Genomic DNA, 69,249 nt, shown 5'->3' with positions numbered 1-69,249 from the left:
TGTGTGGCACAGGTCTTCTTGCTGACTCCAAATCAGGATATTACTTGACTTTCTTGTATCGAATGAAACATTTCACATTCACAATACAGAAATAACAATCGCCGTAGTGGTTTTCCGGGTCTCTACACCATAGACACACCGAAGCTTAATCTTTTCCTGTGCCTATTTTTCCACTTTCGTAAGCATTCTACACAGGTTTTGCAAACCAAATGGGAAACCCAAGACTTGTCTTGTTCTCCAAGCGCCACTCTAAAATAAGCAAGACAAGTTTGTTTTATAAGATCTCTGATGTTTTTTCTGTGATGATTGTTCTTTGTGAAGAACTCATGTTTTTTTTTGGAAAAATGGCAAAATAAAAGTTACAGTATTGTCGCGTAGTCTTTGTTGACAAAACTTCTTTCCTTAAATATTGAAACATTTAAAAATAAAATCCAAATTTTTATTAAAACTATCTGTATATATAAATTGTCACTACATATACATACACACGTTATGGCTAAGTTCCCTGTTGTGTGGTAGGTAGGTTTGGGGTGCCAAGTGTAAATGATAATGGGGCCTTTGATTGAACTTTGTATAGAAAGGGGAATGGTAATTGGTAATACATATTTTAAGAAAAAAAAGAATAAATAAGTTTGTTGGTCTATGTATTGGTAGATAAGACTGACAGGTAGATTTTAGGATGTACATGTTTATAGAGGGGCCACAGATACATCAGATCATATTTTAGTCGTAGCTACAGTGAGAGTAAAAGGTAGATGGGATACAAGGAGAATGGAATCAGGAAGTAAGAGAGAGGCGAAGGTTTATAAATTAAAGGAGAAAACAGTAAAAATTAATAGGGGACTAAGGAGAAGTTGTCGAGGACAGGGTAAAGATAAGATGAGGTAAAGATAAGGGAGTGGGAGGAGGAGAATGAGTGTTACTAGATACCGGCTGATTACGGTACGTCACTTGAGATTCCTCTCTGATATATTATTTAATTGACTTTACTCCATCAGCTGATACATAAAATAATTAAGGAAGGAGTAGAAAGGATATAAAGAAGAAGTAGGAGAGAAGGAAAGCTCAAAATCTGTTCAATAAAGTGTGATGTGTCTTCACTATTACTGACAGTACGACATTTGCATCTTAAGTTTCAAATGTTCGTTAAGATCGAGTTGAAAACTCTCCTTCACACAAGAACGCTAAATCTTTCAGCATATCAAAGGACATCGTATCTAGCCAGAGAATTCGAAACAATGAATACATCTCTACCCAGCATGTCTGAGTCTATGACCAACCTCACAATTGTTGACTTAAGAAATCGTAATGACACGATTGCAAATAAACCATACCCCCGGCTGGGATTGAACCCGCGGTCATAGAGTCTCAAAACTCCAGCCCGTCGCGCTAACCACTAGACCAGCTAGCCACAATAAGATTCATCCAACTAGGTATATTTCTACACCATAGGAAGGTTAGCACAGGCACCTCTGTGACCACAAATGCAAGTTTTTACAGACGAATCTCCAGCTAGCGTGGCCGTGACGAACTCTAGCTCAAGTCCCTTCACTGCCGTCAACATGACTTAAGAAATCGTAATGACACGATTGCAAATAAACCATACCCCCGGCTGGGATTGAACCCGCGGTCATAGAGTCTCAAAACTCCAGCCCGTCGCGCTAACCACTAGACCAGCTAGCCACAATAAGATTCATCCAACTAGGTATATTTCTACACCATAGGAAGGTTAGCACAGGCACCTCTGTGACCACAAATGCAAGTTTTTACAGACGAATCTCCAGCTAGCGTGGCCGTGACGAACTCTAGCTCAAGTCCCTTCACTGCCGTCAACATGACTTAAGAAATCGTAATGACACGATTGCAAATAAACCATACCCCCGGCTGGGATTGAACCCGCGGTCATAGAGTCTCAAAACTCCAGCCCGTCGCGCTAACCACTAGACCAGCTAGCCACAATAAGATTCATCCAACTAGGTATATTTCTACACCATAGGAAGGTTAGCACAGGCACCTCTGTGACCACAAATGCAAGTTTTTACAGACGAATCTCCAGCTAGCGTGGCCGTGACGAACTCTAGCTCAAGTCCCTTCACTGCCGTCAACATGACTTAAGAAATCGTAATGACACGATTGCAAATAAACCATACCCCCGGCTATTGTGGCTAGCTGGTCTAGTGGTTAGCGCGACGGGCTGGAGTTTTGAGACTCTATGACCGCGGGTTCAATCCCAGCCGGGGGTATGGTTTATTTGCAATCGTGTCATTACGATTTCTTAAGTCATGTTGACGGCAGTGAAGGGACTTGAGCTAGAGTTCGTCACGGCCACGCTAGCTGGAGATTCGTCTGTAAAAACTTGCATTTGTGGTCACAGAGGTGCCTGTGCTAACCTTCCTATGGTGTAGAAATATACCTAGTTGGATGAATCTTATTGTGGCTAGCTGGTCTAGTGGTTAGCGCGACGGGCTGGAGTTTTGAGACTCTATGACCGCGGGTTCAATCCCAGCCGGGGGTATGGTTTGGTCTCACAATTGTTGGTTTCACTATGTGTCGCTGGAGGTAAGGCTATGTATCACTGGAGGTAAGGTTATGTGTCACTGGAGGTAAGGCTATGTATCACTGGAGGTAAGGCTATGTATCACTGGAGGTAAGGTTATGTGTCACTGGAAGTAAGGTGACCCACACGTTGCATAAATAATTAGCTGAGTGCCTATATCCTGTTTTTTTCCGACCATTCACGACTCACATGCTGAGAATAGCCAAAATTCCGTCCAACAACTGACCAGTTTAAACTTACCCACCGGGGAAAATTTTTAGTACTGATGTCAACTCACCGTTATAAAAGTTCCAACTTAAGAAATTATGAACTTTAAACTTACTGAAAGTAATTTAATCAAACTAAATCCAACGGTGCACAAAAAAAAAAAATTGCTGAATTAGTACCACTGAGTCGGACAGAACTTTTTTCAGAAAAGGATTTTTTTTTTTTGCAATATTATGGCTATGGCTGATCCCCTCAGCCCAATCTTCGTCATTTTTTCTGGAATATTTTGAATTAGAACTATACACGTGCAGATGACCCTTCCTGGTCAAATAATATTGATAAACCTGTATGGCAAGTATTTAGGTTGCCAAAAGACAAAAACTTCAGTGACTTTGATAAATTTACTAATACATCAAATCCAAACATGAATTTGAAGCTTACGAAGTTTCTCTTCTTTGATGTTAAAACTTCTCTAACTATAAGACCTCTCATATTAAAATTTCCAATATGCCAATAGAATTTCGCAAAAAATTATTATTTCTATTATTATTATTATTATTATTATTATTATTATTATTATTATTATTATTATTATTATTATTATTATTATTATTATTATTGTTGTTGTTTTATTATTATTATTTTATTATACATCTACCATCACTAAACTACACATCAGAAACAATGACATGAAATAAGTATATTTTCTCTTAGTTTTAAAAAAAGTAAACATTTCTCCTGTTTTACAGTAATAATAAAAAAAAAAACGTCCTTGGTATCCTTGTTAAGAGAACTTATCGTGTGTATCTTCTAAAGTTAAGTAAACCACGAGTGTATCTAATCTGAGAGAGTTCCATCACTCTCAGTGGTTCATATTAAAGGTTCACTTTACTCCTGGATCCTTTATTTATGCAATCCAGGCTCCAAATATTTAATAAAATCCCTTTACTACACTACACTGAAAAAAAAGAGATAATATTAAGATTGAAGAGGTTAAGGCAGCAAGCAGACATAACAACCATCAACACTTTATCTCCAGAATCAGCCATGCTTACTTTTTTTTATCCGCAGATGTCTAGATAAAGCACAGGGGGTAAAACATAGCTTAGTGTTAGCATGCCAGGGTAAAACTGAAAGACCCGGGTTTGATCCTGGGACGTGTGGAGGCGCTCTTGACAGTAATAATTATCAGTTTAAATTTATTTTATGTTCCTTAAAATCAATGATATATATTTTTATTTCGTTATGTTCAGATTGATTTTTAGAGATTATTTGCATAAACAAAATTTTAAATTTTACTTTGCTTATTCGTCAGAAATAACCTTTGCTTAATATTTATAAATTATTGCATTAATACCACGAAACAAGTGGTATTGATGCAGTTAACAAATTGCGGCATGGGCGGGGATCGAACCCGTCCTACCTTGGCCCGCCTCGTGGGAAACAGGTTTCTTTGTAGGATTGTACGGCCCAGTGGTTAGAGCTCTGTGAATTTTGACTTGCTTCCCACGAGGTGGGCCAAGGTAGCGCGGGTTCGATTCCCGATTGCCGTAGCTTGTTATATATATATATATATATATATATATATATATATATATATATATATATATATATATATATATATATATATATATATAAATATATATACATATATATATATGTCGTGCCGAATAGGTAAAACTTACGATTTTGGCTTAAACAGAAACGCACTTCTTGCCAGATAAGGCAAGCGAAAATTTGTGTATGCAATAATTTTGCGAAAATCATTCTGAACCTAACGAAAAAATATATTTCATTGTATTTATTAAATTGTAAACTTATCTAAAATTTATTTAGTTGGATTAGGCTAAATTAAATTGCGTTTGTTATAAAAAGATTAGGTAAGTTTTCTAACTTTTTTTATACAAAATTAATAATTTCTACATTAACAGAAATGAAAAAAAATATGTTTCAAAATACAAGAGAAAACTTTAGAAAGGACTTAATTTTAAGTGAGTTCTTGTTAATTGACAAGTTTCACCTATTCGGCACAATATATATATATATATATATATATATATATATATATATATATATATATATATATATATATATATATATATATATATTTATATATATATACACACACAAACTCACGCATATAGTCCACCTCTTATGCAAAATATGGAATCCCTCAGCCTCGGAGAATTAGGTGAAGTGTGTTTTACTAAGAGTGTCAAGGACCGCTCCTAGAAGACACGTGGGTTACCTGGAGGTTACCTGGACACTAGTTCTCTACCACAAGTGAATATATTGTAGTGTCACTAAATTATTAAATGGTATATATTGTGAGTAAGAAGTGAAGGCTTCCAACTCTCAATATACCATATGTGAATATACCATCTATTATTATTAAGTTCCATTAATAACTTAACTTTCTCACACGTGTGTGAACTCACATGGTAGCAGGAGTGTGATCTCACATGGTGACAGCGGTGTGATCTCACATGGTAGCAGGAGTGTGATCTCACATGGTAGCAGCAGTGTGATCTCACATGGTAGCAGCAGTGTGATCTCACATGGTAGCAGCAGTGTGATCTCACATGGTAGCAGGAGTGTGATCTCACATGGTGACAGCGGTGTGATCTCACATGGTAGCAGGAGTGTGATCTCACATGGTAGCAGCAGTGTGATCTCACATGGTGGCAGCGGTGTGATCTCACATGGTGGCAGCGGTGTGATCTCACATGGTAGCAGGAGTGTGATCTCACATGGTGACAGCGGTGTGATCTCACATGGTAGCAGGAGTGTGATCTCACATGGTAGCAGCAGTGTGATCTCACATGGTGGCAGCGGTGTGATCTCACATGGTGGCAGTGGTGTGATCTCACATGGTAGCAGGAGTGTGATCTCACATGGTGACAGCGGTGTGATCTCACATGGTAGCAGGAGTGTGATCTCACATGGTGACAGCGGTGTGATCTCACATGGTAGCAGGAGTGTGATCTCACATGGTAGCAGCAGTGTGATCTCACATGGTGGCAGCGGTGTGATCTCACATGGTGGCAGCGGTGTGATCTCACATGGTAGCAGGAGTGTGATCTCACATGGTGACAGCGGTGTGATCTCACATGGTAGCAGGAGTGTGATCTCACATGGTGACAGCGGTGTGATCTCACATGGTAGCAGGAGTGTGATCTCACATGGTAGCAGCAGTGTGATCTCACATGGTGGCAGCGGTGTGATCTCACATGGTGGCAGCGGTGTGATCTCACATGGTAGCAGGAGTGTGATCTCACATGGTGACAGCGGTGTGATCTCACATGGTAGCAGGAGTGTGATCTCACATGGTGACAGCGGTGTGATCTCACATGGTAGCAGGAGTGTGATCTCACATGGTAGCAGCAGTGTGATCTCACATGGTGGCAGCGGTGTGATCTCACATGGTGGCAGCGGTGTGATCTCACATGGTAGCAGGAGTGTGATCTCACATGGTAGCAGCAGTGTGATCTCACATGGTGACAGCGGTGTGATCTCACATGGTAGCAGGAGTGTGATCTCACATGGTAGCAGCAGTGTGATCTCACATGGTGGCAGCGGTGTGATCTCACATGGTGACAGCGGTGTGATCTCACATGGTAGCAGCAGTGTGATCTCACATGGTAGCAGCAGTGTGATCTCACATGGTGACAGCGGTGTGATCTCACATGGTAGCAGGAGTGTGATCTCACATGGTGACAGCAGTGTGATCTCACATGGTAGCAGGAGTGTGATCTCACATGGTGGCAGAAGTGTGATCTCACATGGTAGCAGCAGTGTGATCTCACATGGTAGCAGCGGTGTGATCTCACATGGTAGCAGTGGTGTGATCTCACACGGTGGCAGCGGTGTGATCTCACATGGTGGCAGCGGTGTGATCTCACATGGTAGCAGGAGTGTGATCTCACATGGTGGCAGCGGTGTGATCTCACATGGTAGCAGCAGTGTGATATCACATGGTGGCAGTGATGTGATCTCACATGGTAGCAGCAGTGTGATCTCACATGGTGGCAGCGGTGTGATCTCACATGGTAGCAGCAGTGTGATCTCACATGGTGGCAGTGATGTGATCTCACATGGTAGCAGGAGTGTGATCTCACATGGTGGCAGCGGTGTGATCTCACATGGTAGCAGCAGTGTGATCTCACATGGTGGCAGCGGTGTGATCTCACATGGTAGCAGCAGTGTGATCTCACATGGTGGCAGCGGTGTGATCTCACATGGTAGCAGCAGTGTGATCTCACACGGTGGCAGCTGTGTGATCTCACATGGTGACAGCGGTGTGATCTCACATGGTAGCAGGAGTGTGATCTCACATGGTGACAGCGGTGTGATCTCACATGGTAGCAGCAGTGTGATCTCACATGGTGGCAGCGGTGTGATCTCACATGGTGGCAGCAGTGTGATCTCACATGGTGACAGCGGTGTGATCTCACATGGTAGCAGGAGTGTGATCTCACATGGTAGCAGCGGTGTGATCTCACATGGTAGCAGCAGTGTAAACTCACATGGTGGCAGTGATGTGAACTCACATGGTGGCAGCGGTGTGATCTCACATGGTGGCAGCAGTGTGATCTCACATGGTGGCAGCGGTGTGATCTCACATGGTGGCACCGGTGTGATCTCACATGGTGGCAGTGGTGTAAACTCACATGGTGGCAGCGGTGTGATCTCACATGGTGTCAGAGGTGTGATCTCACATGGTGTCAGCTGTGTGATCTCACATGGTGGCAGCGGTGTGATCTCACATGGTGGCAGCGGTGTGATCTCACATGGTGGCAGTGGTGTGATCTCACATGGTGTCAGCGGTGTAAACTCACATGGTGGCAGAAGTGTGATCTCACATGGTGGCAGCGATGTGATCTCACATGGTGGCAGCGATGTGATCTCACATGGTGGGATCTGTGTGAACTCACATGGTAGCAGCGATGTGATCTCACATGGTGTCAGCGATGTGATCTCACATGGTAGCAGTGATGTGAACTCACATGGTGGCAGCAGTGTTATCTCACATGGTGGCAGCGATGTGATCTCACATGGTGGCAGCAGTGTGATCTCACATGGTGGCAGCGGTGTGATCTCACATGGTGGCAGTGGTGTAAACTCACATGGTGGCAGAAGTGTGATCTCACATGGTGGCAGCGATGTGATCTCACATGGTGGGATCTGTGTGAACTCACGTGGTAGCAGCAATGTGATCTCACATGGTGTCAGCGATGTGATCTCACATGGTAGCAGTGATGTGAACTCACATGGTGGCAGTGGTGTGATCTCACATGGTGGCAGCGGTGTGAACTCACATGGTGTCAGCGGTGTGAACTCACATGGTGGCAGCGGCGTGAAGTCACATGGTGGCAGCGGCGTGAAGTCACATGGTGTCAGCAGTGTGATCACACATAGTGGCAGTGGTGTGATGTGATTGTCTTACGACTCCAGCAGGTGTGGGAGACAAAATTTACCATCTCCAAACCCTTGTTGGTTATTGCTTTTGAAATCACTTCTCTCGAGATGTCCTGTTGTTCTGGTGATTATCTTATCCAATAGCTTACATAGTATGCATGTCAGTGATACTTGTCTGTAGTTAACCAGTTTCTATCTCCTTTCCAATCTTATTTCCTGGGCGAAACGTGTACGACAGGTGCGGTGAATGCTGGTCAAATGTCACCAAATCCTCACTAGACCCCGTAGCATAATAAGTAGCAATCCTACGATTTTATACTTCAACCACTGACGTGGTTGAAGATAGCATTCAGTTTCAGTGCATCATGCAGGCTGACCAAATTCTCATTGTAAGGTACAACCAATACATTTTTCCTGGAAGGAATTTCCTGTAGAAAGTCTTCCAAGCCGACAATAGGAATTTCTCAACAAAATCCCTTAGATATATCAGTTTTGTGACTACGTTAAATATATTATTAATTTCATCTTTTAAATACTCCGTACTACAGATGCGCAAAGCTCTCAAGAACACTGTAAGTAAAGCTTTCCTTTTAATCCTAGACTCATGATTTCAATAATAGTGAATAAATGACAACAAATTGGTTGACTCTCTGTAAACTGTAAATTTAAATCTTATGTCAACACAATGAACGAGAAAGTTCAATTCAAAATAAAAAAACTTTTCTAATATCTCCTGTATGTATAAATCAAAATTTACAAAGCTTGAAATACGTCTTAATCTTATTTAAAGGCCGTGTCCTTCATACTGCGAGGCCCTACGCTGCTGATTGCTGCACTTTGGCCTATATTCAACACTGAGTCAGGAAGAGTTGCAGGGACGAAACTTTTTTTTAAGCACGATATATTTTATCTTATCAGAGATATATAGAGACAGAAACGGAGGCTGTGATAACAGTGGTGCCTGACTGTGTCAGTCAGTGTATAGTTTGCCCGGGTAGAGTCATCATGGGTACCACCCGACTGCTTCTACTTCTCCTGGTATGTACAACATCTCAGAACTGGAAAGATGTTCATTGCTTTGCCAGTTTAACAGTCCACTATGTATTGGTTTAATTTCCTAGGCCACACTTTTGCATTTGATTTCATGAGATGGAAAATCCTCGTGGTAGAGAATCGATCCTTTGACAACTAATCGAATCGATTCCTCTGATCCCTCACAACACAGCCCTCAATCACTAATAAGAGGTTAAAAGTAAAGCAAAAATCAAGCTACAACAATTAGTACAATCATAAGACAGCTGTAAAACCTCACGAGACACAGTGGAACAGATGGTTATCAGGGGTTGTTTCACGGAAGGGAAGAGGAGCACCAAAAACTTTATCACTATTCCTTGTTTTACTAGCAACATAAAACACCCCCTTTAAATCTAACTCACTAATAGTTTCTCTGAACACAAGATTTCACACATTATCATCTCCTACTCCACTCTGCTGGGACTACAAACACGCGTAGACTCTCCAACATATACTGAAATATTACACAATCTAATATCTGATAATTAGAAAAATTTAACGAAGATATTTTTCTGTTTATCAGATATCAATGCCGACTTCTTTTTCAACTTCTCTCTATCAGTTGTTTCACAAAGCCTTGAGTTTAGTACCGATGATGTCACTGAATTTTCATCCTTGGTACGTCATAAAGAGATATATTAAGTGATGTATTAAAGTGTTTCTTCAACTTTCTTTTTCTGATTAAGATGTTTCTCTTACTGCTGCTGCTGCTGCATCAAAGACAAATTTATTTATAAGGATAGTAAATTAAAATGATAATGGCAATAAATAAAAAAATAATACATGATAAATAGAAATTAATTTCAATAACATAATACTAGTAATTTAAATATAATAAAAATAATTATAATAAAAAATTAATAATAATAATAATAATAATAATAATAATAATAATAATAATAATAATAATAATAATAATAATAATAATAATAATAATAATAATAATAATTTTAATAATTACATTGAAATTAAAACTAGTACTATTATTTAATAAAACTATAATTATTAACTTTTTTCTTATCAGCAACACAATTATTACAACTCTTATAAATAATTCATATATTTATAATTTGAATTTTCTTCACAATTATCAGGTATGGTGGAGCGGAAACAGAGGCCATTGTAAGTACCTTATTATTTGTGAATGTAAACTGGCATTAAATAGTCTGGTAAACTTGGAATGTTTAACGAATATTAGATGCATCAAATATTTTAATAGAATGGGAATAATCTGTTAGACTAATTTAGCACTAAATATAACACATTTAATAAGCTGTAAATTGGGCTCGTGTACCTGAGTCCCTTAATAATTGCATAGTAAGAAGATTATGTTTTAATTTTTAGTTGTTAGTGTGAATTTATCCTTATACTATCATTAATTTCATGAAAGTAAACGATAAGATGTGGACAAAGACACTTATGCACAATTCAGTACATTTCGCCCCTCGAGGTAAAACGTTTCCTTTAATAAATGTCCAGGACTGAACGTAAGTGGTCTGACCCCTCAAAAAAAAAAAAATCCTATATTTTTGCATGGCTTGCATTGTTTAATGTGTCGTGTCTTCTAGGCCAGACGGTGGATATCACACGAGTATCATCGTACTACTTCGAGTTGTCCTGGCACCGTAGCAACGACTGGTTTGGCGTTACTGATTACGAAGTTGTTATTGCACCTCAAGACCCTTCCCAGATAAACTGTAATGTGGTAAGAGTGTGATTACCGTTTTGTGGCAGCTTAGTAGTACCCAGAGCAGCACAGCTGTCTTGGTGGAGTCCTATTTTTATTGTCTGTAGTTACAACAAAGGAGTTATGCTGTTTTTGTCCCGTCTTCATATTCTACATCACCACTAATTTCTTACATTTCAAATATGGCGTCTTGTTTTCTGTGTTCATGATACAAACAAATTATATTCGTCCTTTTGTTACATTGTCTTTTATGTGGTTATTCTCTTATAACTTCTAGGAGGTAACGAGGATATTTTTGGCATTATTACTTCTTCGATATATATATATATATATATATATATATATATATATATATATATATATATATATATATATATATATATATATATATATATATGTATATATAATTATTGTAACCACGAATAAGTGGAATTAATCAATAACAACATTGCGACTGGCCAAGGACTCGAACCTGTGATGTTTTGGCCCGCCTCATAGTGACCGAAAACCACATGACCCACTAACCCATAGGACCACAAAATCCTGCAAGAATCACGCATCCAGCAGAGCTAGGTGTTTTAAGAACATAACATTAGAAAGAAGGAACACTGCAGCAGGCCTACTGGCCCTTGAGAGACAGGTCCAATTCTCCCACCCGCTTAAGCTGACCTAGTCAAGTCAGTGACATTCACTTAATTAAGGGAGGAGCACGGCATCAGATCAGGTAGCACAAGCTAATCAGGTCTAACTCACACCCACCCACACCCACTCATGTATTTATCCAACCTATTTTTAAAATTGCACAACGTCTTAGCTTCTATGACGGTAATCTGAGTTTGTTCCACTCATCCACAACTCTATTACCAAACCAGTGCTTTCCTATATCCTTCCTGAATCTGAATTTTTCCAATTTAAAACCATTGCTGCGAGTCCTGTCTATGCTAGATATTTTTAGCACGCTATTTACATCCCCTTTATTAATTCCCGTTTTCCATTTATTCACCTCAATCATTCGCCCCCTAATTCTACGCCTTTCTAGAGAGTGCAGATTCAGGGCCCTCCCCCTTGCCTCATAGGGAAGATTTCTGATACATGGGATCAACTTTGTTATCCTCCTTTGTACGTTTTCCAGAGCATTTATATCCATTCTGTAACACAGTGAATAAAACTGTGCAGCATAATCTAAATGAGACCTAACCAAAGATATATTGAGTTGAAGAACAACCTGAGGACTTCTATTATTTATATTTCTTGATATGAAGCCAAGGATTCTGTTAGCTTTATTGCGAACACTTATGCACTGTTGTCTTGGTTCAGATTACTGCTAACCAGAACTCCTAAATCATTTTCGCAATCCGTAACATTAAGATCTACATTATGTAGTTTATATGCGGCATATCTATTTTCCTGTCCAACATTTAGAACTTTGCATTTGTTTATATTAAACTGCATCTGCCAATTCTCCGACCACTGCACCAGTCTAAACAAATAAATTTTGGAGTGCTCTAGTGTCCTCATTAGAATGAAATGGACGGCCTATTTTGGTGTCATCAGCAAATTTGCTTATGTCGCTGTTTATTCCCTCATCCATGTCGTTTACGTAGATTGTACACAAAAACGAGCCCAACACTGTGGAACTCCGCTTGTGACGTGCCCCCATTCTGATTTCTCCCCATTTATACAAACTCTCTGCTGCCTATTTGTCAGCCATGCCTCTACCCAGGAAAAAATTTCTCCTCATATTCTGCGTGCCTTAAGTTTCCTTAATAGCCTCTGATGTGGAACTCTATCGAAAGCCTTACTGAAGTCCATATACACAATATCATATTCAATACCATGTTCTACCTCCTCAAACACCTTAATGAAGAAAGTCAGTAAATTCGTAAGACAGGAACGCCCCTTTGTAAAACCGTGCTGAGATTCGATAATCAATTTATGCCTTTCAAGATGGCTACGAACTGCTTCGGCAATTACTGATTAAATAAATTTACCAGCTATGGAGGTAAGGCTTATTGGTTTATAGTTCGAAGCTAAGGACATGTCACCTGCCTTATAAATAGGTATTACATTTGCCATTTTCCACTTGTCTGGCATTATGTCAGTTTGCGGTGATATATTGAAAAGATTAGCCAAAGGTATGCTAAGTTCATCTTTACATTCCTTTAACACCCTTGCAAACAGTTCATCAGGGCCTGGGGATTTGTTAGCTTTTAATTTCTCTATTTATCTGAGGACCATGTCACTAGTTACCCCAATCGTGCATAGTTTATTGTCGTCCTGTTCTACATAATTTATTATTTCTGAAATTTCGCTAGTATCTTCCTGAGTAAAAGCTGAGAGGCAGTAGGTATTGAAAAGTTCACACATTTCTTTATCACTGTCAGTGATTTGACCTGAGTTACTCTTAAGTGGGCCTATCTTGCCCCTAATATTGCTTCTGTATACCTGAAAGAAACCTTTTGGGTTAGTCTTCAAATCCCTTGCGACCTTGATCCGAGAACATAAAGTAGTGTGGGTGCCTCTGAGCTAATTTAATTCTACTCCCCATTTGGTGTACTGGCCTCAACAAACAGTATTTTATATTACTGTAACCACGAACAAGTGGTATTGATCAATAACAACACTGCGACTAGCCGAGGACTCGAACCCATGTCGTTTTGGCCCGCCTTATGGTGAGAGAAAAACCACATGACGCTCTAACCCACCGGACCACTAAATCCTCCAAGAATCATGCACCCAGCAGAGCTAGGTGTTTTACCGTGATTCAGGGACATACAGTGGTGTGGGTGCCTCTGAACTAATTTCATTCTACCATATGTCCTCGGATCACGGTAAAACACCTAGCTCTGCTGGGTGCGTGATTCTTGAAGGATTTAATGGTCCGGTGGGTTAGAGTGTCATGTGGTTTTCTCTCCCCATAAGGCGGGCCAAAACGACATGGGTTCGAGTCCTTGGCTAGTCGCAGTGTTGTTTATATATATATATATATATATATATATATATATATGCATCATGCAGAAACAAGTGAGTATATACAAAGAAAGATCACAGTCAGCAGGATTCGAAACTACTACTGAGAACGGTCAAGATTCTCAGGCAGCGCTTTAGTCCACTCGGCCACACAAATGCCACATAGAGTGGGCAGCCTGGTTCACAAGCCATGTTTCTTTCCCAGCCCGGGCACGTCAGTGAGCCTCAAGCATGGATTCAAGCTATTTCAATCTCCTCCTGTAGGCTGCCCAGTCTATGTGGTATTTGTGTGGCTGAGTGGACTAGAGCACTGCCTGAGAATCTATTCTATTCTATTCTATTTGAATCGCCGGTATGGTATCCCGGCCTGGGTCTCTTCCATTTTGGTGACCCGGCATTGGCTCCCCGGGTAGGGAAGTGACATTTATCGTTACTTGCACCTGCGTGGCAGGTCTTCAGCAGGAAGGGGGGGTACCTCACCGGCCCTATGGCCAGATGACGTACCAAACGTTAGTGTGCACTAACAGTGGCTGGTGTGCAGTGCAATGGAGGCCCAAAGCAGGCCCTCGCAGCAACTTCAGCGGGGGGGGGGCGGATGACGTGCAAGGACTGGAAGTAAGGTTTCCAAGTCCCGGACAGCTAAGTACACAAGATGTGCTGCCTCATCCTCTCGGGCCTGCCCTACTGGGGTCATTGGGAAGTGTCTACGGCGAAGGGGCATCGTAGCCGGGCATTCTAACAGGTAGTGCACCAAGGGCTGTGGAACCATTCGGTCACAATGGGCACAGAGCTCCTCTTGTGCCCGTTCAACAATCCACGCAGTGGTGGGATACCCTAAGCGTAGGCGGTGGATATGCACCCTCATTTCCCTGGACTGCGTCCGAATACTTGAAGGGGGCACCCTGTGGGTTGCCCTGACATACCAACAGAGGCTCCGTGAATCCCCAGGGTCAGGGAATGGGCGCCTGGCCGCACCAGCAGCCCACAGCGCAATCTGGCTGAGGCTGATGGAGATCGCAACACGTGGCTGTGCCTCGAGGGTTGCAGTCCTAGCAGCCTCATCTGCAGCATCATTGCCAGGGATACCCACATGGCTCAGGATCCAGTTGATGGTAGCCCTGCGACCCTGGGCCATGAGAGTCTGCAGGTCACCCCGGATGGATGTGATTAAGTGTATGTTGTCCTTTGGCTCTCTGTGCATAAGCGCTTGGATCGCTGCCTTGGAATCAACGTGGATGATGGGGGGATGCTGATGGTCTGCAAGAGCATGCTGCAGAGCTTGTTGGATGGCAAAGAGTTCGGCCTGGAGGATGGTGCAATGGTCTGGAAGGCGCCAACCTGCTGTCAGATTGCTGTGGAACATCCCAGCAGCTGTGCGGCCTGCCACTGGGTCTCTGGAGCCATCTGTGTAATATGGCACACACCCTGGGCCTTCCGCACCCACAATGCTAGCCGAGGCAAGGTGATGCAGAATGTCCTGGGTGCAATGCCTCTTGCTGTCTGGTAGGGTTGTCCAGTGCACCGCAAACATCTCTGGTGCCCAAGGGGGTGGCACCATGTAGTTCGCTGCCAGTCCGTCGCAGCCTCCCGCCTGGAGCAATGTCATGGGCAAGAGCTTCTGTGTGGCATCTGCTACCGACCACATCCATCGGCGGCCGGGATGCAGCGGAATGACCTGTCCCTGGCGGACCTGTAAATCTCTCATCAGTTTGTCAGCCCCTGGGAGTCGGAGATACTTTGCAATCCTCCTGGCAGCTACCAGTTGGATCCTGTCTTCAAGAGGCTGTAGCTGCACCTCAAGGCTCAGAGCCACTGCATTGGCCCACCTAGGAGCCCCCAGCATGGCCCGTACAGCTGTGTTCTGGATGACACAGAGGGGTTTGATGTTTGTGGGTCTAGCGTGAACCAGAGCAAGTGCCCCATAGTCAACGAGGGGACGTATTGCCTGGATGTAGAACAACCTCATGACCTCGAGGCTGGCCCCAACCCTAGGGTTGGCCATGGCACTCAATGCCCTGACCCTCTGCAGAGCCCTCTCTTTAATGTGGCGCACATGTTTCTGGAAGGTGAGGTGCCTGTCAATGTAGATGCCAAGGTACCTATAACTGTGAACCCACTCCAGGTCGATGCCCAGGACCCGCAGCCTCTGACTGGGCACCTTGGTGCGAAGGATCATGGCTTTGGATTTTGCCGCAAATATCTTGAGCCCCAAGCGACGGCAGGTGGAAGCCAGCAGATCGAGGTCCTCCTGGGTACGCTGCAAATGCCGGTGCTTCCTAGGTACGACAAGTGCCAGGTCATCGGCATAGCTGAGGAGGATGGTGCCTCTGGAAAAAGGCAGGCACACCAGCTGGTGCATCAGTACATTGAACAGGGTGGGACTAAGCACCCCGCCCTGTGGAGTGCCATTGTCCAGGGTCTTGAGAGAAGAGGCATGCCCCTGGAAGCGTACCCGGGCCCGCTTGTCCTGGAGATAGGAACGAAGCCATGAAAGCAGCCTGCCTTTAATCCCCCTGTGGGCCAAGAGTGAGAGGATGGCAGGTGCACTGGCTAGCTCAAAAGCTTTCTCGAGGTCAAGAAAGACAACAATGTGGGCTTGGGCGTCCGTCCCAATGCCGGTCAGTAGAGTGGTAAGGCTTTCGAAAGTGCCCACTCCTCTGGTGAAGCCATAGAGGTGTTTGAGGAGGGCCAAGCTTCCACCTCAGGTGCTCCAACACCATCCTTTTAGACACCTTCGAGATGCAACTGGTGAGGGAGATGGGTCTCATACTGCCAGGATCCCCAGGCTTAGGAATCGGTATGATGTCAGCCTCCTTCCATACGACAGGGAGTTTGCCAGCTCGCCAAGTCTGGTTGATGACCCCCAGGACAGCTAAATGTCCAGAATGGCCAGACCGAGTCAGCATGCCATAGGTGATACCATCATGCCCCGGTGCAGTGTCTCGATGAGATGTGAAGGCTGCCTGGAGCTCCTGGTCAGTGAAGTCTTCATCTGTGACGTCCTTAGCCTGGCATGCTGCTTGGATCACCATCACCCTTCTAGGAAGGAGGGTGGCTTGGAGGTCCTGGAGATCCTGAGGCAGTTGAGCCATGGCCGCTCTGGAGGTGAATAGGTCCACCAGATGCTCTGCCTCTGTTGTGGGGTCTGGGTGCAACCGAGCCACACTGCGACGCTGCCCAGTGGCCAATCGTAACTTGGTCCAAATCTCAGATAAGGTGGAGGAGTAGCTGAAGGAGGCACACCACTCGAACCATTTAGCCTGCCGGACCCTGTGTGAGACATGGCGTGCATGCCGCACCACTTCCCTAAGCAGATGCATGGACTCAACCGTGGGATTACGCCTGTGCATCTTGCGTACGACATTGATGCGGTGGTTCTGTTCCCTGATATCCTCGTTGTAAAACCACCAGTCACGTTTATATGACCTTCCACCTGTAATCTTAGGTATTGCTGCTTCAGCTGCACATGTGAAGGCCACCTGCAAGCTTTGAGCCGCCTCATCTGGGTCTTCTGGAAGAGGAGACTCCGCCCACCAGCGCTCAATGACCTCCTGGAAGCACTGCCAGTCGGCCTTTTTTAGATTCCATCTGGGGGTAGGTGTGGAGAGCGGGCACTGCTGGACCATCAGCGTGGTGACCACTGCAAAGTGATCACTGGTGAGATGGGGGTGGACCTCCCATCTCGCGCTCGAGAGCAACCGCCTAGAGATGAGTGTGACATCCAAGCGGCCACCATAGTGATGGGTTGGCTCACCATTATTGAGGAGGGCGATCTCAGGGACCTCCTCCAGCACAGCCGCAAGGTGCCTCCCAGCTGCGTTGGTAGGAGAGACAGAAGAAAGTATTGGGTGGTGGGCATTGACATCCCCAGCCACAACAAGACCCTCCCGTGGGGCGAGTGCTGCCACCTCTGAAATGTCAAGGGTGTACCGAGAGCTTCTGTAAATATTGTAAACCATGAGAGGTCCATCCGCCAGGTGTAGGGTGACAGCCTGAACCTATACGCCCTCCCCACAGTCGATGGGGTCAGTGGAGATTGAATAAGGGATAGTGGTCCTGACATAGATCGCGGTGCCCCTGCCAGTCCCTTCCAGGCGCTGAAGGTAGGCAGAGAATCCCGGAATACGTGGCTGCATTTGACGTGACGAATTGGTGAGTGTCTCCTGAAACAGGAAGACATCAACCTCATCCTGAACTGCAGCTTCAATCACTAAGTGAATTTTCCGCTGCAGCCCACAAATGTTCCACTGGAGGGTCTTCAAGGGCTGCAGAGGTGGCTCACTGATTCCATCTCTGCCTGGGACTAGTCGTCCTTTGTTGGCGACTCCGGGGCCTCCTCCTCCACAGACTGGAAGGACTCCTGGATGATGGCTTGAAGTTCCATTGAGTCTTTCCTGTCCAGTAGGACCACGCCCAGCATCCATGACAGGAGCTGCCTGCAGGCGCCCCTGTCCTCTGCCGACGGCAGCAGGCGACAGAGGAGCGCTGAGATGACCCCGATGGTTTTCTTCAGTCGATCCGGAAAGGATTCGACCATTACCTCTGCAGGCATTGAGCTGGACGACCCGTCGAGTCGGGGCTGGGTCACAGGGTATGTCTGGGTGGCTGTCGACACTGCAGCAGCATAAGCTGGGTGCACCCTGGGCCCGGCATGAGTGGCCATGGGCTTCCAAGTCTTCTGGCGGGGAACCTCTGCCTGACTCTGGCCACTCACAGTAGGGGCCTGCCCTTGGGAAGAGGCCTGCTGGCGGTATGGCAAGGAATGTTGGTTCCCAGCTGGGACCTGCTGGGCAGTGTGCCTGGCCTGTGGCTGTTTTTCCCAATGATTCTGTCTTCTTGGGCACCTTGCCATCTGACCCCGCAGTTGACCGCGCTGCTGCAAACCAGTGCCTGCCCCCTGATGCCACCGCTGGGAGCACAGTGCTGGGAACTCGCTGGTATTGCCCTCCTGCAGTATCCGGGGAACCGTGATTAGAGTCCATGCTGACTGTTGCTGGGCAGTTCCAAGGCTGGGTGGCGTCGGGGCTGTTGGGTCGTTCCGATGACGAACCTGCTGCCAGTGCTGCACCATCACAGGACAGCTCCGGTTCCAGGCAAGGTGCCTCTTTGATTAGTTGGCACACTTGGGCTCTGGCCGAAGGGCTTTGCCAGTTGGCTTTTTGAGGATTGCAATGCAGTCCTTCGAGTCGTGTGCCTTGCTGCACACACCACACTTCTTCTCTCGCTGGCAGGTAGCTGCAATATGATTGAACCCCTGACAGTTGAAGCATTGTACGGGGCCTGACAGGTATGGTCGGGTCTTGAATCTTCCCCAGACCCTAAGGTTCAGGTGCGTGGGAAGTGGACCTTTGTGGTGGATCAGTACCTGGCGGGTGGGCACCTTGTTCACCGTTGCAGTGAGTCGCTCCGCCTTGACAATATTGGGCACTTCCAAAATGGGGTCCAGTGGGAGGGGCACAGGGACGTGTAAAAGCACCCCCTTGTACACCTTCTCCGAAGCAAGCAGTTCCACCATGCTGGGATGGGTCACAACCAGCCCCTTCAACTCCTCGTAAGAGTCTTCGCCCCGAGGAATGACCAGAACCTCGTTCCTGAGAGTGAACTCGCAGCGGAACTTGAGGTGGGGTAGACCTTCCAGATACCTTACAAACCCGTAGTTGGGAACCTTGAATATGTTGAAGGCCCTGGTTGCTTGTGCCCGAGCTGAGCGGGAACTCCTCCTTCCACGTGGAGTCAGCCAGTCCCCGTCCACTGTGGAGGCCAACGCAACTGGTGTAGGGACCTGGGATGGCTCCATCCTTGCCAGTTGAGGAGCTACATCCTCCTGGCTTCCTTCCACGACCCCTATGGCCATCTGGGGGTGCAAGTCTTCTTGGGTAGGGGCTGCCGACGGACCTAGTTTCAGATTGGTAGATACAGTAGTCTCCACTGCATCCTTGGCCTTCTTGGTGGGGGCTCCCACCTGCCCCACGTCGTCCTCCAACTCGTCCCTGCATTCCAAGGAACGTTTAGGCCGCTCTCCTGGATCTGTCATGGCGACTGTAGGTGTGGGGACAGAGCCAGCAGCAGAGCTGCTGCCTGTGACCTCACAGCCGCCCACACTGGGTGCAGAGCTGTGAGGCTCAGAGCCCCAGTTGGGGCCCGAAGCCACCCTCTCGTGGCTCACTGCTCTGAAGCACTGAACACAGTCCAAGGATCACCAGAAACGACGCTAATCTGTGCGTAAACTAACACAGATTTGCGAACACAACACACACTGTTTTCCAATCTTCGTCCAGTTGATAATCCTTATGAATTGAAATTCTTGGCCTGAGAATCTTGACCGTTCTCAGTAGTAGTTTCGAATCCTGCTGATTGCGATCTTTTTATGAATATATATATATATATATATATATATATATATATATATATATATATATATATATATATATATATATATATATATATATATATATATATATATATATATATATATATATATATATAGATAGATAGATAGATAGATAGATATATACACGAAAGTATGCATACCACATATTTACACAATACATGAACTCATCTATATGCTCACTTATACATGCATTCACAAATGCATACACATGCAAACACATGTATATGCATGCATACGTGTACATGCATATATAGTCCCAGTTTTTTGTTTCACTTCATTAGAATTCTATGACTACGCTGCACTATTTATTTTGTATGTATTGAGGTAGAGGAGACTGGGCTTATGGAATACGGGGATACCTTCTGATTGTTATTATTATTGATGTCAAATTAATGCTCATTCCTGACATTACTACTATATTAATTTAACGATCTTTTCCTTTTCCCCGACTGATTTTTCTGATACATGTTAGCATCAATCATATCTCTGTGGAGGGCCACAGTGAAACTTTCGTGCCAGGAGATAGACCAATTCCAACTTTTTCTTTAACCTACATTGATATCCCTCCCTTAAACACACTTAAAAATTAGTTTAAATTAATCCGTTGAAATCCAACCTTTGTTATGCTCCTCTATCAGTTCATTTTAGTACTGCTCCTCATACTACATTGCTTCTGATCTTCTTACTTCTTTCTCCAGACTATAATGTGTAATGAGCCGGAAGCCTGCAACTTCAACAGCTCGAAGTGTGGCCTCTTGAACGCCTGCAGCAGTGTGAACTTCGCCGTCACTGGCGGAGACTACACAGTTAGTGACGTCTTATTTACAGGTGCTCACTGCTAGTCCCCATCTCTTTGTTGATATGTAGATACAGTTGCTCTCTCTCGCTTTATCTCTCGTTGGCAACATAACAAAGCGACAGTTGTATTACTGTTACCATCTACAGCAGTGCTTCCCAAACTTTTTCAGTTCGCTGCCCCCTTGGCTCCCTAGCAACATCCCTAGCGTCTCCCCTTCCCCCCCCACACACACATACGAACACACCTCTTTCTTGGTATCAGGTTCACTGCAAATTCAAGACAACAACTAATCTAACATTATTGACAAGCGTATTTATTTCACAAATAATAATTAACATGGTAAACCAATTTATTTAACAATATGAATGAGTAAATTAACATCTCATCTGTAACTATATTATTATTATAATCAAAGGGGAAGCGCTAAACCCGGAGGATTATACAGCGCCTGGGGGGGGATGTGGAAGGCATTCAGGCTTAATTCGGGGAATTGGAGCACAGATCCAATTCCCTAAATCAAGAGCCCCTCACCAACATCAAGGAACCTTCCTTGAGGGGCTCTGTAACTATAACGTGATGGATGTGCTTGGTAAGATAAGATTTTGTTCGGATTTTTAACCCAGGAGGGTTAGCCACTTAGGATAACCCAAGAAAGGCAGGGCGTCATCGAGAACTGTCTTATTTCCATTGTGGTCCTCAGTCTTGTCCCCCAGAATGCGACTCACACCAGTCGACTAACGCCCAGGCACCTACTTGCTAGGTGAACAGGATAACAGGTGTAAAGAAACTCATCCAATGTTTCTACCCTTGCCAGGAATTTAACCCAGACACTCAGCTTGTGAAGTGAGAGCTTTGGCCCCGTGGCAGGGATATCAGCTCCTCAACATTGAGAGAAATAGCTTTAATATTTTGTTTAGATAATTTGTATAAAACTGTGCGCAGAACCTCACATACTGCTGGAAGAATAAGCTTTCTTTTTTTATCTTTCTTATGACCAGAGTCTATGGTAAGATGGGTAAGGAAGAAGGATGGGTAAGGATGGAAATATTGGAAAAGGGTGGGAGGGGGAGTGAGGTAGGATATAAAAGGTAAGTGGCCCAACCACTTTGGTGCGAATAAGCTCTTCCTCGATTGTATGAAGTTTACCAGATCTAGCAATCAGCAGTGACATATTGTATGATGCACGAAATCTATCACTGGATTGTTGTCAAGTGCCACCAAACATACTTCCAGGGGGTTTCCGTCTCTGTAAGTTTTCTGGAAGTGACTGAAAATATTCTTTGGTCTGCTTTATCAGAGTGTTCAGGAAGCCTGGAAGGTTTCAGGGCTTCATTTGAAAAGTCTCTTTCACACAGTAGTCACACTGGTTGCTCTTGGTTATTTGGTGCTGATACAAATCCATATTTCAAATATTCCACGCTATGCTGCCTACACTTCATTTTTGTCTCCTGGGATACGGCCACATTTCATTCCAGAGCAAAAAATATATCTTCTTTATAAAAATCAAGCCAATCATAACAAAATGAAGCAGGAAAAAACATAAGAAAATATATAGCAATCCATTTGCTATGAAAAATAAATGACACAATAATACAAGTATGAATCTTAAAGTAAAAATTCAATACGTAAGAATTACAAATCACAGCCTTAGCACAACAACACTTCCACCCTCTCTGGCCTCCCTCAATCAAATCTTTATTATATTATACTTTAAAATGTAAATTACGTGACCGAAGTTAGATCATTTGCAGTGTGTACAAACCTAGAGCCTTGGCCCTTGCAAACGTGAAAATCCCGTCATCACTACTACCCACGGTGTCTGCTGTTTGATCTAGCTGGCGTGTGGAGTGTGGCGCGTCCGAACAAACATTCGGACTTTTAATCCCGACATCGGCCAATAAAATAAAATAAAATTATGCTGTCGTGTATAACTCTATGTTAATTTTATTCTCTGTAAAGCAATTGTGTTACTTAAGTGTTCTTGACTTTGATTTTTGTCATAAATTTTCCAAAACAAACGCTTCCTTGCATTTGACGCTACCCTGCCGCCCCTTACTAAGTAAGTTTATTCAGGTATACACAAATACAGTTACATAAATTATCATACATAGCAGCATATGTGTAAAGTACCTAGGATAACCCAGAAAAAAGTCAGACGAGCGACTTATTTCCAGTGGTGTCCCTTGCTCCCCCTTATTCCTCAACTCTCCCCCCTGGATATTTCCACCCCCCCCAGGGAGGAGTTACCACCAACTTTGGGACTCACTGATCTAGATCATGTTTGTTCTCTCGCTCCTCTTAACATCTTGTTTAAGAATTCAGTTACTTCATTGCCTATGTTTACATTTTACACAAAAATTCAGCTCTTCTCTTACACTAAGAGTTAAAAGCTTTATCTAAAAGATGCATCTTTTTCAGCTGGCCAAGTTTAAACTACTCTATTTCTTGTGTAAGTATTAATGTTTTTCAACAATCATTATCACAGTTTCACAAGGTGTAAAATTTTGTTTTTATTTTCTTATGTTTATCAACACACAGTTTCACACATAAGAGTTCTGTATAAAAATTTTTTTTTACAAATATTTTATTTCTTAACGTCTGGATACATAACCGGAAGGTTTCATAGTTAAGAACTAAACCCGTAGGGGTCTAACGGTGTCTTGGGAATGGAAGGTAATCAGCATTGATCCAAAAAAGACGGTATGGAAGTTACAATTCTTGCAGTTCTTTGGATCAAGAGCTTAAAACCCCCATGACGAGACACACTACGAGTAATTCGATCTTCGCCTTACAGCTCCGGTAGAGGTCGAAAATATGAAGGTAAATATTGAGAGAGCCAACCTGACTGTCTCGTGGGACAATCCAGCCGCTCTGGAGGCCACCTGCCTACAGGACACCATCCTGCAACTAGAATTTGGCAATAATATATACAACCATACTATGGACGCCAACGAGACCCAGGGCTTCTATTGGCTGTCGCTGTGTGAGGTAGGCGAGGGGGAAGTTCGTGTCTGGAATCGAGGCGGGAGCGGAGAGAGCGAGATCGTCACTAAACCCGTCAACTACACGGAAGATGGTTAAGTATCCTTAAGAGTAGACCTTTTTTACTAAGGTTTATTCGCCACCATGTTCCCATTTTCCCCTTATATCACATTCATTTACTTCTCCCGTTTATCTTGCTTATCTTCCCTTCTATATTCTTCTTTTCCTCTTCTCTGTCTAATGATATTCTATGTCATATCACGTTCATTTATCCAAATTTAATAGTTTATCTTTCGTCAAATTATGTCATCATTATTAAGGTTATCAATATATGTACATTATCTGTTATCATTAAAAATGTACATAAGAAAATATAGGCTTAAACCCATTTCTTACTCCCAAGGAAATTATGTAGGCCTAAACAATCATCCGTTTACCCTTAAGAAAATTATATAGGCATGCATTCTACCTCCTAATTCAGCGTTGTACTTCACTTCTCTTCCACAAGAAAAATATAAAAACCTATAGAACACCTTCCAGACAAGAAATGGCATAGGCCTAAATCACGTCTAGTTCTCTCACCAAGAAAATATAAACAATAACAATACTCAAAAATAATTAATGAGCTAAGCTTGATATGCAAAGCTTGATATACAAAGTTTGATATACAAAGTTTGATATACAAAGTTTGATATACAAAGCTTGATATACAAAGTTTGATATACAAAGCTCGATATGCAAAGCTTGATATACAAAGCTTGATATACAAAGTTTGATATACAAAGTTTGATATACAAAGTTTAATATACAAAGCTTGATATACAAAGTTTGATATACAAAGCTTGATATGCAAAGCTTGATATACAAAGCTTGATATACAAAGTTTGATATACAAAGTTTGACATACAAAGTTTGATATACAAAGCCTGATATGCAAAGCTTGATATACAAAGCTTGATATACAAAGCTTGATAGACAAAGCTTGATATACAAAGCTTGATATACAAAGCTTGATATGCAAAGCTTGATATACAAAGTTTGATATACAAAGCCTGATATGCAAAGCTTGATATACAAAGCTTGATATACAAAGCTTGATAGACAAAGCTTAATATACAAAGCTTGATATACAAAGCTTGATATACAAAGTTTGATATGCAAAGCTTGATATGCAAAGCTTGATATACAAAGCTTGATATACAAAGCTTGATATACAAAGCTTGATATACAAAGTTTGATATACAAAGCCTGATATGCAAAGATTGATATACAAAGCTTGATATACAAAGCTTGATATACAAAACTTGATATACAAAACTTGATATACAAAGCTTGATATACAAAGCTTGATATACAAAGCTTGATATACAAAGCTTGATATACAAAACTTGATATACAAAGCTTGATATACAAAGCTTGATATACAAAGCTTGATATACAAAGCTTGATATGCAAAGCTTGATATACAAAGCTTGATATACAAAGCTTGATATACAAAGCTTGATATACAAAGCTTGATATACAAAGTTTGATATACAAAGCTTGATATGCAAAGCTTGATATACAATGTTTGATATACAAAGCTTGATATGCAAAGCTTGATATACAAAGCTTGATATACAAAGCTTGATATACAAAGCTTGATACGCGAAGCTTGATATACAAAGCTTGATATACAAAGCTTGATATACAAAGTTTGATATACAAAGCTTGATATACAAAGCTTGATATACAAAGTTTGATATACAAAGCTTGATATACAAAGCTTGATATGCAAAGCTTGATATACAAAGCTTGATATACAAAGCTTGATATACAAAGCTTGATATACAAAGTTTGATATACAAAGTTTGATATACAAAGCTTGATATACAAAGCTTGATATACAAAGCTTGATATACAAAGTTTGATATACAAAGCTTGATATACAAAGCTTGATATACAAAGCTTGATATACAAAGCTTGATATAAAAAGCTTGATATGCAAAGCTTGATATACAAAGCTTGATATACAAAGTTTGATATACAAAGCTTGATATACAACGCTTGATATACAAAGCTTAATATACAAAGCTTGATATACAAAGTTTGATACAAAGCTTGATATACAAAGCTTGATATACAAAGTTTGATATACAAAGCTTGATATACAAAGCTTGATATACAAAGCTTGATATACAAAGCTTGATATACAAAGCTTGATATACAAAGCTTGATATACAAAGCTTGGTATACAACGCTTGATATACAAAGCTTGATATACAAAGCTTGATATACAAAGCTTGATATACAACGCTTGATATACAAAGTTTGATATACAAAGCTTGATATACAAAGCTTGATATACAAAGCTTGACATACAAAGCTTGATATACAAAACTTGATATACAAAACTTGATATACAAAGCTTGATATACAAAGCTTGATATACAAAGCTTGATATACAAAGCTTGATATACAAAGCTTGATATACAAAGCTTGATATACAAAGCTTGATATACAAAGTTTGATATACAAAGTTTGATATACAAAGCTTGATATACAAAGCTTGATATGCAAAGCTTGATATACAAAGCTTGATATACAAAGTTTGATATACAAAGCTTGATATACAAAGGTTGATATACAAAGCTTGATATACAAAGCTTGATATACAAAGTTTGATATACAAAGTTTGATATACAAAGCTTGATATACAAAGGTTGATATACAAAGCTTGATATACAAAGCTTGATATACAAAACTTGATTTATAAGACTGATTTAATTTAAAAGGAAAGTGTGATTTACGACGCTTCTTTATTTACAGGTAATGCTTAATTAAAAAGTTGAAATTTAAAGTAAAAATAAAATTCTTGGTTTACAAACAACGATTTATTTACTTACAAGGTTCGATTAGCAAGTCAGACTTAATTCATAAACAAGGCTTCAGTTAGGAGCTTATATAGTGGCTTACTTAAGTAATCCAAAGTATAAACTCTCAAACAAGCGAGAAGTGGTTAATATTCAGGGTAAATAGAACACTTGCTTTTCACTTCGTGTCTTACCGCGCGTGTACGTACAGACGTACACACACACACCCTCAAAAAAACAAGTATAGAAGACAAAGGACCCACGAAAATAAGGAAATCAGTCGAGCAGCCAGAAACGAATATTCACAGATAAGGAGGGAGGCCCAGCCGCAATATGAAAATGACAGCATCGAAAGCCAAGTGACCAAAAGCTTTTATACAGCCACATCAAGAGGAAAACAACAGGTAAGGACCAGGTAATCAGGATGAGGAAGAAATGAGTGGAGATCATAAGAAACGACCGACAAGTGTGTGAAGAAATCAACATGAGATTTTAGGAAGTATTTTCAATGGAGACAGAAAGGACTCCAGAATGCCATAATGGTGGGGTACATCAACAAGTGCTGGACACAGTACACACAACCGAAGAGGAGGTGAAGAGGCTGCTGAGTGAATTAGATACCTCAAAGGCGGTGGGACCCGACATCTCTCCGTGGGTCCTGAGAGAGAGAGCAGAGGCGCTGTGTGTGCCACTAACAACAATCTTCAACACATCTTTCGAAACAGGGCGGCTACCTGAGGTGTGGAAGGCAGCAAATGTAGTCCCAATTTTTAAGAAAGGAGACAGACACGAAGCATTTAACTACAGATCAGTGTCACTGACACGTATAGTATGCAAAGTTATGGAGAAGATTATCAGGAGAAGAGTGGTGGGGCACCTAGAAAGGATTGAGCTTATACAGGACAACCAGCACAAATCTGTTGGAGTTTTACAAGGTGACAGAAGGCAAGAGAGAGTGGATAGATTGCATTTTCTTGGTCTGTAAGAAGGTTTTTGACACAGTTCCACAAAAGAAATTAGTGCAAACACCAGAGGATCAGACAGGTGTAATAGGAAAGGCACTGCAATTGATCAGAAAACACCTGGCTGAAAGGCAACAACGAGTGATAGTACGTGACGAGGTGTCAGAGTGGGCGCCTGTGACGAGCGAATTTCCACAGGGGTCAGTCCTAGGACCGGTGCTGTTTCTGGTATATGTGAATGACATGACGGAAGGGATAGATTCAGAAATGTCCCTGTATGCAGACGATGTGACGCTAATAAGAATTCAATCGCATGAGGTTCAGGCAGGACTACAAAGGGATCTGGACTTGCTCAGGCCTGGTCCAGCAACTGCCTCCTGGAGTTTAACCCCACCAAGTGCAAAGTCATGAAAATTGAGGAAGGGCAAAGAAAACCGCAAAGTACAGGTTAGGGAGCCAAAGACTGCAAACCTCGCTCAAGGAAAAGGATCTTGAGGTGAATATAATACCGAGCAGATCACCTGAGGTGCACATCAACCAAATAACTGCTGCAGCATATGGACGACTAACAGGCTTAAGAATAGCGTTCTGACACTTCAGTAATGAATCGTTCAGGACTCTGTACACAGTGTATGCCAAGCCCATACTGGAGTATGCAGCACCAGTTTGGAACCCACACCTGATCAAGCACGTAAGGAAATTAGAGAATGTGCAAAGGTTTGCAACGAAACTAGTCTCGGAGCTAAGGAGCATGTCCAACGAGAAGAGGTTAAGGGAAATTGGCCTGACGACACTCGAGGACAGAAGAGAGAACGGGGACATGATAACGAGATATTAAATACTGAGTGAAAATGATAAGGTGGACAGAGACAGGATGTTCTAGAGATGGGACACAGCAACAAGGGGTCACAATTGGAAGTTGAAGACTCAGATGAGTCACAAGGATGTTAGGAAATATTTCCTATGTCATACAGTTGTCAGGAAGTGAAATTGTCTGAAGAGTGATATAGTGGAAGCTTTAAGAAGAGGTATGATAAAGCTTATGGAGCAGGGAGAGAATGGACCTAGTAGCGACCAGTATTGAGGCGAGGCCAGGAGCTATGACTCGACCTCTGCAACCACAATTAGGTGAGTACACACACACACACACACACACACACACACAAGAATTAGACTACAAGCCAGTGTCACTGACAAGCATAATATGTAGGGATGTGGAGAAGATTATCAGAAGAGCAGTGACGCTCCTGGAGAGGAGCGAATTCATAAACAACATCCAACACGGTTTTAAAGATGGCAAAACCTGTCTCAAAATTCTGCCATATTTTTATGACAAGGTAACGAAAGATATACAGGAGAGAAAGGCGTTGGATACCAGGTATATTTCTGGACTGTAAGAAGACATTCGATCCAATAACTTAAAAGAAACTGGGACAAAAGCAAGAGAAGCAAACAGGATTAACATGGAATTCACTATAATGGATCAAGGAATACTTAACAGGACAAAAACAACGAGCTATTGCCTGGATAGTGGGGTTCCACATTGATTAGCATTAGAACCAGTACTGTTTCCTGTGCAGTTAAAGGACATTGCAGAAGAAATACAGTCATAAGAACATAAGAACATAAGAATGTAGGAACACTGCAGAAGGCCTACTGGCCCATACGAGGCAGGTCCTTATCAAAACGACATCTACCTAAAGCTACTCAAGAAACAACTCCCGCACCCCCCAACACCAATCAAACCCAGCCCCTCCCACTCATATATTTGTCCAGTCTCTTCTTAAAGCTACCCAAGGTCCTAGCCTCTATCACCCCACTGGGAAGACTGTTCCACGCATCTACAACTCTGTTAGAAAACCAGTACTTACCTATGTCCTTTCTAAATCTAAATTTATCCAACTTAAATCCATTATTCCTGGTTCTTACCTGGTTCGACACCCTCAGTACTTTATTAATGTCTCCCTTTAACTTTATTAATGTCTCCCTGTCAGAGGTGCTCTTTTTCGCAAAAGTAAATATTAAAGAAAGAGCAGACCAATAAACGTTGTAAATGTATCTTGAAAAAGAAGAGAAAAGAAGTCTGGAAGCAGGTTACAAAGGCTGTAAACTAGTACGCCACAATCTGAGGAAGTTAATGAACCCAACTATGAAACGTGAAGAGCGCAGAATTGGGAACTCAAGAGGCAACTAGAAAAGGAAGGGGAGCTGAAGTGAAAGAATCAAGGAAGGAGTGGACCGACAGGAAACTGATGATAGCAGGGCTTAGGTACAAGATGGAATAAGAGTGGGGGGGGGGGGAAGTTCAGTGACTTTTGTAAAAAGATAGAGGAGAGTGTACGGAAGGTATCTACAGAGAACATAGATAAGACACATATGCAACAGTTAGGTATCTTTATTTCGAAACGTTTCGCCTACACAGTAGGCTTCTTCAGTCGAGTACAGAAAGGTTGATAGAAGCACCTTTCTGTACTCGACTGAAGAAGCCTACTGTGTAGGCGAAACGTTTCGAAATAAAGATACCTAACTGTTGCATATGTGTCTTACCTAACAATCTGTCGGTATTTCATACCATTTTAATGTTCAGAGAACATAGATTTGGAGAGAAGAGCTACAGTTCCTGAGGCTAGGGAACAAAGCCTGGAAGAGGATGTGAGGGAGCTGAGAATAACTAGAGGAAATGAAAGGAAGGGGTAATGAAATGGGAGCAAGAGCAGTAATAGCAGGTGAGGAGACAGAAGGAAGAGAAGCGGGAGCAGAAATACTCTCTGGCAATAGGGAAGCACAGATGATAATGGGAACAGCGAAGGAATTGCTCAAAACACAGAAATCTGGAAGGAATGAAAGTGGGAGGAAGAAAGAGATGGGTCATGATGAAAAATGGATGGTAGAGAAACAAGGGTTTCAATATATCATCAAACTTACAGGTGGAGTGGCCAAAGTGAACCAGAAGACAAATTTTCAGACTTGGAAATTACTCGGGAGGCAAAAATGTGCCCATTCAAAATGACTTTCAACAGTAATAGCACGAGACTGGATTATGCAACAGAAACCAAAATTAATGCACACGGAAAAATTTCAAATAGTGTACCTCGACCTGGACAGAACGAGAAAGGAGCAGGAACAATAGAGAGAATACTTTAAAGATGCTAGAGGCGGGAAGGGGAGCCAGGGTAAGCACTGACAGGTGTAGAACCTCTGCCTCCAAGGAAATACCATTCACACCCACCTCCACTAGAGCCTTAGTATTTTTCTCACTCAAACACAATAGCCCAAAACAAACTATTCCTACTCCCTCCCTACATCCACAGCCCTTACTTGTCTAGAGTCCAAGATCCTTCCTCAGAACGCCAGTAACTCAAATCCCAAGACTCGACTCTCCCTTAAACCCCAACCTCCCTATCCTCACCCATTTAATCCAAGATACTGACCCCTTTCAGTACAAGAAACCCACCTCCCCTCCCTTAGCTCAAACTATACGTTGCCTCCAGTAACGCTGACTCACGACTCACGTGCAAGGACCGAGAGTTCAGGAACTCGAGAACCGGAACACAGTGACATAAAGGAGTTTAAAATATAGTACACAAATGCAGATGGAATAACAAATAAGAGTGATGAATGGAATAAACGAAATATGGAGACATATCCAGACGTTACATTACTCATACAGGCGAAGCTTACAATGAAGACAGATGCGGTCTTGGGTATCAGATTTATGAGAAAAGACAGAGAGAATAGAGGAGGTGGAGTAGCAATGCTCAACAGAAACAGAGCTTTGAGATGAGAAGAATAAACAATGAGGAAGCAGATGACAAAATAGTAGACACATTTAAGACAGGGGCTCCAATGGTGATGATAGCAGTGATGTACAATCCTCCATCAAACACCAACATACCAAGACAAGAATATAACAGCAACACAACAATGGTTAATACACTAAATGAGGCGTGATCACGGAAGACTTTAACCACAAAGAAATAGACTGGAAGAACCTGGAGGCACACGGGGAACCAGAAACGAGGAGGACTAAGATGCTGGAGGTTATAATGGAAACTTCATGCACCAACAATATAGGGACACAACCAGAGAGCAAGAGAGAGAGAGAGAGAGAGAGAGAGAGAGAGAGAGAGAGAGAGAGAGAGAGAGAGAGAGAGAGAGAGAGAGAGAGAGAGAGAGAGAGAGAGAGAGAGAGAGAGAGAGAGAGAGAGAGAGAGAGAGAGAGAGAGAGAGAGAGAGAGAGAGAGAGAGAGAGAGAGAGAGAGAGAGGGAGATAATGAACCAGCAAAACTGGACCTTGTATTCAACCTGAGTGATACTGACGTAGGGGATATTAAATATGAAGTTCCTTTCAGAGCTACTGACCACATGGTTCTGAGTTTCGAATTCTCTGAGGAAGTAAATTTGTAGAAGCAACATTGTGAAGGACGAGAAAAGAAAAACTTCAGAAGAAGAGACTACACAGACATTAGCCAACTAATGAATAAAGTACAATGGAAAAGAGAACTAGAGGGGAAGACAGTGAATGTGTTGGCTTATGCGCCCAGCAAGTTCCGGAATGTAGAGGAGAAACTCATACCCAGGAACAAGGGAGGCAATGGGATAAAAAAGAGTGAGCCCAGGGTTTACCCAAAGGTGCACAGAGATTAAAGCCTAATGTGTTAGAGCACAGAAAAAATGCAGATGGTAAAAAACCTATAAAAAAAGGAATTGAGCAGATTCAGAAATGAATATGTACGAGTAAGAAGAGAGGCTTAATGACAGTTTGAGAATGACAGCACTGAAAGCCAATTTTGTTATATAGCCACATCAGGAGGAAGAAAACAGTAAAAGACAGAAGTACTGTGTGAACCACTAACAACAATTTTCAACATTTCAATTGACTCAGGGCAGCTACCATAGGTGCGGAAGATAGCAAATGTAGTTACAATATTTAAGAAAGGGGATAAATATGTATAATTAAAATGTGTATTATTAAACTATAGACCAGTGTGCCTAACATGCATAATATGCATGCCAGGCACAACTTATGGTTATAGTTATTATTATAAAGAAGATAATGAGGAGAACATTAGTGTAGCATCTAAAGAGGAATGGATTCATAACTAACAACCATCATGGATTTAGAGATTTTATTTCCTGTGCAAGTGCAAAATAATGAAGATTGGGGAATAGCAAAGAAGACCGCAGACGGAGTACTGGCTCGGTGGGCAAAGGCTGCAGAACTCACTCAAGAAGGACCTCGGGTTGAGTACTGAATCAACCAGACATATCGCCCGAGACTCAAGTCAACCAAAGAACTGCTGCAGCAAATGCTAGTCTTAAAAATCTAAGACTAGCTTCAGAAATCTAAGTACGGGGTCATTCACGACACTGTACACCGTGTACGTCAGATCCAAATTGAAGTATGCAGGAACAGTATGGAACCCGCACGTGGTCAAACATGTCAAGAAATTGGAGAAAATGTAGAATTTTGGAACGATTCTAGTGCAGGACCTAAGGGATGTGTCCCATTTGAAGAGAATAATGGAATTAAACCTGATGAAAAGAGGACTAAGGGTTATATAACAACGTACAAAATACTGAGACTCAATAGGGTGGACAGGGAGAGATTGTTTAGGAGACAGGAAAGAGGAACACAAGGGCACAACTGGCAGCTGACAATGCAGTGACAGATGTTTAAAAGTATTTCACCACTCTAGTCAGGAAGTGGAACTACCTGGGCAGTGGCGTGCTAAAGGCAGGATCCATACATAGCTTTAAGAAGAGGAACAATAAGCCTCTCAGAGACAGGAGAGTGTGAACTCAGAAGCGGTTAGCGAAGAGGCGGGGCCAGGAGTTAAGACTCGAACCCTTGCAACCACACACACACATTCACACGCGCCCACACACACACACAGATAATAATAATAATAATAATAATAATAATAATAATAATAATAATAATAATAATAATTACAGACTTGGTGCTGATCGTGGATAAATTAACGCTGACGCCTGGTTGCGGAGAGATAACAGCAACGTGGTCTTACAACCACGTGTGCTGGGCAGCAACCCACTTCATTTTGAAGATAGCATCCCCTTTGAACTATTTCTCCACGAAGGATACAAGCGTCACATCTCATGTCTTCAAAGATCTGAATTTGGGCGAGTATTACACTGTGAGCGTCACTCCCTTAGATAAGGACAATTTCCCCGTGGGATATGAAATTGGCAAAAATGTCTACACTCTTGAAGGTAGTAATCTCTGAACTTTGTGATGGTTGATATATACAACTATAGCTTGGCTGCGAGAATGGAACGTTTGAAAAGCCATACCCCGGCCGGGATTGAACCCGCGGTCAGAGAGTCTCAAAACTCCAGACCGTCGCGACGGTCTGGAGTTTTGAGACTCTCTGACCGCGGGTTCAATCCCGGCCGGGGTATGGTTTGTTTGCAATCGTGTCATTACGATTTCGTGAGTCATAGAACGTTTGACTCACCATATTGTGCCATACAGGTAAAACTTGCGATTTTGGCTTAAATTTCAGCGCTCTTCTTTGCCGAAAAAGACAAGCGAAAATTTGTGTATACAATAATCTCGCAAAAATCATTCTGAACCTAACGAAAAAATATATTTCATTATGTTTGTTTATTATTAAATTATTGTAAACTTATCTAAAATATATTCAGCTGGATTATGCTAAATTAAATTGCCCTTGTTATAATAAGATTAGGTAAGTTTTCGAAGGTTTCTTTCGGTACAAAATTATTAATTTTTACATTAACATAAATGTAAAAATATAACGTATAAGTAAATATAAGCAAGTGTAAGGGAAAATTTTAGAAAGAACTTAAATTTAAATGAGTTCTTGCTAACTGACCAGTTTTACATATTCGGCACGACATATATATATATATATATATATATATATATATATATATATATATATATATATATATATATATATATATATATATATATATATATATATATATATATAAGAAAACTCAGATGAGTATATATATATAAACGTGCATGCATGTGTAGTGTGACCTAATTGTTAGTAAAAGTAGCAAGATATACCTGTCATCTTGTTAGTGTGTGTAAAGCGAAAAAGTTGAAAGTGAAGATAGATAAGAGTAAGGGGATGAGTTTGGTAAAGAAAATTTGGATATCACATTGGAGGGAAGGAGTATAGAAGAAGTGAAAATGTGTTCAGATATTTGGGAGCAGACCTGTTAGCAGATGGATTTATGAAGGACGAGGTTAACCATAGGATTCATGAAGGAAGAAAGGTGAGTGGTGCGTTGAGGTATCTGTGGAGACAATAAAAGGTTATTCAAGGAGGCAAAGAAGGGAATGTACGAAAGTACGGTAGTACCAACAATTTTATACGGGTGTGAAGCATGGGCTGTAAATGTTGCAGCAAGAAGGAGGCTGGAGGCAGTAGAGATGTCGTGTCTAAGGGTAATGTGTGGTGTAAATATTATGCAGAGAAATTGTAGTGTGGAAATGTGGAGGAAGTGTAGAGTTACTAAAGAGGGCTGAAGACTGGTTGTTGAGGTGGCTTTGTCATTTAGAGAGGGTAGATCAAAATAGGATGACTTTGTGGGTGTATAAATCTGTAGTGGAGGGGAGGAGTAGGGGTGGTCCTAGGACAGGATGGAGGGAGGGGGTAATAGAGGGTTTTATGTGCAAGGGGCTTGCACATACAACAATAGTTTATGGGACCTGTCGAGCTGTTCTAGTGTGAAGAAGGTAATATTTTGTAAAGGAAGGGAAACCGATCCTGGAGGTGCGTAATACAATTCCTGCACTTTAAAAGAAGGGTTGAAGATATTGGCTGTTTGGAGTAACATCCAGACTGTCATATCTGCGTGCCTCTGCAGAGACAGTGATATTTAGGTGCCCTGTGGCCTGGTGGCAAAAGCTCTCACTTCACACGCTGAGGGTCCAGGTTCGATTCCCGGCAAAGGGTGGAAACATTGGGGGTGTTTCCTTACATCAGTTGTCCATGTTCGCCCATCAGTAATAATGGTACCTGAGTGGTACCTGACTGTTGTGGGTCGCATCCTGGAACAAAAGTGACCTAATTTGCCGAAATGCTCTGCATAAAAATGCTTTATATATACGTAATAGTATATTATTGATGTCAGCTAGGCCTGTATACCTTGTACTTGTAGAAATAAAGATATTATTATTATTATTGTGTGAGTGATGGTTAAAGCGTTTCTTTTCTGGGTCACCCTGCCTCGGTGGGAGACGGCATGCATATATATATATATATATATATATATATATATATATATATATATATATATATATATATATATATATATATATATATATATATATATATATATATATATATATATATAAATATATATATATGCAAAGCAACCACTGTGAAAGAATAGTGAAATTCCAAGCGCTTTCGTCACTTCTCTTGATAATGTGAGTAGTCACGAAGGCGTTTGAAATTTCACTATTTTTTCACAGTGGTTATTTTCATATTCTGATATAACCTATTTACTGTGATCTCATGTATATGTATGTGTATATATATATATATATTTATATATATATATATATATATATATATATATATATATATATATATATATATATATATATATATATATATATATATATATATATATATGTATGTATATGTAGGAGAAGGAAGGCGGGGAAGAGGTCGTCCTCGAAAAGGTTGGAAGGAAGGGGTAAGGGAGGTTTTGTGGGCGATTGGCTTGGACTTCCAGCAGGCGTGCATGAGCGTGTTCGATAGGAGTGAATGGAGACGAATGGTATTTGGGACCTGACGATCTGTTGGAGTGTGAGCAGGGTAATATTTAGTGAAGGGATTCAGGGAAACCGGTTATTTTTATATAGCCGGACTTGAGTCCTGGAAATGGGAAGTACAATGCCTGCACTTTAAAGGAGGGGTTCGGGATATTAGCAGTTTGGAGAGATATATTGTGTATCTTTATACGTATATGCTTCTAAACTGTTATATTGTGAGCACCTCTGCAAAAACAGTGATTATGTGTGAGTGAGGTGAAAGTGTTGAATGATGATGAAAGTATTTTCTTTTTGGGTATTTTCATTCTTTTTGGGTCACCCTGCCTCGGTGGGAGACAGCCGACTTGTTAAAAAAAAATATATGTACATATGAAATGTCGTGCCGAATAGGTAAAATTGGTCAATTAACAAGAACTTCTTTAAAATTAAGTCCTTTCTAAAAGTTTCTCTTATACGTTTAAAGATATATATATTCTTTTAATTTATGTTAAAGTGAAAACTAATTATTTTGTACCAAAAGCACCTTAGAAAACTTACCTAACCTTATCATAACAAGCGCAATTTAATTTAGGCCACCAGGCCCGGTGGCCTTGGGGCTAAATCTCTTGCTTCACACACGGAGGGCCCGGGTTCGATTCCCGGCGGGTGGAAACATTCGACACGTTTCCTTACACCTGTTGTCCTGTTCACCTAGCAGCAAATAGGTACCTGGGTGTTAGTCGACTGGTGTGGGTCGCATCTTGGGGGACAAGATTAAGGACCCCAATGGAAATAAGTTAGACAGTCCTCGATGACGCACTGACTTTCTTGGGTTATCCTGGGTAGCTAACCCTCCGGGGTTAAAAATCCGAGCGAAATCTTGTCTTATCTTAATACGTAATTTACACAATGAAATATATTTTATTTCGTTAGGTTCAGAATTATTTTTGCGAAATTATTGCATGCACAAATTTCGCTTGCCTATATATATATATATATATATATATATATATATATATATATATATATGTATATATATATATATATATATATATTATATATTATATATATATATTTATACATATATATATATATATATATATATATATGTCGTGCCGAATAGGCAGAACTTGCGATCTTGGCTTAAATAGCAACGCTCATCTTGCCATATAGGACAAGCAAAAATTTGTGTATGCAATAATTTCGCCAAAATCATTCTTAACCTAACGAAAAAAATATATTTCACTGTTTGTTTAGTATTAAATTATTGTAAACAAATCTAAAATATATTTAGTTTGGTTAGGCTAAAATAAATTGTTCTTGTTATAATAAGGTTAGGTAAGTTTTCTAAGATTCTTTTGTTGCAAAATTAAAATTTTTTACATTAACATTAATGAAAAAAATATATCTTTAAACGAATAAGAGAATTTTAGAAAGGATTTAATTTTAAATGAGTTCTTGCTAATTGACCAGTTTTACATGTTCGGCACGACATATATATATATATTATATATATATATATATATATATATATATATATATATATATATATATATATATATATTATATATATAAGTAGTGATGATTTCTACAGAGTGGCTCCCACGATACGGTCTCCACGGTACGGTCTCCTCTCAGCAGTCTCCTCCCGAAAGGTCTGCGGCTGAGCGGTCTCCTTTTCACACCTTTATGCTAATGACCCCCACCCACGACCCCCACCCACGACCCCCACCCATGACCCCACCCACGACCCCCACCCTCGACCCCCCCCTTGACCACCTCGCCCTCAACCCACGACCCCCACCTTCGACCCCACCCACGACCCCCGCCCGACCGGGGCCCGCCTGCGCCCGCCCGCGCCCGCCCGCGCCTTCTGCAGCGTCGTCCGGATCGCCCCCACCCCCCCGAATTTTTTTCCGATTTTTTTCAATTTTTTTTTAATTTCTTGTGCTCTCCAATTCCTCGCATCAAGTTTTTCTCGATATCAATAATACAAAGACTCCACTTCCTTGGATCAAGTTTTTTGGGATTCCCCCTCTGTGGGTATGCATTCAAAATGGACTCCCACTTGCATCCCAAATTCCCTGCTCCAATTCCTCGGATCAAGTTTTTCTCGATATCAATAATACAAAGATTTCCCCCATCATTCACTTCTACCCCAAAATTTCTCCTCCATCTCCTTGGATCAAGTTTTTCTCAATAACAACTTTTTGAGGTTCTCCTTCCCACTTTCACCCCCATCCCAAAATTTCTGCTCTACTTCCTTGGATCAAGTTTTTCTCGATATCAAATAATACAAAGACTCCATCTCCTTGGATCAAGTTTTTTTAATTCCCCCCTCTGGGGGTAAGCATTCAAATGAACTCCTCCTATGGGGCATGGTACTTTCTCTTACTACAGGTCTAAACAAGTGTGACGTCACCCCACCTGTGTTTACTCGGCGGCGGTCAGTGACGTCACGCAATGACCTCACACACAGGCTGAATCTTGTCGACTTCCCCCTATGTCAGTGACGTCACGTGATGACCCCACACACAGGCTGAATCTTGTCGAGCAGACAATAAAATGCAGAATAACACTAATACACAATATTTTCATTTATTTATTATACAACCAATGCATTTCATATACATCCAACAAAAAAAAATCATTGAAAAAAGGTACAATTCATTGACTAAAATCAACATATTTTTCTCTTGAAGAAATTCTATGCATTTTGTTCTGGAACTTCTTCGTCGTCACCATCTCAGTATTACACATTTCATATACAACATAGGGAAAACATTACACATTTTGACTCTTAACCCAGGATAACCCAAATAATTCCATTTTTTCGTTAATACCCACAACAATTCACAATTTCTTTACAAAAGATTCACTCTCCTCAAGTCTAGATAATTTTCTCGTTTTAACTATTTCATCAGAAAAAGTCCGGCGAATCTTAACTGACCGATCTCAGATAACATCTCAGGTCACTCCCCCACGAAGTAACCTTCTCTCCTTACCCCTTCTCCCCGCCCTCCCAAACCCTCACACTCCCACCAACATCTCACAATTTTCACTCATAACCGCAATTTTTCTCGTTTTAACTATTTCATCAGAAAGTCACCACAACACTTACAACTTATAACCACTTTTCACTAGTCACAATTTTACATATTACGAAGTTAACACACCACTTTACTTTTAACAGCGCCATAAAACACCATCAGTTACCTTTGAATACTCCAAAAACATCATTCGAACACAGCCAAATCACCACTGAATACTCCCAGATCACCTTCATAAATACTCTTGCACATCATTTGAACACCTTCAAAAACACCTTTGAATAGTCTCAAACACCATTTGAGTACTCCCAAATACACCACTGAATACTACTAAAACACCACTGAATACAGTCAAAATACCACCAAAATCACAGACTAACACCCATTTTCACACAAATCCCCTCAAATCACTATAACCAAGACAATTACCAATTTCTATGAGTACACTCACCTCCAATTAAGATATAACATGAGCGCAAAAAACATGAACACAACCCACAACACCCACAACAACCCACTTATAACATCTTTTTTGGTATCTCTAGTTCGACAACACCCACAACCCACATCACTCACAACCCACAACACCCACAACCCACATCACCCACAACAACAACCCACATATAACATCTTTTCGGTATCTCTAGTTCGACAACAACACCCACATCCCACAACACCCACAACCCACATCACTCACACCCCACAACACCCAAAACAACAACCCACAACTCATAACCACTTTTCAGCATCTCTAGTTCGACAACAACACCCACAACCCACATTACTCACAACCCACAACAACAACCCACTTATAACATCCATTTTGGCATCTCTAGTTCGACAACAACACCCACAACACCCCACAACCCACAACATCCACAACAACAACCCACTTATAACATCTTTTTCGATATCTCTAGTTCGACAACAATACCCACAACCCTCATCACTTACCAATTTATTCACAATTTTTCCTCTATCGATACAAATTTTTCCCATTCTTTTTACTGAATCTTAAATGTAATACACATTCCTCCCTACATTACTAAAATTCTAATAAAATCCTCTCCATACCCATCTCCTTGTATCCACGTAAATTTATATTATACTCACAACAACTAATCTCACTACCCAACTACTGCGACATGTTTCAACTCCCTCCATTCTTTTCCAATATATCATAACTTTTCACTTCTTTAATTTCTTTTCAAATATTCACACATTACCTTTATTTTCAGTAAAATCCCCCCTCCCCATATTTCATTAAATTTCTAATACAACCCTCCCCATACCCCTTTCCATCTCACCCACATTTCTTCACATCCACTCACCCATCTCCCAACACACCTCTTCTGAACACACACAAAAATCACATTTCACATCCACAAATGCATCTCATCACCCATCTCAAATCCACTAAAATCACTGTATCCAAGATATTCACAAAACTCTATGACCACCTAACACACACACACACACACACACACACACACACACACACACACACCTCACTTTACTTTGAACACCTTCAAAACACTCTCATACATCATCATTTGAGACCACCTTTTCTCAATATCTCTTAAGAAATATTCTCTCATCCACAACCTTTATCATCTCACTACAGAACAACCCCAAGATTACTTCGAACACTCTCATAAATCATTTGAATGCTCACATAAACACCTTTGAACATTTCCATATAACACTGAAGCACTTCCAAAATATCATTTTGAATACTCCCAAATAAGATTTATCATCTCTAATTTATCTACACTTACACATTTCATTAAATTACAACTCATCCACCATACTACTCCCTCAGTCTCCAGACTTTACAACATTATCACAAAAACTAACTCATACACTTATGACATGAGACATTTTACCAAAACTAACACAAACACACCCACACACACCACACTTTACTTTGTACAACACCAAAAACAACATCGATTACCTTTGATTACTCCAAAAACATCAAGTGAACACATTCAAAAACATCAACAAACTCCTTTGAATACTCCCAAAACACCACTGAATACTACCAAAACAGCACCGAATACTGCCCAAACACTAAAAATCACCAGAAACTAAGATCAACACCACCAACTAACACCCATTTTATAGAAATCCCCTCAAATCACTATAGTCAAGACGATCCCACTCACCTCAGACTATTATATAACATGAGCGCAAAAAAAAAACTCATAAATCATTTGAATACTCACAAAAAAACACCTTTGAACATTTCCAAACAACACCGAAAACACTTACAACAGGATCACCACCATCTGAAAACATAACATGTACACACACACAAAAAAAAAAAAAAAAAAAACTAAGTCATCCATCAACTATAATCAATGACCACTCTCCTCAAAACCACTAAGATCGCAGAAAACACTCATTTTTATAAACATTCACACAAAAAATCACAATCACCAACTCCATACAATATCTAATACACTCCCCTCACTGCCACCAACACATACCAGCACAGATAGGGATACATCCCATGACATCACACTCCATCCTGTGTTTACTTGGCGATCAGCGACGTCACACCCAAACACCTTGTTTCACCCTGTTATATCTCCAATATCTAAGATCACCACAATCAAGACGTTTACCAAATTCTATAACCCCACCACTAAGATCACACATTTTTGTACACATTCTCTTAAAACATCATCATAACGAAGATCACTAAAACTATCTATACTTTTACTAAGATCACATAACATTTTGTCTTCTCTAACTCACTCACCAATTTACATTCTCATTCACACTTACACATTTCATTAACCGAAATTACATTTCATCCACCAGACTCCTCCCTCATTCTCCAGACTTTACAACATTAGCACAAAAAAAAAAAACTAACTCATACACTTATGACATGAGACATTACCATAACTAATACACTAACTAACTTTGAACCAACTCTAAACAGCACCAAAACAAATACTCTGCACATCATTTGAACACCTTCAAAAACACCATCAAACACCTCCAAATACTCCCAAAACACTACTGAAAACTACCAAATCACCACTGAATACTACCAAAACACCATCAAAATCACCAGAAACTAAGTTTAGCATCACCTGCTAACACCCATTTATAGAAATCCCCTCAAATCACGTTAACCAAGAACTCCCTCCCCATGGGTGCAAAAAAAAAAAAAAAAAACATGAACACTTAGTACATGATCACCATCAACTGAAAACATGTCTTGTACACACATGAATCTATGACAACCACCAACAACAAAACACCCATATTCACTTACCTCAAAAATCATTAATATCACAGAAAACACTCATTTTTTATAAACATTCACACAAAAAATCATATTTGAAATATCGAAGCGCATTCACCTCACTACCACCAACACACGATGTCACACCTCACAGGACCGGCGAGGTCACGTCCAGTGAAGTCACACTCCCATCTGTGTTTACTTGGTGGTCAGTAACATCATACCCAACCCTCCTTGTTTAATCCTGTTGTACCCACAATATCTAAGAACACTATAACCAAGACGATTACCAGATTTATGATCCCACCACTAAGATCACAGAAAAACACTCATTTTTATAAACATTCACAAAAAAATTACGATCAGCAATTCCATATCATGTTTACCATCATCTATCAACACTCATCACCAAGATCACCAAAAATCTAAGATCATGCATCGCAAAACTACTATGATCACTGAAAACTTATTTTTTAAACATTCGCACAAAAATAAGGCATACACAAAAAATACCACGACACTTCCACCAACATCTATAACATAACATGAGCACTATAACATATCATCATTACAAAAAAAAAAAAAAAAAAAAAAAAAAAAAAAATACACAGACACCCGCAACTTATACATTTCAATCACAAATTTAAGGCACGAGACATACACACCAAATCTAAGACATTCACCTCCAACTAAGACATACACATTATAACTAAGACATACACCAAAACCTATACTTGACATATTAACAATAAATATAAGACATAAGCACAAAAAAAATTTATCATGTCATGAAACATTACAAGAACTAAGTCACACACCTCCAACTAATACACAATCACTTTACTAAGTTCATGTTAACTATTCATCAACAAAAAATATTAATACAATTTACCAACCAAATTTATGTTATAATCATCGAAACAAACTGTTTTACACATTTTTTTCTCAAACTGAATATTCATACCGCATTTATCATTTCTCACCTATGTTGCATATCACATTCCTCACCCTCATCATCCCTGAAACATCCTTTCTTATTCATCCGTATATCACCTAGAGTTGTTTTAACCCCGACGACCCATCACAACGTAGGAGACAGAGCAACCATCACCACTCCAACACCACCTACTACACTCTGTCTCCTAATGTCATGATGGGTCGTCGGGGTTAAAACATCTCTAGGAGATGTGGGTGGGGGTCGTGGGTGAGGTCATTAGCATAAAGGTGTGAAACGGAGACCGCTCAGCCGCAGCTGTGCCGGAAAGAAGGGGAAAGAGGCTAGCCTCAATGATAATTAAATCCTTAAGAGATTTTCCTAGAGTTGATAACCTCATTCACCTTCCCCGTCAACACAAAAAAGGGAGAGGCAGAACCCCCACTCACTCTACTGACAGTGAAAAAGTCAGAGTCCAGGTGAGCAAGAAAATTGAAGAGGGCAACACAGTGGGGGCAATCAGAATTATTACCAGTGAAGATACAGTTGCTCCCAGGGATGCTGACACGGCTGAAGCACTTAGAGGAAAGCACCCTGCTAGGGAAACCAGTGGCACCAACAGTTCCAACACCTCTGTCCTCACTATGGAACCATTGATTGTGAAAGACTCAGACATTTACAAAGCAATAATGTCGTTCCCATCTGGCTCTGCTGGGGGTTACACTGGAATAAGGCCACAGCATTTAAAGGAAATGGTTAATCCAGTTATTGGGGAAATTGCAGAGACACTGCTTTCAGAGATCACAAGGTTCGTCAACAATTCCTTGGCTGGTCTGATTCCTGATGAAATTAGACCTTTATTTTTTGGTGCAACACTTTGTGCACTTAAAAAGAAGGATGGAGGAATTCGGCCAATTGCAGTAGGCAACACGTTACGCCGCCTCGTATCCAAAGCTGCTGTCCGAAGTATTCGTGCACAGGCAGCCATGATGCTTCAACCAAACCAGCTTGGCTTTGGGGTCTCTCAAGGAAGTGAAGCAGCGGTTCATGCAACAAGGGCGTATATCAACAACCTGCCTGAGGACAATGCAGTGGTAAAATTAGATTTCAAGAATGCGTTCAATCTCCTGAAAAGAGACGTGGTATTAGCAGCAGTACAAGAACATTTCCCTGGTCTCTTCCCTTTTGTTTCAGCTGGGTATAGCAAGGAATCAATGCTTCTCTTTGGAGAGCATGAAATCACATCATCGGAGGGTGTCCAACAAGGAGATCCTCTTGCACCATTTCTCTTCTGTATTGCAGTTAGGGAAATCACAGTCAGACTGACCAGTGAGCTAAACATCTGGTTCCTAGATGATGGCACACTAGCAGGTACAAAGGAGTCCCTCCTACATGACCTTACACAGGTAATGACACGGGGACAGGAAATGGGTCTCATCCTGAATCCATCCAAATGTGAAATCATCTCAGTCAGTCAACAAGTGATAAATGCAGTGAGATCAAAACTACCAGGAGCAGCAGTCATTGCCCCCACAAATAGTGTCTTGCTAGGAGCACCTCTGGGAAGCAATGCCATTGACACAATTCTCAGGAAGAAATTGGAAGAGTTAAGGAGAATGGAACAACGAATAGGCAATCTGGACACCCACGATGCCTTGTACCTTCTCACAAAGTGCTTGAGTCTGCCCAGGTTGACATATTTCCTAAGATGTGCACCTTCATATGATAACCCTATACTGCACGAATATGACAGTATTCTGAGGCAGATTTTTACGAAAGTACTTAACCTTACTCTAGAAGACGGGCAGTGGAACCAAGCTACACTTCCAGTCAGACTAGGAGGCATTGGTGTCCGCAAGTCATCACAGATTGCGTTACCTGCTTTTCTGTCCTCGTGTATTGCATCCAGAGAGCTTGTAGCAGCGATTCTCCCTGAACATCTTAGGGACAAGATTGGAGTCCAGGACCAAAAATTCATTGACGGAGCAATGATCTGGGATAATCTAACGGGCTCTGAAACCAGACCTGCTCCCCCCAACAACTACAAACAATCGCACTGGGATGGTCCAATAGTGGAAAATATTGCCTCAACAATGCTCCAGAGTGTGTCAGGGAAGGATAGAGCCCGCCTCCTGGCAGTGAGAGCCCCTCATGCTGGGGACTTTCTGTTGGCTGTTCCCAACTCCAGCCTTGGCACACGCCTCGACCCACAGACCATCCGCATCGGTATTGCCCTTCGACTTGCCGCCCCTATTCTCGCCGAACACAGGTGTATTTGTGGCAGTGAAGCAGCAGACCGATTCGGGTACCATGGTCTTGTGTGCCGTAAATCCGAGGGAAAGATTGCAAGACATGAGGAGGTTAATAACATTATCAAGAGGAGCCTCACAACAGCTGGATGCCCAGCAGTAAGGGAGCCACCCCAACTATGCAGATCTGATGGCAGCCAGAAGCATCCAGATGGTATCACCCTTCAAGCCTGAACAGATGGGAAGCAGGTGGTGTGGGACTATACATGTGCATCTACCTTGGCTGATACCTATCTCCAATACACCAGGGAGGAAGGAGGGGCAGCTGCCAGCTTCAGGGAGTCCCAAAAGTCTAGAAAATATGGAGAACTTGCCCATCATTATATGTTTGTTCCCATAGGCTCAGAGACCCTTGGCTCATGGGGAAAGAGTGCATCTAATTTCCTTAAGGAGCTGGGAAAAAGACTCATCAGGGTAACTAGGGATCTCAGGGCAGCTAGTTTTCTGTTCCAGCGGCTCAGTGCGGCTGTTCAAAGGGGTAATGCATGCTGCATTTTGGGCACACGCCCCAGCTCTGAGGAGCTGGATGAGATTTTCGCCTTATAATCGGTGATACACACGTAACAACATGTACCGTATATGCCACCTTTATATTAACAATGTATCTCTTAAATCTTCTGTACCATATTATGTAATAAAATATTCCTATTGGTAAAAAAAAAAATAGTTTAAAAGATGGGGTGGTAGGGGAAGTGGAAAATTCAAACGGCTTCAGGAAGAAATCCAAATATTCTTCCTTGAAGCCTTTTTATACACTTCTCCGAGGCTATGGGTCCCACAATTTACACCAGAGGTGGACCCCATTATGATTTTTAAATATATATATATATATATATATATATATATATATATATATATATATATATATATATATATATATATATATATATATATATATATATATATATATAAATATATATAAATATATATAATACATATATATATATATAAATATATATATAATATATATATATATATATAAATATATATATATTATATATATATATATATATATATATATATATATATATATATATATATATATATATATATATATATATATATATATATATATATAAAATTGTGAAGACTGAGTCACAATACCATTACAAGGACAATTCATAGTTAACCCATACTTATCATAGGAAATTTCGAATAGAGCTTCCACCCCTAGTGTGGGATAGTCGTGATCTAAAAACAATGGGCTCGAGACGCTGTCAGTGGCCCTAAAAACACCAACAAGATCTAAAAATATCATTTTGACAAATAGTAATAATCCGATAGAGCATAAAATAATTATTTTTTCTCATGACTATTCATCACCTTTAAACCAATTTTTCTGGGTGGCGTCGACGACCAGAGGGCATAAGTAACTTAGTGACGGAAGCGCAGTGTCCCTGCGCCATCTACGTCAGCTGGGAACCTTCAACTTGTTGCACCAATCAAACCTTGTACACAGTAACACTCCAGGATTACAATTTTATAAACACTAGCGATGTCAGCAGAAACACCAGCTACAAGTTTGAGGACCTGATTGAGGACGAACAATACCATGTGTGTGTTACTGTTAGTGGAAAGGATTCCAAGGAGTGTGTATACGTTGATACGGTTATGCCAGGTTAGTATAACTTTTACCCATACTTTTTCTCAACAATGATTTAAAGTTAATTGTTCATCTTGGAGTTTCTCACTCGTAAATCGTCGTAAAGCTCTTTGATATATTTCTCCCCCCCCCCCCACAAACATACGCACACGCAAGAAATATTATTTCTCTTACAAATATAAATTACCTAAGAGATAACCAGTCAATTTTGAAAAAGGAAATTCACCTCCAATTCGTCTTTAGGTCCTGATGTGGGGGTGCAGAAAGGCCCAGGTGACACCCTAATTGTTACCATAGGGACTAGCTATTGGTGTTACGACTGTGCATACAACGTGTCTTGGGGCCCCAACCTTGAGAACTTTATCATCACTACGGACCAACAGAACAGTATCGATACGTACAACACCAGCGCGGAGGAACTTAGAGTTTGTGCATCGATTATTAGCATGGACGATGGCAGATTCAGCTGCATGGTCTGCAGAGATAATTCTTCCCTTCCAACTACTGCTCCCAGTCACCGTTCAGGTAAGTAACAATGCTCTTCTAATTTGTTTCAGAAGCAGGTAAATTGTTATTTTATACAAATGATATGAAAAAGATCCTGATAACTTTTCATAACATACAATTTAAAGTGGACATTCTTAACATTACGATCCGTTGTGGACCAATATTAGTTCAGCTGTGAGAAAGAAGACAAAACTGAGTTCACACACACACATATACAAGTCCGTTCTAAAAAATTTCTCTTATACGTTTAAAGATAATTTTTTTCAAAAGAATCTTAGAGAACTTAACTAACCACATTACAATAAGCGCAATTTAATTTAGCCTAATCCAACCAAACATATTTTAGATAAGTTTACAATACTTTAATAATAAACAAACAATGAAATATATTTTTTTCGTTAGGTTCCGAATTATTTTTTGCGAAATCATTGCATACACAAATTTTCGCTTTTCTTATATGGCAAGATGAGCGTTGCTATTGAAGTCTAAATAGCAAGTGTGTGTGTATGTGTGTGTGTGTGTGTGTGTGTGTGTGTGTGTGTGTGTGTGTGTGTGTGTGTGTGCATGGAGAAGCCTCATGGAGATTTCAAGATTTAGCTCAAAGTCTACGTTTCTCTTCATTCACTTCATCTGCCCCGCATTCATCGTTATTGTTATTATTTTTATTATTATTTTTATTTTATTAGTATTATTATGCATTCTTTGCAGACAACGTGATCATAATTGTGTGTAGTGTGTCGGCAGGAGTCCTAGTGCTTGGTCTTGTGATCGGTGGCATCATCTGGTTACAACAAAAAAACAAACATCCCAGTGGTGTCACTCAGGCCAGTGGTCCCGCTCCGGATAACATTCATCATATTTAGATCCACTGCACTTTGATACATACGGGAAAACTTAATTAGTGTCAGACCACTTTTGTAGGGCTCACCTTCACTTTTTTTGTGTCATTTCGGTGTGGCACGAATTTTGAAAGTTTCCTATTATTTGCTACTGAAAATCTGGGAGTGCCATATTTATCTCTGTGAGTAGGAGACGTTCTTACAGACCACAAGAATTTTCTGACCTAAGGTCTACAGCATCAACAATGTAATATAGGCAGTGGTGTTAATACACCTGCGCAAAAAACTAGTTTAATTATTGATCATCTAGACTATTGTTTATCATAAAGTCCCGTGTGCATCACCATTACTGTATATAACATTAATGCTATTGTTCAGTCTTAAATTCTGACTACGAATTCTTTTATTTTCAGGTTCCCATCTCTTGAAACAATGTACTATTAATCTAACTAACAATACATATGTGAATTAATGAGAGAAAAGAAATGATTTCAAATGCCAGAACAATACTCTAAAGAACAGCGACTATTCATTTGTAAGAAGTATTAAAAGAATTCATAAATAACGTCTGATTAATAAAATTAACATACAGCGTTAGCTTTTCCCTTCTGCAAGCAGATTTTCATCCCGTCATCACTCCTCAAAGTCTCTAGTCCTTGTATAATGATTTTAATGAGAGTACAGCTCTACTGAGACAGCATTCTCTGGTCTGAAGTTACCTGTCATCGGCACTGATAATTCCCAATGGTTGTACCAAGAGTAATGCAGAAAAAAACATCATGCAATTCAACATCAATCAAGCATTGGGTTGTGACATTCTCTTATACATCATTCAGTCTGACTTCATCCAAAGTTAAACAGAGCACTTCTGAATTTCCTAAAGTTATACAGTATGAGATTTTTGATAGTCCAGTTTGATCAAAATTGCAACAAATCCAAATTTTAATAAAATATTTATTTTATTGATATACATGCTCACAAACTAAAGTGAAAGGGTACTATCCGGGCCCTAAGACTCATCATTAATTAAAGGAAGAGGCATATATTTTCATCGTGATAATTAAAGGGAAATAAAAAAATTCACACAATTTTAGACATAAAATGGTTAAACTGGGTCCTACCCACTTGAATTTCTCTCTCCACTTTCGTCGAATTTGGAGAAACCTTTTTGAGTGCTTGAAGTTATGCCATTGACGGTTTAGAAAGTTATCCGAGCCATTCTAGTAAGTAATTAAGTTTGAGGTATACACAAATACAGTTAGAGATTATCATACATAGCAGCATATGGAATGGGTTTAATAATTTTGGTCACAAGGTACCTGCACATGCCAGTTATTCCAAGAATCTGGTCTCTGTTACCGTACACTACAATGAAAATTTGAAGCCGATTAGGGGAGCCGTTCTGAAGCGACATGCACTCGAAAAGTAGGAGGAAGAAAAAGTATAGGGCAAATTCTTACAAGTCCCCCTTGGGGGATGCCTAATAAAAGGAGTATTGAGCCTCGTCTTCAGGGAGTGTACCACTGAGAAGGGCTTAGCAACTGTCCCTGCTCTAAACGTGTACTGGAAACTGCTTAGCGACAAACAAATAGACAGACTAGAGACCCGACATGACTACTGGACCTCATATTTAGATGACGAACTACGCAGACCTGCAAACACACACAATCTCTTCTACTCTCTATTAGCTCCTGACCCAATTCCTATATACAAATAACCATGCTAAAATCTTGACTCGCTAACCTGTAACTCACAGGTATGGACCTTTAATAATGCCCTTGTACCATGCGATTCACGCTTTGTCGCCCCCCTTTCGCCCCCCCCTTCCCCCCTCCAGTCCCCTAGTTGCGCACTACCTCCTTAATCACCATCAGCTCAGCTACTGGGTTAAGCCCTGGTTCTTTCCCTCTACAATAACCCTTCCTCTAACCAACCTATTCTTCCTCTATCCCCACTTCCCCACTCACCCCTTCTTGGGGTTTTACCTAGAATCTATCTAGCAACTGGGAAGCTCCACTTCACACAAAAATAGAGCTCTGCTCTATACCTTTGTATCTCTATTGTAATTAATGACCTGTATCTTAACCATATCTATTCATTCACTTTACAAAACAGAAGATCATTATATAGTTTGGAATAATAAGTCGTAGTTTTGAAATTGTGCCATTTTTTCATTAGGTGCTTTTCTTACTGTACATATATAAGAACTACTCCTTAATAGTCTACGTCTAAATATTAAGTCTTGAAGCATTAGGGTTAGTTTGCCCGAAATGTATTGTATATTAGTGGTTTTCTTTTAAGTAAACTACACTATTTGTATCACATAAATGAATAAAAGTTGTATTGTAGGCTGTCAAACTATTAATGTTGCCCATTTGTTTACATCGAATTAATTTCGATATTTTCAAAGAGTGGTTGCAATATTAAATTATTTTGTACTGTGAGGGTGATTGTGGAATAACGTAATTATGATACTCAATAAGCTACATTAGCGTCGTCATGGGGACAGTAAATATTTTCTTTATCTATTTTTTTGAGAATTTTATTCATTTGGAAAGAATGATTATATAGTGGCAAGGCGCTTTAGTGTTCACACTACGGTTTTTGGTTGAAAAATTTAGTCATTATAAGGTAAGGTTAGAGAAATGTTTAGGATTTTTGTAATATTGAATAGAATCTGTTTTGAGAAGAAAACAATTTTATTATTCTTACACGATTAGCTAATACTTATATATATTTAAGGTGTTAAAAATAGTTCTGTTATATAATTAACGGTTAGGGATCTAGTAATTAACCCTCAGTGTTATTTAGGAAGTTTTGTGTAACTTAGTATGTAGGAATGTAGCAGAAGACTATTTTGCCTCAGTATGTATGTAGCCATGGGAAGAGGTGGATGTGTTGCATCTCATTCTTAACAAGTACCATTACCTCGGCTTGGGACTCAGCTGTAAGAGCATGGTTGAGCCCTAGAGGATTAAAAAGGTCATGTGTATAACTGGGAAAGAGACTGGAACATTCTTGAAGTTAAAAGCGGAGAAATGGATATGTGATCTCTGTAGTGGTGTAAGGCAAGAGGGAATTTTGTTATTCTAACCTTGGGTGTCAAACTCTATACGTATATAGGCACAAATTACAAGTGTGATTGCTCTGTATGAGTTGTGTTCTTGTTGATTCGCCGGTATTCTCCCGGCCCGGGCCTTTTCCAAGCGGTGGCCCAGACTTTGCTCCCTCTTTAGGGAGTGTCTGAGACCTAAGTCTCCCATGGGACGAGGCACAAATACCCCACATTCCCCACCCTCACGGGGCTCGTAGGGAGAAGCTAGGCCTCTCTGGTCTGCCATCCCCGCCCCAAGGGGGCTAATGAGAATGACAGTCTTGTGAGCTGCAAGCTCTGGCTCAGGCACCTACCCTACCCTAGAAGGGCTGGGCATGGTGTCGATATCGGGTTGTGTTTCTCATAGAGTAGTTATATTTATGGTTTTTGGATAATGTAGAGGAAATAACAATGTTATAATTTTTGTGGTAAATACAGTGTACTTAAAAAAATTGATTAAAATTAAATAAATTTAGGGAGTGAATTTTCATTATCCTTATCGTAGTTATTATGATTATTAATGGGAAGGAGGTATTCTATTCTATTTGATTCGCCGGTATGGTATCCCGGCCCGGGTCTCTTCCATTTTGGTGATCCGGTATTGGCTCCCCGGGTAGGGAAGTGTCGTTTATCTTTACTTGCACCTGCGTGGCAGGTCTTCAGCAGGAAGTGGGGGGGGGGGGTACCTCACCGGCTCTATGGCCAGATGACGTACCAAACGTTAGTGTGCACGAACAGCGGCTGGTGTGCAGTGCAATGGAGGCCCAAAGCAGGCCCTCGCAGCAACTTCAGCGGGGAGGGGGGGGGGCGGATGACGTGCAATGACTGGAAGTAAGGTTTCCAAGTCCCTGGCGGCTAAGTACACAAGATGTGCTGCCTCATCCTCTCGGGCCTGTCCCACTGGGGTCATTTGGAAATGTCTACGGCGAAGGGGCATCCATCGTTGCCGGCCAGTCTAACAGGTAGTGCAGCAAGGGCTTCGGAACCATTCGGTCACAATGGGCAAAGACCTCCTCTCGTGCCCGTTCAACAATCTGCGCAGTGGTAGGATACCCTAAGCTTAGGCGGTGGATATGTACCCTCAGTTCTCTGGACTGTGTCCGAATACTTGGAGGGGGCGCCCTGTGGGTCGCCCTGACATACCAACAGAAGCTCCGTGAATCCCCAGGGTCAGGGAATGGGCGCCTGGCCGCACCGGCAGCCCACAGCGCAATCTGGCTGAGGCTGATGGAGATTGCAGCACGTGGCTGTGCCTCGAGGGTTGCAGTCCTAGCAGCCTCATCTGCAGCATCATTGCCAGGGATACCCACATGGCTCGGGATCCAGTTGATGGCAGCCCTGCGACCCTGGGCCATGAGAGTCTGCAGGTCACCCCGGATGGATGTGATTAAGTGTATGTTGTCCTTTGGCTCTCTGTGCATAAGCGCTTGGATCGCTGCCTTGGAATCAACGTGGATGATGGGGGGGATGCTGATGGTCTGCAAGAGCATGCTGCAGAGCTTGTTTCATGGCAAAGAGTTCGGCCTGGAGGATGGTGCAATGGTCTGGGAGGCGCCAACCTGCTGTCAGATTGCTGTGGAACATCCCAGCAGCTGTGCGGCCTGCCACTGGGTCTCTGGAGCCATCGGTGTAATATGGCACACACCCTGGGCCTTCCGCACCCACAATGCTAGCCGAGGCAAGTCGTTGCATAATGTCCTGGGTGCAATGCCTCTTGCTGTCTGGTAGGGTTGTCCAGTGCACCGCAAACAGCTCTGGTGCCCAAGGGGGTGGCACCGTGTAGTTCGCTGCCAGTCTGTCGCAGCCTCCCGCCTGGAGCAATGTCATGGGCAAGAGCTTCCGTGTGGCATCTGCTACCGACCACATCCATCGGCGGCCGGGAATGACCTGTCCCTGGCGGACCCGTAAGTCTCTCATCAGTTTGTCAGCCCCTGGGAGTCGGAGATACTTTGCGATCCTCTTGGCAGCTACCAGTTGGATCCTGTCTTCAAGAGGCTGTAGCTGCACCTCAAGGTTCAGAGCCACTGCATTGGCCCACCTAGGAGCCCCCAGCATGGCCCGTACAGCTGTGTTCTGGATGACACAGAGGGATTTGATGTTTGTGGGTCTGGCGTGAATCAGAGCAAGTGCCCCATAGTCAACGAGAGAACGTATTGCCTGGATGTAGAACAACCTCATGACCTCGAGGCTGGCCCCAACCCTAGGGTTGGTCATGGCACTCAATGCCCTGACCCTCTGAAGAGCCCTCTCTTTAATGTGGCACACATGTTTCTGGAAGGTGAGGTGCCTGTCAATGTAGATGCCAAGGTACCTATAACTGTGAACCCACTCCAGGTCGATACCCAGGATCCGCAGCCTCTGACTGGGCATCCTGGTGCGAAGGATCATGGCTTTGGATTTTGCCACAGATATCTTAAGCCCCAAGTGATGGCAAGTGGAAGCCAGCAGATCGAGGTCCTCCTGGGCACGCTGCAAAAGCCGGCGCTTCCTAGGTACGACAAGTGCCAGGTCATCTGCATAGCTGAGGAGGATGGTGCCTCTGGAAAAAGGCAGGCACACCAGCTGATGCATCAGTACATTGAACAGGGTGGGACTAAGCACCCCGCCCTGTGGAGTGCCATTGTCCAGGGTCTTGAGAGAAGAGGCATGCCCCTGGAAGCATACCCGGGCCCGCCTGTCCTGGAGATAGGAACGACGCCATGAAAGCAGCCTGCCTTTAACCCCCCTGCAGGCCAAGAGTGAGAGGATGGCAGGTGCACTGGCTAGTTCAAAAGCTTTCTCGAGGTCAAGAAAGACAACAATGTGGGCTTGGGCATCCGACTCAATGCCGGCCAGTAGAGTGGTAAGGCTTTCAAAAGTGCCCACTCCTCTGGTGAAGCCATAGAGGTGTTTGAGGAGGGCCAAGCTTCCACCTCAGGCGCTCCAACACCATCCTCTCAGACACCTTTGAGATGCAACTGGTGAGGGAGATGGGTCTCACACTGCCAGGATCCCCAGGCTTAGGAATCAGTATGATGTCAGCCTCCTTCCATACGACAGGGAGTTTGCCAGCTAGCCAAGTCCGGTTGACGACCCCCAGGACAGCTAAATGTCCAGAATGGCCAGACCGAGTCAGCATGCCATAGGTGATACCATCATGCCCCGGTGCAGTGTCCAGATGAGATGTGAAGGCTGCCTGGAGCTCCTGTTCGGTGAAGTCTTCATCCATGACATCCTTAGCCTGGCATGCTGCTTGGATCACCATCATCCTTCTAGGAAGGAGGGTGGCTTGGAGGTCCTGGAGATCCTGAGGCAGTTGAGCCATGGCCGCTCTGGAGGTGAAAAGGTCCACCAGACGTTCTGCCTCCGTTGCGGGGTCTGGGTGCAACCGAGCCACACTGCGACGCTGCCCAGTGGCCAATCGTAACTTGGTCCAAATCTCAGATAAGGTGGAGGAGTAGCTGAATGAGGCACACCACTTGAACCATTTAGATTGCCGGACCCTGTGTGAGACATGGCATGCATGCTGCACCACTTCCCTGAGCATACGCATAGACTCAACCGTGGGATTACGCCTGTGCATCTTGCGTACGACGTTGATGTGGTGGTTCTGCTCCCTGATGTCCTCATTGTAAAACCACCAGTCACGTTTATATGACCCTCTGCCTGTAATCTTAGGTATGGCTGCCTCAGCAGCACATGTGAAGGCCACCTGCAAGCTTTGAGCCGCCTCATCTGGGTCTTCCGGAAGAGGAGACTGCCCACCAGCACTCAATGATCTCCTGGAAGCACTGCCAGTCGGCCTTTTTTAGATTCCACCTGGGGGTAGGTGTGGGGAGCGGGCACCGCTGGACCATCAGCGTGGTGACCACTGCAAAGTGATCTCTGGTGAGACAGGGGTGGACCTCCCATCTCGCACTCGAGAGATGAGTGTGACGTCGAAGCGGCCACCGTAGTGATGTGTTGGCTCACCATTATTGAGGAGGGCGATGTCAGGGACCTCCTCCAGCACAGCCGCAAGGTGCCTTCCAACTGCGTTGGTAGGAGAGACAGAAGAAAGTATTGGGTGGTGGGCATTGACATCCCCAGCCACAACAAGACCCTCCCGTGGGGCGAGTGCTGCCACCTATGAAATGTCAAGGGTGTACCGAGAGCTGTAAATATTGTAAACCACGAGAGGTCCATCCGCTAGGTGTAAGGTGACAGCCTGAACCTCTACGCCCTTCCCACAGTTGATGGGGTCAGTGGAGATTGAATGAGGGATAGTGGTCCTGACGTAGATCGCCATGCCCCTGCCAGTCCCTTCCAGGCGCTGAAGGTAGGCCGAAAATCCCGAATACGTGGCTGCATTTGACGTGACAAATCGGTGAGTGTCTCCTGGAACAGGAAGACATTAACCTCATCCTGAACTGCAGCTTCAATCACTAAGTGAATTTTCCGCTGCAGCCCGCAAATGTTAAACGCCCAGCATCCATGACAGGAGCTGCCTGCAGGCGCCCCTGTCCTCCACCGACGGCAGCAGGCGACAGAGGAGTGCTGAGATGACCCCGATGGTTTTCTTCAGTCGATTCGGAAATGATTCGACCATTACCTCTGCAGGCATTGAGCTGGACGACCCGTCGAGTGGGGGCTGGGTCACTGGGTATGTCTGGGTGGCTGTCGACACTGCAGCAGCATAAGCTGGGTGCACCCTGGGCCCGGCCTGAGTGGCCATGGGCTTCCGGGTCCCCCGGCGGGGAACCTCTGCCTGACTCTGGCCGCTCACAGTAGGGGCCTGCCCTTGGGAAGAGGCCTGCTGGTGGTATGGCAAGGAATGTTGGTGCCCAGCTGGGACCTGCTGGGCAGTGTGCCTGGCCTGTGGCTGTTTTTCCCAATGATTCTGTCTTCTTGGTCACCTTGCCATCTGACCCCGCAGTTGACCGTGCTGCTGCAAACCAGTGCCTGCCCCCTGATGCCACCGCTGGGAGCACAGTGCTGGGAACTCGCTGGTATTGCCCTCCTGCGGTATCCAGGGAACCGTGGTTGGAGCCCATACCGACTGTTGCTGGGCAGTTCCAGGGCTGGGTGGCGTAGGGGTTGTCGGGTCGTTCCGATGACGAACCTGCTGCCAGTGCTGCACCATCACAGGACAGCTCCGGTTCCAGGCATGGTGCCTCTTTCATCAGTTGGCACACTTGGGCTCTGGCCGAAGGGCTTCGCCAGTTGGCTGTTTGAGGACTGCAATGCAGTCCTTCGAGTCGTGTGCCTTGCTGCACACACACTTCTTCTCTCGCTGGCAGGTGGCTACAATATGATTGAACCCCTGACAGCTGAAGCATTGTACGGGGCCTGACAGGTATGGTCGGGTCTTGAATCTTCCCCAGACCCCAAGGTCCAGGTGCGTGGGAAGTGGACCTTTGTGGTGGATCAGCACCTGGCGGGTGGGCACCTTGTTCACCGTTGCAGTGAGTCGCTCCGCCTTGACAATATTGGGCACTTCCAAAATAGGGTCCATTGGGAGGGGCACAGGGACGTGTAAGAGCACCCCCTTGTACACCCTCTCTGAAGCAACCAGTTCCAGCATGCTGGGATGCGTCACAACCAGCCCCTTCAACTCCTCGTAAGAGTCTTCGCCCCAAGGAATGACCAGAACCTCGTTCCTGAGAGTGAACTCGCAGTGGAACTTGAGGCGGGGTAGACCTTCTAGATACCTTACAAACCCGTAGTTGGGAACCTTGAATATGTTGAAGGCCCTGGTTGCTTGTGCCCGAGCTGAGCGGGAATTCCTCCTTCCACGTGGAGTCAGCCAGTCCCCATCCACTGTGGAGGCCGGCGCAACTGGTGTAGGGACCTGGGATGGCTTTATCCTTGCCAGTTGAGGAGCTACATCCTCCTGGCTTCCTTCCACGACCCCTATGGCCATCTGGGGGTGCAAGTCTTCTTGGGTAGGGGCTGCCGACGGACCTAGTTGTAGATTGGTAGATACTGTAGTCTCCACTCTATCCTTGGCCTTCTTGGTGGGGGCTCCCACCTGCCCCACGTCGTCCTCCAACTCGTCCCTGCATTCCAAGGAACGTTTAGGCCGCTCTCCTGGATCTGTCATGGTGACTGTAGGTGTGGGGACAGAGCCAGCAGCAGAGCTGCTGCCTGTGACCTCACAGCCGCCCACACTGGGTGCAGAGCTGTGAGGCTCAGAGCCCCAGTTGGGGCCCGTAGCCACCCTCTCGTGGCTCACTGCTCTGAAGCACTGAACACACTCCAAGGATCACCAGAAACGACGCTAATCTGTGCGTAAACTAACACAGATTTGCGAACACAACACACACTGTTTTCCAATCTTCGTCCAGTCGATAATCCTTATGAATCTCCAGTCCAGTTTTTCCGTGTTACATATTCGATCCACACCTGGGAAGGAGGTAATTGGATAATTCATCTTCCGCAATATAATTATAATAGTATCTATACTAGCAGTTATTAATAGTAAAAAAAACCTTTGGTAGTGGCAGCATTATCGGACAATTATTTATAGTGGTTACTATTAATGATTTTATCTTTTTTTTGGATTATTAACAGAAATTTCTTTATTTTCGGTTTCAATTGCATCTTTCCACATCCCAGACATTTCTGTATTTGCTGACCTTGTAGTAGTAACTGAGCAATTGTTTTAATAATATTCATGTGTGTGTGTGTGTGTGTGTGTGTGTGTGTGTGTGTGTGTGTGTGTGTGTGTGTGTGTGTGTGTGTGGCTCCCAGCAATTAGAGACTATCATTGTGAAAGTTCTCTAGCCTCCCTCAGTTCTCTTCCTCCTTCCCTCACTCCCTCCCTCCTGTGTTACATAACAGACCCATCTCTCCTTTCCTACCTCCCCCCTCCCTTCCACTTGTGTTACATAACAAACACAGCTCTCACCCTCCCTTCAATCATCTATACACTCCATCTTCCCTCCTTTCCACATATGTTAAATGAAATGCTCCTTCACTCCTTCCCTCCCTCTCTCTCACCTTCCTTCCTTCCCAACCTTTCACCAGCTTCTCACACATTACCTAAACGGGACTCCGGAAGTCATACACACAATGCTTGATCTAGCAAATTCGTGACATTTAAATATCATTTTAGTCTAATTCGGTGTTATAGTCTTTGGAACTGAGTTAATTTTACCTGAAAAGACTATACAGGAGACTTGTGCAGCTCTTTCACAGACAGTCTGTTGTGTGACCTTGGTAGGTGATTATTTGCTTGTGTAAGCGTGTTTGCAGTGTTGTAAGTTGGGCCCAGTTTCTCTTGGTGCTTAAACAGTATTAAAGCTTCTATGTATTATTACGCTTAATGGCGTTGTTATGTAATTGGTTGTATTAAGAAACGATATGCTAATCTAAAGACCGCCAGTCAAGAAATCTGCATTAAACTAAGGGTGGAAAAATCGACTTAGGCTTCAACAGGACTGGTGGATATATATATATACACACACACACATATATATATATATATATATATATATATATATATATATATATATATATATATATATATATATATATATATATATATATATATATATATATATATATATATATATATATATATATATATATATATATATATATATATATATATATATATATATATATATATATATATATATATATATATATATATATATATATATATATTTTATGTGTGTGTGTTTGTGTGTGTGTGTGTGTGTGTATCCTGCAACTAGCTGCAGCTAGTCGGAAGATCGAACCCATGTTGTTTTAGCCCGCCTCTTGTGAAACAAGTCAGAATTCAAGACCCTCTAAATCACTGGACCATACAATCCTACAAACAACATGAGCCTAGCGAACTAGGCTTACTTCATGTTGCAAGGACATACGATGGTGTAGTAACCCCAACTAATTTCATGTTGGTTGTAGGATCGTATTTTCCAGTGGTTTAGAGCGTCGTGAATTTTGACCTCCTTTCCATTAGGCGCGCTAAAACAACACGGGTTCGATCCTCATTCGCATGGAAACACTGGGCATGTTTCCTTACAACTGCTGTCCCTGTTCACCTAGCATTAAGTAGGTACCAGGTACCTGGGTGTTAGCCGACTGTTGATGGTGGCATCCTGGGATGGGAAAGGGGGTAGTATGTCTTAGATAGGTAGGATAACAGCTCCTAGCCTTTAGAGTAACTTTTCGCTCGAAGTTTTTAGCATTGTAAAGGCTTCCTCGGGAACAGTGCGTGGAAGGGAGCGGTAGTCTGAGAGTCACCATCCAGGAAGATTACATCATCTGACTCACGAAATCGAAATGACACGATTGCAAACAAACCATACCACGAGTCATGATGACGGCTTTGAGGGGACTTGAGCTAGAGTTCGTCACGGCCACGTTGGCTGGAGATTCGTCTATAAAAACATGCATTTGTGGACACAGTGGTGCCTATGCTAACCTTCCTATGGTATATAAATATACCTAGTTGGATAAATCTTATTGTAGCCAGCTGGTCCAGTGGGTAGCGCGTCGGTCTGGAGTTTTATGACTTCGATCGCGGGTTCTATCCCCACCTGTGGTATGGTTTGATTATATCATCTGTGTTACAGACAGGAGACATATAGCGCTAAGAACCATGGTAGAATTTTTTAATATCTAATAAAATTAATTCGAATTAAAACTGGTGTGCCGAGGCGTTGAAATGTATAAAAATTATACAGAACAACGACTGTGAAAAGAATAATGAACTTCCAAACACTTTCGTGATTTCTCACATATAATATCACCTGATTACTGTGATTTTACTGCAGATGAAAATATAATTGTAATTCCTAAAATAAGCCTCATACATTATTGCAGTATGATGAATTAGCTGAGATTCAAAGAGCATTGTTTTTATAATGCTGTGGCGTAGCATCTTGTTGATGTTTAAATCATGATAGTGAAATCATAAGCTCTTGACTTTTGGCATATAGGGAAAAAAACGTACGCTAATATGGAAATTTTGGTTTTAATTTATTTCGCTGCTCAGTGTTACCCTCATCAGATGACGGGGAAGGGGAGAAGAATGGGGAACGTAAGGGCGATGGAGGGAAGGATGGGAAAGGTAGGGGAAAGATAGGGGAGATGTGGGGGGGGATGGGGAAGGTAGGGGTGACTGGAGATGGGCGAGGAAGGGCTTGGTGTAATGGGGTAGAGTAGGGAGGGAAGACGTGAAGAGGGGTATGTGAGGGAGGGAGGGACAGAGGGAGGGAGGGAGGGGTAACTTACGAGGTGTTGGGAGTGGAAAGGTGTAAAAGAGGGAGACAAGAAGAGGTAGGAAAGAGAGGGGTTTGGTGTGAAAGAGACAGGGAAGAGGAGTAAATAAGAGGTCATGAGAAAGCCCTTGCTGTTCCTCTCACTTGTTAGTACAGGTAAGTATAAAAGTGACGACGCTCCCTCTCAGAGGCGCATACCCACCTTACCACCAACATGAACTTCGTGAGTGTGTGTGTGTACTCACCTAGTTGTGGTTGCAGGGGTCGATTCATAGCTCCTGGCCCCGTCTCTTCACTGGTCGCTACTGGGCCACTCTCCCTGAACCATGAGCTTTATCATACCTCTGTTGTGTGTGTGTGTGTGTGTGTGTGTACTCACCTATTTGTACTCACCTATTTGTGGTTGCAGGGGTCGAGTCCTGTGTGTGTGTGTGTGTGTGTGTGTGTGTGTGTGTGTGTGTGTGTGTGTGTGAGTGTGTGTGTGTTTGTGTGTGCCTACTTATATGTGGTTGCAGGGGTCGATTCACAGCTCCTGGCTGCGTGTGTGTTTGAGAGAGAGAGAGAGAGAGAGAGAGAGAGAGAGAGAGAGAGAGAGAGAGAGAGAGAGAGAGTATTCACGTCCTTATTCCACACATTTTTCAGGTCGCGTTCGCCTCTGTGGTCGCTGTGGTCTCCTCCGCTAAACTACCAGGAGACCCGCAACCTATCGCCATCCTTCGAGACGATCGCCTGGCGCCTCAGGGAGCAGTGTACAAGACCGACTTCGAGACAGAAAACGGCATCGTTGTCAGCGAGAACGGTCAGGCTGGGTCGGTGGGCCAGAGTAACGCAGAAGGCTTCATCTCGTAAGTCATGTCGCTTATTGTCTACCGCAAGTGAGATATCAGGTCAGGTTCCTTTTGTGTGGAAGTATAGGTGAAAAAATGGTAACAAAGGTCTTGAATGATCTCACCGAGTCTGGAAAGAACTATCTACTTCTATTTAGATTGAGAATTACCGCTTTTTTATCTAGGTGTTTGAGGTGAGGATAGTAAAGCAGAAGGCTCTCCCACCTCACCCTCTACTTGCTCATTTGATCTTTAAGTATTTCACTTATACATCATGGACACTCGTGCACCCACTAAAAGTCATCTTCTAAGGCCCGTGTCAGGACACTGTTTCCTGATGGAAAATTTACATATTATATATAAGCATCTCACCTTAACTTTAAAGTGTGCTGCATTATTTTTACTTTATAGTCCCTCTTAAGATGTGTGTGAGCATACACGAAAGAGCTCAAGTTTTTCACTGTTTAACCGTTCTGAGACAAAATTTTGTTTATTTGCAATCACGTGTTTTTAAGTGATTCTTTGCCATCAGACATACTACACAAATGAACCCCTGTGGAGAAAATATAACAGAGGATAAGAAGGGACCTGTATATTTTAGAATTGGGCCTCTGTAATAGGCCAAAATATACGGTAATCTTCTTGTCTTTATTATATTTTCTTATTTATTTGTGCCACTAAGCGATAGTCATCAAACTTTTGTATTTGGATATACGTGTATGTGTACACTGCCTGTCTATCCTATGTAACAGTCAATTCACATTCACCATTACTTGTGTGTGTGTGTTTAGGTACACGTCTCCTGGGGGCCAGCCAGTGCAAATCTCTTACGTCGCCAACGAGTTCGGCTTCCAGCCTCAGGGTGACGTGCTTCCCACGCCTCACCCCCTCCCATCACACGCCATCGAGCAAATTCGCTTCGCCGAAGAGCAAGCTCGCCTTAGTGCTCAGTCTGGAAACTAGGAGAGTTATTGCTGGAAAAACCGCCACCGGAGCTCTCCACTGTCACTCTTGACACCAGATACAGTGCCGTATTTGGCCCATGACAAAGCCAGCCATTAAATCCCTCCCGACGGACCAACATGCCTCTCTAGTCGACAAAAAAAACTGGAATATTTTTTTACATGCACCCTCTACACAGTTTGTATATAAATAAAAAATACTTTCATGTTGGTCGAGTCATTTCAACCCCAAGATGATAAGGCGATCGTGAAACCATGTGTGAGTAAAAGCTGGTGTGAAACAAGCTGTTTCATAAAAGCTTTTACCAGCTGTAATTGACTTTGAGCAGGTTTGGAAAGAGTCTGAAGTACGTTTGGGGATGGTGTGGAGGATTACTATCAAAAAGAAGCGCTAAACCACAAGGGCCATACAGCATGGTGTGGAGGAGGTTTCTAGAAGATTGCAAGTAAGTTTTTAGCGGGTCTGGAGATATTTCCAAGAGTGTTTCGTAAAGGTTTGAAGAAGCTTTGAATCATGTTTAGAGAAGACATGGGGCAGATTTAGAAACAAGCTTGGACAGTTTAGGTTTGGAAAGGAAGCAAGGAGAGTTTGAAGCAGATTTTGTAAGAATCTGAAATAGGGTTGAAGAGGGTTTGGAGATAATATGAATGGAATTGGGAGAAGGTATGAAATGATAGGAGAAACAGTACCAGTGAATAAATGTATGACTGTAAATATATGAACGAATATATAATTATCAACTAATTAGTAGGTGAGCGAGGAAGAAGAAAAAATTATAAATATATAGAATGAAAAATGAATCAAAGGATGGTATGAATGATAAATGAAAGGATAAATGATTAGGTTAGGTATAGAAGCTCCTTCACCTGACTTTCATCAAATGTCTAATCATGTATACAAGCTGTCAGTATCACAGGGCGGCGGCGGCTGCTGCTGCTGCTGCTGCTGCTGCTGCTGCTGCTGCTGCTGCTGCTGCTGCTGCTGCTGCTGCTGCTGCTGCTGCTGCTGCTGCTGCTGCTGCTGCTGCTGCTGCTGCTGCTGCTGCTGCTGCTGCTGCTGCTGCTGCTGCTGCTGCTGCTGCTGCTGCTGCTGCTGCTGCTGCTGCTGCTGCTGCTGCTGCAGCTGCTGCTGCAGCTGCTGCTGCTGCTGCTGCTGCTGCTGCTGCTGCTGCTGCTGCTGCTGCTGCTGCTGCTGCTGCTGCTGCTGCTGCTGCTGCTGCTGCTGCTGCTGCAGCTGCTGCTGCAGCTGCTGCTGCTGCTGCTGCTGCTGCTGCTGCTGCTGCTGCTGCTGCTGCTGCTGCTGCTGCTGCTGCTGCTTCTGCTGCTGCTGCTGCTGCTGCTGCTGCTGCTGCTGCTGCTGCTGCTGCTGCTGCTGCAGCTGCTGCTGCAGCTGCTGCTGCTGCTGCTGCTGCTGCTGCTGCTGCTGCTGCTGCTGCTGCTGCTGCTGCTGCTGCTGCTCGCGGGCCATCGTCTATACCAAATTCTCGTACATCTGAACACTAGTTTCTTCCTCCTCCTCAGCTATAGTGCCGGCGCTACAATGAGTGGATCATCTTATGACAAATATCATTGTCAGGTTTTTACCCAGAAGAAGAAGCCAACACAACAGGGCCGCCTTCCTGGAACACTTTCAAGCTTACCAAGGTGCAAGTCCATTCCCAGACGCACTTAAACCATATACCACTACCACCACACTACATCCACTACCATACTACATCCACCACTACTACCACACTACATCCACCACTACTACCACCACCACTACATCCACCACTACTACCACCACCACCACTATATCCACCACTACTATCACCACACTACATCCACCACTACCCCACTACATCTACCACCACTAACACCACACTACATCCACCGCCACTACCACCACACCACATCCACCACCACTACCACCACACTACATCCACCACTACCCCACTACATCCACCACCACTACCACCACACTACATCCACCACCACTACCACCACACTACATCCACCACCACTACCACCACACTACATCCACCACCACTACCACCACACCACATCCACCACCACTACCACCACACTACATCCACCACCACTACCACCACACTACATCCACCACCACTACCACCACACTACATCCACCGCCACTACCACCACACCACATCCACCACCACTACCACCACACTACATCCACCACCACTACCACCACACTACATCCACCACCACTACCACCACACTACATCCACCACAATCAATACATGCGTCGAGAAATTTATTTTATTTTAATGTTAACGACTTAACTTGTATGGGTCATTCAGTGCAAGAAATAGTGTAGGCTCGATCTTCCACCACTCTCACTCACTCTCTCTCTCTCTCTCTCTCTCTCTCTCTCTCTCTCTCTCTCTCTCTCTCTCTCTCTCTCTCTCTCTCTGGCACTGATAAACGAAGAGGAGAGGGAAGACTGAGGTAAGGGGTGAAGAGTTGAGGGAGGGGAGAGCAGAAAGTTGAGGGAGCAGGAGTGAGAACTGCCGACAGAGGGAGAAAGGGATGTGCTAAGGGAGGGGGAGAGGGAAGGTGGGAATAATTGGTAGGAGAGAAGGAGAGGGGACATACCAAGTCCAGTCAGACAGTTCCCTGTTCACTTTCACTGATCCCAATCTTAGAATGAGGAAGGGAAGTTGCTAGGGTGCTAAGGAAGAAGAGAAGGTGTTAAGTAGGAAGGGAAGGTGTTAAGTAGGAAGGGAGGGTGTTAAGTAGGAAGAGAAGGTGTTAAGTAGGAAGAGAGGATGCTAAGGAGGAAGAGGTGTCAAAGAAAATAGGGGAGAGGAAGGAAAGAGGGAGATGTGTAACGAGAAAAATCTTCAGGTCATTGAACTTAAGTTGAGGTTATTTAACTGTTGTGGGTGGCATCCTGGGGAAGAACCTGTGGGTGGCATCCTGGGGAAGGACCTGTGGGTGGCATCCTGGGGAAGGACCTGTGGGTTGCATCCTGGGGAAGGACCTGTTGGTGGCATCCTGGGAATGGACCTGTGGGTGGCATCCTAAGGATGGACCTGTGGGTGGCACCCTGAGGATGGACCTGTGGGTGGCATCCTGGGGAAGGATCTGCGGGTGGCATCCTGGGGAAGGACCTGTTGGTGGCATCCTGGGAATAGACCTGTGGGTGGCATCCTGGGGATGGGCCTGTGGATGGCATCCTGGGGATGGGCCTGTGGGTGGCATCCTGGGGAAGGACCTGTGGATGGCATCCTGGGGATGGATCTGTGGGTGGCATCCTGGGGAAGGACCTGTGGGTGGCATCCTGGGGAAGGACCTGTGGATGGCATCCTGGGGAAGGACCTGTGGGTGGCATCCTGGGGAAGGACCTGTGGGTGGCATCCTGGGGAAGGATCTGTGGGTGGCATCCTGGGGAAGAACCTGTTGGTGGCTTCCTGGGGAAGAACCTGTTGGTGGCATCCTGGGGAAGGACCTGTGGGTGGCATCCTGGGGAAGGACCTGTGGGTGGCATCCTGGGGAAGAACCTGTTGGTGGCATCCTGGGGAAGGACCTGTGGGTGGCATCCTGGGGAAGGACCTGTGGGTGGCATCCTGGGGAAGGACCTGTGGGTGGCATCCTGGGGAAGGACCTGTGGGTGGCATCCTGGGGAAGGACCTGTGGGTGGCATCCTGGGAATGGACCTGTGGGTGGCATCCTAAGGATGGACCTGTGGGTGGCACCCTGAGGATGGACCTGTGGGTGGCATCCTGGGGAAGGATCTGTGGGTGGCATCCTGGGGAAGGACCTGTTGGTGGCATCCTGGGAATGGACCTGTGGGTGGCATCCTGGGGATGGACCTGTGGATGGCATTCTGGGGATCGACCTGTGGGTGGCATCCTGGGGAAGGACCTGTGGGTGGCATCCTGGGGATGGATCTGTGGGTGGAATCCTGGGGAAGGACCTGTGGGTGGCATCCTGGGGAAGGACCTGTGGGTGGCATCCTGGGGAAGGACCTGTGGGTGGCATCCTGGGGAAGGACCTGTGGGTGGCATCCTGGGGAAGGATCTGTGGGTGGCATCCTGGGGAAGAACCTGTTGGTGGCTTCCTGGGGAAGAACCTGTTGGTGGCATCCTGGGGAAGGACCTGTAGGTGGCATCCTGGGGAAGGACCTGTGGGTGACATCCTGGGGAAGAACCTGTGGGTGGCATCCTGGGGAAGGACCTGTGGGTGGCATCCTGGGGAAGGACCTGTGGGTGGCATCCTAGGGAAGAATCTAAGGGCCTCAACAACAAAAAGCATCATACACCCTTTCCTGGATTGCCCTCTGTTATTAACCTTCAAAAGTCAATATTCCAAACATATGTTGCTGCCAAGTATGTCAACGCTGGGACCCCCTCCCCCTAAAAAAAAAAAAGAATAGTAATGACGGAAGGAAACAGCTTCGAAGTACCCACAGTAAGTGGTCAGACTTTAGACACCTTTTATTGTACAGGCAGAGACGCATCTACTATGAAATTAATGAAGGTTAAGCTTCAAGGCCCCTGATCCCGGAGGGGCCCCAGAAGCCACTTTAATCCACATTGCTTAAAAATTTTGGTCTTCTGGACGAGAAGTTTTTCCTAAATAGTAATAATAATAATATAATGCAATTCAATATGAAATAATAGTTAAAATATAAATTAAAAGGTTATTGAAGTATGACGTAGGGTAGCCGCTGCTGGTTGCCATGGTAACCCCATAATAGTTCAAGCTTCAGGGCCCCAAAAATGTAGGTCCGCCACTGCGTATAGCAATTAAGGAGTGGAACGGACTGCCTGTACGTGTCAGAGCCTGTCATAGCATGAGCCAGTTCATGCTATGACAGGAAGAGAGCCAAAATGTACCTAATGAATGAACTTACAGAAAAGGAAGAGAGTGATTTCTTGTAAAGCTAACACATATGTACCTATTATTGTAACATTTATGTACCTATTACAGTGATCTGATCCTCTCTTTAATGTTAATATAAATAACTCACCCTGAGTTAATCAGCTGTTTTAACTTTTAAAGTTTAAATAATAGGATATTACAAGGACCCCAATGGAAATCAGTCACTTTGTCTGACTTTTCTGGGCTATCCTGAGTAATCTACGCATATGCTGCTACGTATTATAATTTATATAACTGTTTATGTGTGTACCTGTACCTGAATAAACTTACTTAATATACCTTATTCCTAGTAATGACCCTCGTATTGTAGATAGTCTTAATGACCATTGTGTAGTAGATAGTCTTTTTAGTATGATAGTAAGATGTTATCTTCATTATAGAATAATAATAAGATATTATAACCTTTACATCATAATAATAAGGTAAAAGGGCCCAAAAGGAAATAAGTCACTCTGTCTGACTTTTTTGGGGTTATCCCAGGTTCTCTACACATATGCTGCTATGTATGATAATCTATGTATTTGTGTATACCTGAATGAACTTACTTAACTTGTCTTGGTAGGCTGTCTGCTATTGAAACTTAAGTTTCCCCTTATTAATTTTTTACCGTTTTCTTCTTTACGTTCTCTGTCATTTTGGATGTATGGCTAACTACTTTATATATCAGTGAGAACAAAAGTGACTGAAAAATGCCGAAAGTGACCAAGTGGTTCGTGGTTCAAGTGGTGGCATCTTCGTCTCACAGTAGAAGGAAATATGTTCGTAACCGCGACGATTAGAATCGTTGTGTACGGTTTCCTTCTGTCATTGTTTATCTGGGGGTACGTAGGTACTTGGTGTTAGCCAATTATTATCGCTCGCATCTTGGAAAAGATTAGATTTTGTTGGGAGTTTTAACTCCGGAGTGATAGCGACCCAGGATAACCCAAGAAAATCAGTGCGTCATCGAGGACTGTCTGTCTTATTTTCACTGGGGTCCTTAAATCTTGTCTCCCAGGATGCCCACACCAGTCGAATAACACCCAGATACCTACTTTCTTGCTAGGTGAACGGGACAACAGGTGTAAGAAAACACGCCCAATGTTTTTACCCTTGCCGGGGATCGAACCACGAACAGA

At 43.0% G+C, this 69,249-nt stretch overlaps 3 protein-coding genes across 3 annotated transcripts in view; all 3 read left to right on the top strand.

The window, feature by feature from the left end:
• Nucleotides 1-371, top strand: part of LOC128688126 (uncharacterized) — an 18,186-nt gene extending 17,815 nt beyond the window's left edge. The window contains exon 9 of the mRNA XM_070086661.1: nucleotides 1-371. This exon is cut by the window's left edge and continues 904 nt beyond it. The gene's annotated coding sequence lies outside the window, so the exon portion shown is untranslated.
• An 8,748-nt stretch (nucleotides 372-9,119) lies between these two features.
• Nucleotides 9,120-49,759, top strand: LOC128688310 (uncharacterized). Its single transcript, XM_070086662.1, has 9 exons — nucleotides 9,120-9,220; nucleotides 10,351-10,378; nucleotides 10,825-10,961; nucleotides 21,003-21,132; nucleotides 23,898-24,179; nucleotides 33,858-34,133; nucleotides 47,579-47,836; nucleotides 48,065-48,346; nucleotides 49,037-49,759. Exons 1-9 carry the CDS (start codon nucleotides 9,188-9,190, stop codon nucleotides 49,189-49,191), a joined length of 1,581 nt encoding a protein of 526 aa, XP_069942763.1. The 5' UTR covers nucleotides 9,120-9,187; the 3' UTR covers nucleotides 49,192-49,759.
• Nucleotides 49,760-61,615: 11,856 nt separating this feature from the next.
• LOC128688311 (cuticle protein AM1199-like) lies at nucleotides 61,616-63,447 on the top strand. Its single transcript, XM_053776074.2, has 3 exons — nucleotides 61,616-61,675; nucleotides 62,095-62,297; nucleotides 63,071-63,447. Exons 1-3 carry the CDS (start codon nucleotides 61,667-61,669, stop codon nucleotides 63,240-63,242), a joined length of 384 nt encoding a protein of 127 aa, XP_053632049.2. The 5' UTR covers nucleotides 61,616-61,666; the 3' UTR covers nucleotides 63,243-63,447.
• The last annotated feature ends 5,802 nt before the right edge of the window (nucleotides 63,448-69,249 follow it).

This window comes from Cherax quadricarinatus, chromosome 19 (assembly GCF_038502225.1).
Source record: "Cherax quadricarinatus isolate ZL_2023a chromosome 19, ASM3850222v1, whole genome shotgun sequence".
Taxonomy (NCBI): domain Eukaryota; kingdom Metazoa; phylum Arthropoda; class Malacostraca; order Decapoda; family Parastacidae; genus Cherax; species Cherax quadricarinatus.
This window is presented reverse-complemented; position numbering and strand designations above follow the sequence as displayed.

Excerpts from the sequence above, each read along its gene's own strand:
- LOC128688310 (XM_070086662.1), top strand. The coding sequence starts at position 9,188 with ATGGGTACCACCCGACTGCTTCTACTTCTCCTG. Across the intron at positions 9,221-10,350 it reads GACTGCTTCTACTTCTCCTG|GTATGGTGGAGCGGAAACAG; the intron begins GTATGTACAACA and ends CACAATTATCAG. Across the intron at positions 24,180-33,857 it reads CGTCAACTACACGGAAGATG|ACTTGGTGCTGATCGTGGAT; the intron begins GTTAAGTATCCT and ends TAATAATTACAG.
- LOC128688311 (XM_053776074.2), top strand. Across the intron at positions 62,298-63,070 it reads AACGCAGAAGGCTTCATCTC|GTACACGTCTCCTGGGGGCC; the intron begins GTAAGTCATGTC and ends GTGTGTGTTTAG.